The sequence below is a fragment of the Salvelinus sp. IW2-2015 genome, unplaced genomic scaffold (genome assembly GCF_002910315.2).
Source record: "Salvelinus sp. IW2-2015 unplaced genomic scaffold, ASM291031v2 Un_scaffold2459, whole genome shotgun sequence".
NCBI lineage: Eukaryota > Metazoa > Chordata > Actinopteri > Salmoniformes > Salmonidae > Salvelinus > Salvelinus sp. IW2-2015.
Window position 1 is genome coordinate 11,383 of NW_019943777.1, and position 72,089 is coordinate 83,471.

General features: G+C 43.3%; 2 protein-coding genes and 1 pseudogene across 3 annotated transcripts in view; all 3 read left to right on the top strand.

Moving 5' to 3' along the window:
* Nucleotides 1–29,438: 29,438 nt before the first annotated feature.
* On the top strand, nucleotides 29,439–45,148 carry LOC112074003 (glutaminase kidney isoform, mitochondrial). Its single transcript, XM_024141229.2, has 16 exons — nucleotides 29,439–29,528; nucleotides 30,002–30,120; nucleotides 32,777–32,906; nucleotides 33,032–33,111; nucleotides 33,422–33,585; nucleotides 34,997–35,055; nucleotides 38,614–38,646; nucleotides 38,762–38,820; nucleotides 39,292–39,358; nucleotides 39,480–39,530; nucleotides 40,370–40,546; nucleotides 40,902–41,033; nucleotides 41,148–41,240; nucleotides 41,473–41,534; nucleotides 43,201–43,341; nucleotides 44,465–45,148. Exons 2-16 carry the CDS (start codon nucleotides 30,053–30,055, stop codon nucleotides 44,619–44,621), a joined length of 1,473 nt encoding a protein of 490 aa, XP_023996997.1. The 5' UTR covers nucleotides 29,439–29,528; nucleotides 30,002–30,052; the 3' UTR covers nucleotides 44,622–45,148.
* A 10,772-nt stretch (nucleotides 45,149–55,920) lies between these two features.
* On the top strand, nucleotides 55,921–57,637 carry LOC112074005 (growth/differentiation factor 8-like; annotated as a pseudogene).
* A 10,751-nt stretch (nucleotides 57,638–68,388) lies between these two features.
* Nucleotides 68,389–72,089, top strand: part of LOC111970963 (signal transducer and activator of transcription 1-alpha/beta) — a 24,847-nt gene continuing 21,146 nt past the window's right edge. For both annotated transcript variants that reach the window (XM_024141230.2, XM_024141231.2), the window contains exon 1: nucleotides 68,389–68,590. The gene's annotated coding sequence lies outside the window, so the exon portion shown is untranslated. The remainder of the gene's footprint in view (nucleotides 68,591–72,089) is intronic.

Sequence of the window (72,089 nt, forward strand, 5' to 3'; positions counted from 1 at the left end):
GTCTAGACATCCAGCCTGTATTTTAGTTTCATGACCAGAGACACATCTTTTAAAGGCAAAGTATTTATTAGGAGTGGTACATGCATTCACAGTCTTTTTATAGGATTGTTTACACTATATAATTGATATGTCAAGTGATACAATCCCAAGGTAACAATTAAAAGATTATGGAAAAACTGCACTGAAAGGTAAGGTCTGTTCTGAGAGTGATACCGGATATACGTGATCAGATGCGTCATCAGAGCACGCAACAGAACATTGTACTGTCTACACTCGGTTTGTTGTTTATATTAAAACATTTTCATTAAATCGATTTTAATCCAAACGAAAGTGTTGTTGCTAAGGATTCCACGACGCAGTTAGCCTTTACGGCTGGGACTGCATGTTTGTGTTCCTTTTTTTGCGTGGATTCCGCGAGTGCTAGCTGGCTGTACTACAGACACCTGTCGTCGTCGTCGTGGGAAAGACTTATTCGCTTTTCGTAAAACAACTGGTTGCAGTAAAGAGCCAACCTGGATACTAAGGAGATCTTGTGGGAAATCGACGAGTACCAACAGCTTCATGCTATGGAGGAACAACATACTCCATCATGGAAAGATCCGACCAACTCACAAAGTAACTTTAACCTGACAAAAAAAAGAAAAACTGATTAATCTATAGACACGGATGATTTACTTACCATTGAGGTAGAGGCTAGTGCTCTGGCTGGAATCCATGCAACACTGGAAACGTTGTGTGAGGAGGTAGCAGGGCTGAGGGGGAGTTTGGAGTTAAGCCAGAGTGAAATTCTCACGCTCCAAAGAGAAAACAAGACACTCACAGCCAAGGTAAAAATCCATGATTCCAACATGGATTATCTACTCAGGGAAAACAGGGTGATGGAGTCGCTACTAGACATACAAAGTCGTAGCATGTGTGAAAATAAAAACAAATCTGGGATTCCTGAGGACGCATCCAATAAATCAGAGAATTCATGCAATCCGCCTTGAAACTTCCAAAAGAGACTGTAAACAAGGTGGCTTTCCACTGAGTACACAGACTTGGAGCGACAAGATCAAGGGTCCCCGACCGATCATCGCAAAATTTGAACACTACCAACAAAAGGGGCTGATCAAAAGCAGGGGAAGGGAGCTTAAAGGGACCAAATTTGGTCTCAATGACCAATTTCCAAGGGAGATAAACGAACGTCGTAAGAGACTGTATCCGGTACAAAGAAAACAAAGGGAGAAGGGTAAGCGTGCCTTTATCATTGTGGACAAACTCTTTATAGATGGACAGCTATTCCGAGACAGCTCCATAACACCGTGGCTGTACTAAATTCTACAGGGACTTCAGGTTGTGAAAAAAAAGAACGTATGGGAACTGTAAAAATATCTGAACATTATGAGGTGGATATGAACACACACTTACTCAATTACATGCTTGCTTACACATACGGACTTATGCGTACACACACACACCTAATCTCTCTCTCTCTCTGTTCTCTTCTCTCCCTCTCTCTATTGTCGAGAACTGTTTTATAATGTGTTTATTGTTTGTCTATCTTTTATGTATTTGTCTACAAGTGTATGTTTACAACAAGCAAGGGGAAGATATCGGAATAGGGGCATTGGGGAATAATAACATATTATACGGAATACATTTGTACTGTAGTGAAGCCATCTCTAGAGTAATGCAAGGTCTTTTTCACGATCATGTGAACCGTCAATTGCTATGGAAATGCTGGGATGTGTTTTTCAATTATGTTAAAGGTAATTATGATGCAACTATGATGGTGATACGATATGGATTACAATTATCATCAATTACCATGAATATTAAGGCTATACGCACTACGTGTTACACACATAGACACTCAACCATGCAAAATGGCAGAGTTATTATTTATTTGGACATCACACATTATAGTCTTACTCTTATACAGACATCGTACACACTCTCACTACATCACATCCATTCTCATACACATCAACCTGCTCAGATTTGCTACACACATAATATCTTGTCTCAATTTTCTAACAAAAAGGGTATTAGGTGAACAATTGGTATGTAAAGAAATAAAAACAACAGTAAAAAGACAGTGAAAAGAACAGTAGCGAGGCTATAAAAGTAGCGAGACTACATACAGACACCGGTTAGTCAGGCTGGTTGAGGTAGTATGTACATGTAGATATGGTTAAAGTGACTATGCATATATGATGAACAGAGAGTAGCGTTAGCGTAAAAGAGGGGTTGGTGGGTGGAGGGACACAATGCAGATAGCCCGGTCAGCCAATGTGCGGGAGCACTGGTTGGTCGGGCCAATTGAGGTAGTATGTACATGAATGTATAGTTAGTGACTATGCAAATATGATAAACAGAGTAGCAGCAGCGTCTTTGACAATTTTTAGGGCCTTCCTCTGACATCGCCTGATGTAGAGGTCCTGGATGGCAGGCAGCTTAGCCCCAGTGAAGTACTGGGCTGTACGCACTACCCTCTGTAGTGCCTTGCAGTTGGAGGCTGAGCAATTGCCGTACCAGGCAGTGATGCAACCAGTCAGGATACTCTCGATGTTGCAGCAGTAGAACCTTTTGAGGATCTCAGGACCCATGCCAAAGCTTTTTAGTTTCCTAAGGGGGAATAGGCTTTGTCGTGCCCGCTTCACGACTGTCCTGGTGTGTTTGGACCATTCTAGTTTGTTGGTGATGTGGACACCAAGGAACTTGAAGCTCTCAACCTGCTCCACTACAGCCCCGTCAATGAGAATGGGGGCGTGCTCGGTCCTCCTTTTCCTGTAGTCCACAATCATCTCCTTAGTCTTGGTTACATTGAGGTATAGGTTGTTATTCTGGCACCACCCAGCCAGGTCTCTGACCTCCCTATAGGCTGTCTCGTCATTGTCGGTTATCAGGCCTACCACTGTTGTGTCGTCTGCAAACTTAATGATGGTGTTGGAGTCGTGCCTGGCCATGCAGTCATGGGTGAACAGGGAGTACACGAGGGTACTGAGCACGCACCCCCGGGGGGTTCCAGTGTTGAGGATCATCGTGGCAGATGTGTTGCTACCTACCCTCACCACCTGGGGGCGGCCCGTCAGGAAGTCCAGGATCCAGTTGCAGAGGGAGGTGTTTAGTACCAGGATCCTTAGCTTGGTGATGAGCTTTGAGGGTACTATGGTGTTGAACGCAGAGCTGTAGTCAATGAATAGCATTCTCACATAGGTGTTCCTTTTGTCCAGGTGGGAAAGGGCAGTGTGGAGTGCAATAGAGATTGCATCATCTGTGGATCTGTTTGGGCGGTATGCAAATTGGAGTGGGTGTAGGGTTTCTGGGATAATGGTGTTGRWKKKRRSCMWTWMCMRSCYTTYMAARSMMYTYMTKGSYWMSGRMSKKRRKKSYWMGGGKYTGTAGTCATTTAGGCAGGTTGCCTTKGTGTTCTTGRGCACAGGGACWATGGTGGTCTGCTTGAAACAAGTTGGTATTACAGACTCAATCAGGGACATGTTGAAAATGTCAGTGAAGACACCTGCCAGTTGGTCAGCACATGCCCGGAGCACACGTCCTGGTAATCCGTCTGGCCCCGCAACCTTGTTAATGTTGATCTGTTGAAAGGTCTTACTCACGTCGGCTACGGAGAGAGTGATTACACAGTCATCCAGAACAGCTGATGCTCTCATGCATGCCTCATTGTTGCTTGCCTCGACGCGAGCATAGAAGTGATTTAGCTCGTCTGGTAGGCTCCTGTCACTGGGCAGCTCGCGGCTGTGCTTCCCTTTTATAGTCTGTAATAGTTTGCAAGCCCTGCCACATAAGACGAGCGTCGGAGCCGGTGTAGTATGATTCAATCTTAGCCCTGTATTGACGCTTTGCCTGTTTGATGGTTCGTCGCAGGGCATAGCATGATTTCCTATAAGCTTCCGGGTTAGAGTCCCGCACTTTGAAAGCAGCAGCTCTACCCTTTAGCTCAGTGCAAATGCTGCCTGTAATCCATGGCTTCTGGTTGGGTGGGGACGACGTCCTTGATGCACTTATTGATAAAGCCAGTGTGGTGTGGTGTACTCCTCAATGCCATCGGAAGAATCCCGGAACATGTTCCAGACTGATAGCAAAACAGTCCTGTAGTTTAGCATCTGCTTCATCTGACCACTTTTTTATAGACCGAGTCACTGGTGCTTCCTGCTTTAATTTTTGCTTGTAATCAGGAGGATAGAGTTGTGGTCGGATTTACCAAATGGGGAGCGAGGGAGAGATTTGTACGTGAGAACGATCTAATGTAATCTATTACAAAAATAAAGAAAGCTGGATGGAATATGGAGAAAAAAAATCTAAATTCTTCCTGAATCTCCAATACAGGAACGCTAACAAAAATCATTTGCAGACACTCGTTACTTACTGTCTTTTTTAAAAAAGAGGAAGCAAATTATTTTAAGCAGATGTTCTCTTTTCCGTCTCATCTTTTCCCGCTGAATGAAGATTATGGTAAGGAATTCTTTCCAAATAATATAAAAAATGGAAAATTAACAAATCTACAGAAACATCAGTGCGAAGGCCAAATTACAGAGGAATAACTTTTTGAGGCTATTAAATCCTTTCAGTCTGGGAAAAATACCAGGGCTTGATGGCATACCGGTAGAGGTATATCAAGCATTTTTTGATATACTAAAAGCTCCATTGTTAGATTTGTTTTAACTACTCCTATAGAAATGGTAGTCTGTCAGGTACTCAGCAGGAAGGTCTGATTTCTCTATTATTAAAACAAGACCCAGTCTATCTAAAAAAAAATATGGAATTGTACGTTAAACGGTGAGATGATGGGGGGAAAAAATTACACCTGAGCTTGGCATAACAAAAACGTGAGAATACATTTGATTTAATGCATCGTTCTTCTATAATGATTGGTGCATGAAGAGATAATAAAATTCCAAAAGGGTGTTTAGCATCCCCAGTGCAAGTATTGGAGAGTGTTCTCCACTGCTGGCCTGCCCTACAGGCACCATCGCATGAGCCTGAAGCCACAGACTGGCCAAAATTGTTTCTAAAAAGAAATTCTAAAAATGAATTCAAAGGCATTAAGTCATTTTTCGTTGAATTTGTATATAACTCTAAGTCCGTCAGTCTATATACGCAATTTATAGACTATAATGATTTAATACAACCAGCCTATTGTGTCGCAATGTATTGATTTGTAGGCTATAGCCTTGAAATAATAGAAATAATATAGCCTCAATAATACATTTTTGTTCCTTTCTCGCTCCTGACCTAGTTAGTGTTTTATATGCTATTTAATATGACATGTAGCCTATTTGAAATTATGCTCGCTTGTTACATTCACCTTTTCATGTTATTTCAAATACTTTTCATTCAAACCCATATGGTTTGGTTTCAATACTTAAAAAACAATTGGTAGGTCCAGGTAGTCACAAAATAGATCGGGGTTGGTTAAATTGTGTTTTTAATGAATGGAGCAAATTTGGAGCAGAAGTCCTGTAATATCCACGGAGGAGCACGACTGTTCGGTTCTAGATTTCTGGTACAAAATCCAGGCAGGCGGCAACAAAGCTCAAACTAGATGTGTTACTCCCAACTGGGTGCTTCAGCCAAGAACATGCATTCAATGCAGTGCCCATTGTATACCCTTAGTTCTCACCCCTTTCCTTCCACAAAGATGTGTTTCAGTACTTCTCCATCATCCAGTATTTCTCTGTGCTCCTCCTTGCATATCACAGGACTTGTTATCAGTCAAGCCAGAGCTTGAGTTATTGGGAGTTCCCATTCCTGCAGTCCACAAACATTTCACTTCTCATACAAAGAGCTTGAACCTAACACTACTTTAAATCCCAAAGGATATATAAAAAAAACATATATTCATACTAAGATAATATAGTGATATAAACCAGTAAAGCTATAACATAGATAGTCATATAAAACAGTACATTTCAATCAGCCCTTACCCATAATTATTACTACTGCTAATTATGCAAGAAAATGTGAGCCTGTCTTAATGGTCTCCAACAGCATAAACATTTTKTTACACTTTGCACTGTTTGCAGTAAGCTTACTGTGGAAATACATATTGGTTTATCTTGTCATGAAGCCTACTGTATTGGACTCCTTCCTGCCTTAAGATCTCTGTATTGTATGATGTACTACAAGGTCCTCAAGGTCAACAATCCTTCTCGTACCCCAAGCTAAGGTAACCTGTAGTTAACAACTGGGCTTGGGGACAATTCCATTTCAATTCAGCCATACAGGAAGTAAGTGCAGAGCCTTTGGTCTAGCGGTAATGCTCTAGGTACATAAACYACTCCCTACCGGAGACCAGGGATCAAACCCCAACTCCAACCCTTATATGCCTCCCATCTCTCTGTATCCGTCTCTAATTCTACCTGTCCAAATAAAGTAAACAATACGTGAATCCTTCCTGCATTGACTGGACTGAAATGGAATTGCCCGCAACCCTGTTGATGACCAATAGCCTGTGTAACATTTAGCCTATTTCCAAAAGGACGCAGTGTGACAGCGTATTATTATATCTGTCTCTGAAGGCAATCACTATGGCCATCACCAACTTCACGGAAACTCAGAAGCACTTTGGCCAGAGGATCAGCGAGTTGCTCGTAGCCCTCAAGGACCTACTGGTCACATGGCAGGTCCCTGTGCTTCTCATCGTGCTTTCCATCCTGGTGCGCACACACATGCACACACACATTTGAAACGCTGTCACAAGGGCTGGGGTAAATTTCAATTAAAACAATTCAGAAAGAGAATTGGTGTTGAAAAATCCTTAAGAACATAAATGGCCCTGTTCAATGCTTGAATGAGAATTTCAATGTACTTTTGTGTTGAAATGGAATTGAACCCATACCTGACTATCACACAGCAGTCATAGTAACTGTTTCCAGTTTTAGCCAGTTTCCTGCATATCACTGAAGCCGTATCTTCCTCAGGTGTTTATGTACTGTAGCTGGCACGGCATTAGGGGCTGCTGCGCATCGGCAGGCCCATCTGAGAGGTATAAACCACAACCCACTGGCAAGGGGGGAGGCCCTCAATGCTCCCCTCCCAGATACGTGGAGACCCTGAGGAACGATGACTGGCCGTTTAGCAACGTCCAGGAAGAGATACAACAAGAACCAGTTGTAGCTGGGGCCACAACTGAAGGCAAGAAGCTAAACCCTCTCAAGCTAAAGTCAAACCCAATGAGTCGGACGTGATGTCTGAATCTAAGGTGGCTACTGACGGGGAGTCTAACCAGCTGGCCGAGAGTCAGCCCTCATCAACTACACAAGGGAATAATGTAAGTGGTTTGTGTTGATCTCGGCTGAGTTACGGATGCAAAGGTGTTCCCTTATGAACCTGGGGGTTTATCAAAAGTAGCCTGTCATTCTAGGTTTTTAGCCGCTACACTGGAAGTGTATACCAGAGGTAAGGCCAGCAGAGAGCAATCCACTCCAGCAAGTGGTCTCGGCCGCAAGCTGTACAACAAATCCTTAAAACTAGAACCAAACATAATTTCTGTAGCAGTGGAGGAAAAGGTTGCGTGGGGTTTTGGGGGTCCCCCCCCAATGAGAAATTGTATGTAGAAGGACTGAAGTTCAGCTGGTGACTTTTTAAAAGGACATTCTACTCCAAAATATATTAAAATAATCTAAAATATAATTTCCACATCCAGAAATGAGCCCAATTACATATTGGTCAAATTATTTTGGACCAAGCATATAGCCTGTGCATGGTCCATCTTATCAGGTATGCTATAAGCATTATCACCTGTAGCCCAGCTGATGCAGCATAGTGACTATAAATAAATAGGCAACCCAATGCATCAGCCTATCTGCATCTACCATGGGCATAATCATTAGCTAGATCTGAAATGTGATCTTTTAACTAGTTAACATTAATCAATACATGCTATGTCCTAGAAAAAAATTGCATAAACAGTGAATATTATGTAGGCCTACCTGTTAGGATAACTTGAGGTAAAACGCCACACAGGGTAACACACCCCCTCCTGTTCTTCTCACAGAAACCACTTCATGTCACCATGCTCCTCGGAGCCAAATGCTGATGACGGGTAGCACTTTGCTGGGCAGGTGGCATTGAAACTCCCTTGCTAGGCGAAAAGAGTTCCAATGATGGGCCTCAAGGTTATTATAGCTGGTAGTGGATGGTTGTCAAACTGAAAAACGGTCATTCGGACCAGCCTTCCTGATTTGAACTTTCGTAAACTACATTATGGATATTGGAAAATGACCTATGTTTATGAAAATACAGTCATTGTTTTTAAATGCCAACCACAGCACCTTACATGCATTAAAGGGATGATTCAGATTCTACATCAATTGGTTAATTGCTGATCCTGTGCTTTTTTTAAATATTTCTTTTTTAACGCCACTGTCCTCTTGTGCATTTGTTTGCCTGCCTGGTCATGGTCAATGTGCATGTACCCTCAACACATGATTATGTATCTTGTGCGCAGTGATCCGGTCGGGAGTGACAATGTTTTGAGATAATGTGAATGATCTGTGTGGTATTACAATATACATATCCATACTAATTTACACTGAGTGTACAAAATATTATGAACACCTGCTCTTTCCATGACAGACTGACCAGGTGAAAGCTATGACCCTTTATTGATGTCACTTGTTAAATCCACTTCAGTCAGTGTAGACGAAGGGGAGGAGACAGGTTAAAGGGGTTGCAAAGTACCTTATTTACATAAGTATTCAGACCCTTTGCTATGAGACTCGAAATTGAGCTCAGGTGTTGGGTTTAGAATAAGGCTGCAACGTAAAAAATATTGGAAAAAGTCAAGGGGTCTGAATACTTTTCGAATGCACTGTAGCTGTGGCTTCTCATAAATTGGTATTTGTTTCTAATATTGCTATTTGCTTACTGTTTGCAGATGCTGGAGAAGTCATCAGAAGAGATTTCATCCAACTCAGGGCAGCATGGTGAAGCTGATGGTGTGTGTACAAGAGACTGAACCAACGTCGCAAGCACTATAGACGATGTTCTTGTCATTGACAGCAGTGCGAAATCTCAAATCTGTGAGTTGGATGCCTTAAGCCATTTTTGAAGATGCAATTTATCAAGAGAATAAAGAATACTTTTTATTTCATTTTTTGAAAATGTTTATCAGTTTACAATGTAGGCCGTTTTTATCTGTAAAAAAAAAAAAGCAGTTTGTTTACCTGTCTCACATTTTTTTGGGGGGGGAAGACCAGCTTTAATATTGCGTGTAGATGGTAGCTTCCATCAATGTAATCAATGCTACCAGGAGACAGGCCAGTACATCAGGAGACGTGGAGGAGGCCGTAGGAGGGCAACAACCCAGCAGCAGGACCGCTACCTCCGCCTTTGTGCAAGGAGGTGCACTGCCAGAGCCCTGCAAAATGACCTCCAGCAGGCCACAAATGTGCATAAGTATGCATAAGATCTAATATGCATATTGGTGTTTTCAATTAATCATCACCTTAGAAAGTGCTGTCCATTTCGTTGTGTTAGGCTTAACATCCACAAGGACCATGTTTTACACTCAGTTTCAACCTGCTGTTGAACTTTCTTCAAATTGATCATCACAGTGAGGTGAGTTTTAAAAGCATGATACTGTTTTGATAAATGTTTGAAGTCATTTTCGATTGTGTTGACGTCAGAGTGGTTAGAGGGACAATAGAGCCCTGTGTACCAGGCCATTAGGACCTAATGACCGTTAGCATGTTGGGTACTACCAAAGCATGTCCAGAGTGCCTTTGAAGAGATTACCGTGACTCAAAAATCACATGGAATTTTACTGCCGACATGACTCATGACTGCCGGTGTGGCAGTGAAAAGGTCACCGCAACAGCCCAAAGGGTGTTCCCACATGCCAAAATGCAAATCTTCCATTAGGAAATGCCATAGAACAGTGCGAAAGAGGTAGCCATACCTCTACCTTCCGGGCCTGTAACCCTTGATATTATATTTTGCAATACAAGAGCCTCCACTATCCAAAGATGGCCATTAATGAGGTAGGGGGCCTCCCCTTGCAGGGAGGTGCCCCAAAAAACGCAGGGGTTGTTGCCGCTCACAGGCGTTAAAGTTTTCAGTCACTGTGACTGATGCTGGACACAAATGGTGGAGACGCTCTACTAAATGGGAAGAGCGGCGAGTGTAACCATAAGCTTCAGGGCACGACAACACAGCTGCCGCTGACCTTAGACATAGAGGTAGGGTTTGGGTGCCAAGGTAACCAGAAAGACCCCAGGGCAAACTTTTGCGTAAGCAATGCGCACCCTCAAAACGACACAACAGAGGTTGTTACCCTACTGTAACTGTCAAGGCCTACAGTAGCAGTTAAGTGAGATACAGTAGCAGTTAACCCAATGTACCATCGGATTTGTCTATTTCTTCTGCATCCGTAGATCGACCATCCATTAGTCTGTGTGATTTAACGGGGGCTAGGCTAGATCGGTAGCTCGGGGCCAGGTCTTTTTACAAAATCTACTGTCTAGTCCGAATGGTTTGAGCTACAAACTATCACAAGCTATGTGTGAAAAGCTGAGACTCACAAAAACGCACGTTTTGCTCTATGACGCTCACAAGCTACACAAGAGTCATTAGATGGTACGGGGTTCTTCTACATAGAAGATCATAGGACATCCCTTGACATAGTGTCTAAGAAACTGTGAGCTTATTACAGTATTAATCACAAACTCAACTCTCTACACTGATTAGTTGGATATTCATTTCCCAGTGAGCAGACAATTTCTGCACTTATTTTTGCTTTGACATTATTTTGTTATTGTTATTAGTCAATAAAAGCCATGAATGAAACTTTTTTTCAAATTGTTTTGTGTTCTACTTGTAGTCCTGGTTGTCCTGAAAGGTAAATGGTAAAACACTTAATTGTGAGGCTAAATGTAAGGGCTGGACATGCAGATAAATGAAAGTCCGTTAATTAAAAAGCCTATTTTTGGAAACCTGTCTCCCGGAAACCTGTCTCCCTGTTTATCGTATGAAAACTGAGAATTGTGTCAGGTTTCTCCCTACCTCGACCCACATAGATTGATGATTCTTCCTGGTTGTAGTACCGAGGAGGTTCCCATGTGACCTTGTTAAACTGTGTTGCTAACGCAATAGACATTTAGAAGGACTAATGCCTTAAAGCAAGGGAAATGGGTAAGCCATGGTCATGGCAAATGGCAATATCATCCAGCTCTAAGTCAGAAGAGATCAGAGGGAGAGCAGACATGCTGACTGTCCTCCTGGCTTAAAACCTGAAAAGGTGGAGAGGGGATAGCTGAAGGGGGGATGGAGTACACATCCCTCATTTTCCCATGTGAGCGAAGACACAAAAAGCGCTGCTACTCAGGGAATCCAACGGGGAGTGCCTCCCCAATGATGCGGAGTGACGACTTACATTAAACCCGAACGAGAGAAAGGATAGGGCAAGGACCCGGAGGCTTTGCCCATTATCCTCCTCTGACGCATAGGGCTGTGCCCAAATGTTGGCTGACCGTTCCTGCCTCCTTTCGGGGGGCTAGGAAGGCAGAAGCAAAGGACTGTTTAACTCTAGGTTTGCCTTGGTTCAGGGGAAGGCAGAAGTTGAAGGCTTTTTTCTTCTTCTTTCAATATATTGTCTGATCATATCAGGACATGTTTTGAGAACCTGCAGAAAGTGTGAGGTAAACTCTCTGAAGTTCTATTACGTTGATGTGTTTTTTCCTCCAGCGGGGGCGCCACTCTTCAAGTACAGACCTGTATTGCCACACTGCTCCCCAGCCTGTTAGCGAAGCATCGGTTGTGACTACTTCCCGCCTTGCTAAAATTGATCCGAGAGGAATACCTGTAGTCAAGTAGTTTCTCTTCCTCCATGGCCGCAGAGTAGAGTAGCACGCCCTTGTCACTCAGATTTTGGTGTTTCGAGTCCAAGCGGAGGTCGTTGAACCACACTTGTAGTGCTCTTAAAGACAGGAGGCCAAACAGTGTCACCGCGGAGGCCACTGCGAGCATGCCCATAATTTGTTGCAATTTTCATACTTTCACCAAAACGTTCAACTGGAATTGTTGCAGAAGAAGAAGAATGCTGTCCACCCGACGAGGGGTTATACACACCCTCATAGTATGGGAGTTCAGAGTCATGCCAATAAAGGTGGCCTTTTGGCCTGGTGTTTAGTTGCTTTTTTTCCATTGTTCATGGTAAGACACATTGCGTTGACATGGGTCATTGTGTGAGTGCTATGCTCTCGGCCACACACTTGCGAGAGGGGGCACAGATTGAGCCAGTCATCGAGGTAAGGAAGGTCACCTGTAGATGGAGGAAGCTCAGGGCTGCAATCACACATCTTGTGAAGACACAAGGAGCCAGGGAGGGGCCAAAGGGTAATACCGCAAACTGGTATGCCTGGCCATGGAAGGCAAACCGCAAAAAACTTCTGTGTTCCAGTAAGACCGGAACTTGAAACTAAGAGTCCTTTAAGTCCAGGGACGTGAACCATTCCCCCGCGGCTACAGTATGTAGAATGTCTACCATCCACAACATGTGAAAGTGGAGAACTTTTAGGAAAACATTGAACAGTTTTAAATCCAGAACTGGACGGGAGCCTCAGTCTTTCTTCAGAACCAGGAAATAGGTTTAGTAAAAGCCATCTTGCTGTTCCGATGCTTTTACTCTTGTGATTGCGTTCTTCTCCAGGAGAGATGTAATCTCCTGGCTGAGGGTGCAGGCTTTCAGGGGGTCTGTGACTGAAGTAATTCTGACCCCTAAAATGATGCGTCGGAACTGCAGCCTGTACCCTTGTAAGAGGGTCATCACCACCCATGGGTCTGAGGAGGATGCCCAGTAGGTCAGGTGCTGCTGTGTAAATCGTCCGAAGGCCAACCACCGCCATTCAGTTTCTGCCCCCGCATCTGTTTGTGGGGGTGGGAGGTGGCTGCATCACCAGTCTTCCCATGGACCAGTCGTGCGCCAGTCTTCCCATGACTCTGTGATGCCTGGTTTCTGGGTTCCATAGCCACGTAGCCTGACTCAGCTGTTGAACATGGGGGCTTGGGCGAGCCAGACCTGGTGACGAGTCACAACTAGGGTGGATATCAGTCTGCCTAGCTCTCTGGACCATGAATGCAAACACTTGAAGAGATGCATCATTCAGGTTGCAGAGGTCCAGGTCTGTGTGCTCCTGCTGGAACATCTTGTTCTGTGCTAGCATGAGCATTGAGAGAGAATTCCCCATGTGGCCTGCTGTGTTGTAGGCCTGTGACAGTAGTTCATCAGTGGCCCTGCACCGAGGACTGGGGTAGCGGGAGTCATCCTTCAGGGCTTCATCTGGGGAGAGCATCAGCTCTGCTATGCATTTATCCACCTTAGGGATATGGTCCAGCCCATGTTGTTTTGCGTCGAACATGGCAGATAGCGTCCTTCTTTCCTTGCCGTAGTGGGCGAGAGCACACAGGCCGGCCCAGCATCGCTGAAGCTCCGTAAGAAAACCTGGTGAAGGTCGCAGTGGCACACAGAATGCTGTAGCTCCCGGGGCCTTCTTAATTAACGGGTTAGCTGCAGAGACTATGGCTCGCTACACGCAGAACAGTGTGCCATCGGTTTCGTGGGCTTTCCCTCTTTTGGTGGCCCTGGGTGGGTCCCGGTGAACAAAGCCGGATGCTGGTAAATTATCTGTGAAATCCAGGTCCTCAACTCTGGCCAGCCGCTCTTCCCTCACCTTCACAGACAGGATGGCGCAGTTAATGCAGGGGTCAGAGAGGGCCTCTCGCAGGCTGCCAACACCTAGGCAGGCAGGGCACAGGTCATGGCCATCTTCTTCTTGTTGTTCATCTCCACAAGAGGAGCAGTATGCCCAGCATCATGTTGGTGTGATGTTCTCTCAACTCAGAATGTGAAGAGAATTTTTATATATATATATATATATATATATATATATATATATATATATATATATATATATATATATATATATATATACAGTACCAGTCAAAAGTTTGGACACACCTACTCATTCAAGGTTTTTATTTTTTTAAACTATTTTCTACATTGTAGAATAGTAGTGAAGACATCAAAATAATGAAATAACACATAATATATAATAACACATTATAAAAAAATTATAATATATTTTTTACAAAATTTGTACTTCATATTTTCAAACAGCACATACATTTGGGTGAGGTTTTTTCTCACCTGAGTCGCCTCATTTCACTGCCAAAAATACAATTAAACCATCTAGTGTTCAGCGAAATAACAACACAATGTCAAATTCAGGTATCTTAGTCAAATAATTAACATCCAATCACATTAACCCTTACTCTCTCGCGGGAAACCTTCACTCTTGCGCAGACATTTAGAAACGAAACATGACAATTTGAAAAATTTGCCACGGGAGTTTTTGGGGCGAGAATAAAGACGGCTTTCGAGTAGTAAGACAACAGATACCATTAATAAGAAGGGGCTAGAAGCGTCTTATATGGTGAGCTACCGAGTGGCTAGGACAGGCAAGCCCCATACTATTTGGAGGACTTAATTGTTCCTGCTGTCGTGGATATGGCTGAGACATTGCTGGGGGAAAGGCTAAAAAAAACTATACGGACAATGCCTTCATCAAACAACACTGTTTCACGACGCATCAGTAACGTGTAAAGGGTTGCGTCAATCAAATCTGGTATCAGGATAAAATGTGATTCAGAGTCACCGAATATACTATAATTATATTTATTTAACACAAGTGATAAATGGTAAATGCAATTTTCATATTTACGGGTTCACTGTATCACCACGCAGGGTAAAGCAGAGAACTGACTGAAATAGTACAGACATCTTCTTTTATACTGTGACAGAGGTAGTTCCAACTTTAGAGTTGGCCTGTCACAGTAGAGGCTTAGCGTGGTTTAAACTTGCTAGCCTATTGGTGGTGCCCAGGCTGGTCCCAGCCCCACAGCACTCAGGATTCAAATGTCCGGAATGGTGTTTGTGAAGATTGAGCTGAGTTGTCGGTTTCTACACATTCCTCAGTTCCTGTTTTCTTGTTATTCAGCATTTTTCCTACACATTCCTCAGTTCCTGTTTTCTTGTTATTCAGCATTTTTCCATCTTGTCTCAACCTTGTGGTTTGCACAGTCGACACCCTAGATTAACAACAGCTTTTCTGCAGTCACGCTATGTTTTGTGATTAACATGTCCTATTGTAATAAGGCATATATTTATGTTAAAAAGAGAACAAAACCATCCTTCACACATGGCAGGAGATGTTTTGAAACAATTACTGTTTTGCATACAAGCCAGTGAATTCTATGCGTTACAGCTGGATGAGTCAACAGACGTGGCGGGCCTTGCACAGCTCCTGGTATATGTCCGTTACGTTTATGGGGGGTCAATTAAGGAAGACATCCTCTTCTGCAAACCATTGGAAACCAGGACAACATGAGAGGATATTTTTAAAGTACTGGACAGCTTTGTGACATCAAATGGACTTTGGTGGTCTTGATGTGTTGGTATCTGTACTGATGGCACAAAAGCCATGACAGGGAGACATAGTGGAGTGGTAATGCACGTGCAAGCAGTTTCTCCCGATGCCACTTGGGTACACTGCAGCATCCACCGAGAGGCTCTTGCTGCCAAGGGAATGCCTGACAGCTTGAAAGACGTTTTGGACACCACAGTAAAAATGGTTAACTTTGTTAAAGCAGGGACCCTGAACTCTTGTGTATTTTCTGCATTATGCAATGATATGGGCAGCGACCATGTAACACTTTTACAACATACAGAAGTGCGCTGGTTATCAAGAGGCAAAGTATTGACACGTTTTTTAAAATTGAGAGACGAGCTTAAAGTTTTCTTTACTGACCAATTTTCACTTGTCTGACCGCTTGCATGATGACGAGTTTCTCACACGACTGGCCTATCTGGGTGATGTTTTTTCTCACTTTATTGATCTGAGTCTAGGATTACAGGGTCTCTCTGCAACTATATTCCATGTGCTGGACAAAATTTTCAGGCTATGATTAAGAAGTTGGAGCTCTTTTCAGTCTGCATTAACAAGGACAACACACAGGTATTTCCATCATTTTATGATTTTTTGTGTGCAAATGAACTCAAGCTTACGGACAATGTCAAATGTGATATAGCGAAGCACCTGAGTGAGCTGGGTGCGCAATTACGCAGGCGATAAAAAAAACTGGATTCATTATTCCTTTCATGCCCTGCCTCCAGTCCACTTACCGATATCTGAACAAGAGAGCCTCATCGAAATTGCAACAAGCGGTGAATTTAATCAGAAGCCACTGACAGATTTCTGGATAGGGCTGCGCTCAGAGTTTCTTGCCTTGGCAAATTGAGCTGTTAAGACACTGATGCCCTTTGCAACCACGTACCTATGTGAGAGTGGATTCTCGGCCCTCACCAGCATGAAAACTAAATACAGGCACAGACTGTGTGGAAAATGATTTAAGACTGGGACTCTCCAATACAACCCAACATTGCAGAGTTATGTGCATCCTTTCAAGCACACCCTTCTCATTAACCTGTGGTGAGTTATTCACAATTTTTGATGAACAAATAAGGTTTTATATGTAAGATGGCTAAATAAAGAGCAACATTATTGATTATTGTTATTTTACTATTTGTGCCGTGGTCCTATAAGACCTCTTTGTCACATCCCACGAGCCAGGTTGTGACAAAAACTCACACTCATTCTTAAGTTTAATAAATGTATCGTATAGTGTTTTTCCAGGCTTACAATGATTGGTAAAAACAACATTTGAGAGTGCGCTGACCCTGGTGCTAGAGAGGGTACGCAGCTGGAGGTTTAATGTTTGAAGGGGTACGGGGTAATAAAACGTTTGGGAACCACTGCTTTAAGACATGAAGGTCAGTCAATCTGGAACATTTCAAGAACTTTGAAAGTTTCTTCAAGTGCATTTGCAAGAAACACAAGCAATGGGCATTGGACTGCTGGAAATCTGTCCTTTGGTCTGATGAGTCCAAATTTGAGATTTTGTGAGACGCAGAGTAGGTGAACGGATGATCTCTTCATTTTTGGTTCCCAATGTGAAACATGGAGGAAGAGGTGTGATGGTGTGGGGTTGCTTTGTTGGTGACACTGTCGGTGATTTATTTAGAATTCAAGACACACTTAACCAGCATGGCTACCACAGCGTTCTGCAGTGATGTGCCATCCCATGTGGTTTGCGCTTAGTGGGATAATTTTTCTTTCAACAGGACAGTGACCCAAAACACACCTCCAGGCTGTGTAAGGGCTATTTGACCAAGAAGGAGAGTGATGGAGTCCTGCATCAGATGACCTGGCCTCCACAATCACCCAATCTCAACCCAATTGAGATGGTTTAGAGTGAGTAGGACCACAGAGGGAATGAAAAGCAGCCAACGAGTTCTCAGCATATGTGGGAACTCCTTCAAGACTGTTGAAAAATCATTCCAGGTGATAACCTAGTGAAGCTGGTTGAGAGAATGGCAAAGGATGGTGACTTTGAACAGTCAAAAATATAAAATATATTTTGATTTGTTTAACACTTTTTTGCTTACTACATGATTCCATATGTGTTATTTTATAGTTTTGATGTCTTCACTATTATTCTACAATGTAGAAAACAGTAAAAAATGACTTTGGACTGGTACTGTATATACAGTGGGGAGAACAAGTATTTGACACACTGACGATTTTGCAGGTTTTCCTACTTACAAGGCATGTAGAGGTCGGTTCATTTTTATCATAGGTACACTTCAACTGTGAGAGACGGAATCTAAAACAAAAATCCAGAAAATCACATTGTATGATTTTAAGAATTAATTTGCATTTTATTGCATGACATAAGTATGATACATCAAAAAAGCAGAACTTAATATTTGGTACAGAACTTGTTTGCAATTACAGAGATCATACGTTTTCTAGTTCTTGACCAGGTTTGACACACTGCAGCAGGGATTTTGGCCCACTCCTCCATACAGACCTTCTCCAGATCCTTCAGGTTTCGGGGCTGTCGCTGGCAATACGGACTTTCAGCTCCCTCCAAAGATTTACTATTGGGTTCAGGTCTGAGGACTGGCTAGGCCACTCCAGGACCTTGAGATGCTTCTTACGGAGCCACCTCCTTAGTGCCCTGGCTGTGTGTTCGGGTCGTTGTCATGCTGGAAGACCAGCCACGACCCATCTTCAATCTCTTACTGAGGGAAGGAGGGTTGGCCAAGATCTCGCGATACATGGCCCCATCCTCCTCCTCCAATACGGTGCGGTCATCCTGTCCCTTTGCAGAAAAGCATCCCCAAAGATGATGTTTCCACCTCCATGCTCTCGGTTGGGATGGTGTTCTTGGGTTGTACTCATCCTTCTTCTTCCCAAACACGGCGAGTGGAGTTTAGACCAAAAGCTCTATTTTTGTCTCATCAGACCACATGACCTTCTCCCATTCCTCCTTTGGATCATCCAAATGGCATTGGCAAACTTCAGACGGGCCTGGACATGCGCTGGCTTGAGCAGGGGACCTTGCGTGCGCTGGCAGATTTTAATTCACCTGACGGCGTAATGTGTACTAATGGTTTTTCTTTGAGGGCCAGCTCTCTTCAGGTCATTACCAGGGCCTGCCGTGTAGTTGGCTGACCCTCACCTTCCTCATGATCATTGATGCCCCACGAGGTGAGACTTGCATGGAGCCCCAGGCCGAGGGTGATTGACCGCCATCTCTAACTTCTTCCATTTCTATAATTTGTCCAACAGTTGTTGCCTTCTCACCAAGCTCTTTGCCTATGTTCCTGTAGCCCATCCCAGCCTTGTGCAGGTCTACCATTTTATCGCTGATGTCCTTACCCTCTGGTCTGGCCATTGTGGAGAGGTTGGAGTCTGTGTATTGAGTGTGTGGACAGGTGTCTTTTATACAGGTAACGGTTCAAACAGGCGTAGTTAATACAGGTAATGAGTGGAAAACGGGGGCTTCTAAAGAAAACCTAACAGGTCTGTGAGAGCCGGAATCTCTTACTGGTTGGTAGGTGATCAAATACTTATGTCATGCAATAAAATGCAAATTAATTACTTTAAAATCATACACATGTTATTTCTGGATTTTTTTTTGATTCCGTCTCTCACAGTTGAAGTGTACCTATGATAAAAATGACAGACCTCTCATGCTTTGTAAGTAGGAAAACCTGCAAAATCGGCAGTGTATCAAATACTTTCTCCCCACTGTATGTGTGTGGTACAGCTGAAGTCAGAAGTTAACATACACCTTGCCAAATACATTTAAATTAAGTTTTTCACAATTCTGACATTTAATCCAAGTAAAAATTCCCTGTCTTAGGTCAGTTAGAGTCACCGCTTTATTTTAAGAATGTGAAATGGCAGAATAATTGGAGAGAGAATGGTTTATTTCAGAATTTCTTTCTTTCATACTTCCCAGTGGGTCAGAAGTTTACATACAATCAATTTGTATTTGGTAGCATTGCCTTTAAATTGTTGACTTGGGTCAAACATTTCGGGTAGCCTTCCACAAACTTCCCACAATAAGTTGGGTGAATTTGGCCCATTCCTCCTGACAGGCTGGGTTAACTGAGTCAGGTTTTACCTTGCTCGCACACGTTTTCATTTCTGACCACACATTTCTATAGTATTGAGGTCAGAGCTTTGTGATGGCCACTCAATACCTTGACTTTGTTGTCCTTAAGCCATTTTCCACACTTTGGAAGTATGCTTGGGTCATTGTCCATTTGGAAGACCCATTTGCACCAAGCTTTACTTCCTGACTGATGTCTTGAGATGTTGCTTCAATATATCCACATAATTTTCCTCCCTCATGATTTCATCTATTTTGTGAAGTGCACCAGTCCCTCCTGCAGCAAAGCACCCCACAACATGATGCTTCCACCCCCGTGCGTCACGGTTGGGATGGTGTTCTTCGGCTTGCAGCCTCCCCCTTTTCCTCCAAACATAACGATGGTCATTATGGCCAAACAGTTCTATTTTTGTTTCATCAAATCAGAGGACATTTCTCCAAAAAGTACGATCTTTGTCCCCATGTGTAACGGTTTTCTTTCCAGGGTGAAGGAGAGGACCAAAGTGCAGCGCCGGCTAGTGTTAAACATGTTTAAAAGAACAAGTGAAACACTACACAACAATACAAAATAACAAATGTGCAAAAACCGAGACAGACCTATCTGGTGCACAATCACAGAGACAGGGAACAAACACCCACAAAATCCCAACACAAAACAAGCCTCCTTATATATGATTCTCAATCAGGGACAACGATTACCATCTGCCTCTGATTGAGAACCATATTAGGCTGGACATAAGAAACAGACAATTGACACACAACATAGATTCCCCCAGCTCACGTCCTGACCAACACTAAACAAGCAAACACATATAACTCTTGTCAGGACGTTACAGTACCCCCTCCTGAGGTGCGGACTCGAACGCACCCCTACAACTCAAGAGGAGGGTCTGGGTGGGATTGTCCGCATTGGCGGCTCCGGCTCGATGGACGAGGACACCACTCCACCACTGTCTTTGTCCCCTCCTTAGCGGTCCTTTGAGTGGCGACCCTCGCCCACAACCTTGGCCTAAGAATCCTCCCCAAGGCCCCCACATGATTTTGGAGGTAGCTCAGGACAGAGAGGTAGCTCAGGACAGAGAGGTAGCTCAGGACAGAGGGGCAACTCCGGACTAATGGCAAGCTCCGGATAATATGGCCAGCTCCCGGACTGAGTGGCAGCTCCGGACTGATGTTGGCAGCTCCGGACTGAGTGGCAGCTCCGGACGAGTGCCGGAGTGGCAGCTCCGACTAGTGGCAGCTCAGCTGACTGAATTAGGGCAGCTCATGACTGTAGGCAGCTCATGACTGGAAGGCAGCTCATTGACTGTAGGCAGCTCATGACTGTAGGCAGCGTCATTCAGACTAGGACTCGTAGGCAGTCATGACTGTAGGGCAGCTCATGACTGGCTGACGGCTCTGGACGCTCATGGCTGGCTGACAGGCTCCGGCAGATCCTGTCTGGTTGGCGGCTCCGGCAGATCCGCTGCTGGTTGGCGGCTCTGGCATCCTGTCTGGTTGGCGGCTCTGGCAGTTCCTGTCTGGTTGGCGGCCCTGGCAGATCCTGACTGACGAATGGCTCTAGCGGCCCTGACTGACTACAACGGCCTGACGGCTTGGACAGAAGCGCTCAATGCCGGGACAGAGGACGTCAGACGGCGCTGGGGGACGGATGGCTACGATGGCGCTGGGGAGACGGATGGCTCAGAATGGCGCTGGGGAGACGATGGCTCAGATGGCGCTGGGGAGACGGATGGCTCCGATGGCGCTTGGCAGCGCCAGCTCAGGCGTTGGGCAGACGGACAGTTCAGACGGCGTTGGCAGACGGCAGTTCAAGGCGCCGCTGGTGCACGGGCAGTTCGGCACCGCTGGGACAACGCAGACTCGGCCGGCCGTTAGACGCGACCATTGAGCCTGATGGCGTTGTGCCGGAACTGGAGGTACCGGGCTTGAGGGCACGACCCTCAGGCGAGTGGCGGGAGGCAGAACAGGGCACACTGGACTCTCGAGGCGCACTTAGAGCCTCAGTATGGCCTTGGTGCGGTTGGTACCGGAAACTGACAGTACCGCGGTAGAGGCACGCACCTCAGGCGAGTGCGGGGAGAAGAACAGTGGTACAGGGCTCTGGAGACGCACAGGAGCTTGGTGCGTTGGTGCGAACTGGAGCACTGGCTGGACACACACCATAGGGGAAGTGCTGGAGGAGGAACAGAGTCTGGAGATGCACTGGAAGCCTGGTGCGTGGTGTAGGCAACGGTGGTACTGGGCTGGGGCGGGAAGGTGGCGCCGGATATACCGGACCGTGAAGGAGGACCCGCGCTCTTGAGCACCAGCCTCCCAACCTTACCAGTTGGATGGTCCCGTAGCCCTGCCAGTGCGGCAGGTGGAATAGCCCCACTTGGCTATAGCAGGCGAACCGGGGACACCACCTGTAAGGCTGGTGCCATGTACGCCGGCCCGAGGAGACGTACTGGAGGCCAGATATGTTGGCCGGCTTCATGGCACCCGGCTCGATACCCAACCTAGCCCTACCAGTGCGGCAATGGAATAGCCCGCTGGGCTAAGCACGCGTACTGGGGACACCGTGCGCTCCACCGCTAATCAGGTGTCTGACCGACGACGCCCCTCTCACTCCACGGTAAGCCCGGGAGTTGGCTCAGGTATCCAACCCGGCTTCGCCACTACCCCTTTAGCCTCCCCCAAGAAATTTTGGGGTGAGCCTCTCGGGCTTCCAGCCTCTCTTACGTGCTGCCTCCTCAACTCACCGCTCTGGGCTGTGGGCTGCCTCTTCTCCTCCGAGAGCGGCATTCTCTCAACCTTAGGCCAGTTCCTTTTCGCTTGAATATTTGCTCCCCACATTCCTCCTGGTACCGCTGCTTCGTTGCTGCTGCCCATTGCCACGCTGCTTGGTCCGGGTTTTGGTGGGTTTCTGTAACGGTTTCTTCCAAGGGTGAAGGGAGGACCAAAGTGCAGCGCGGCTAGTGTTAAAGTCTTAATAAAGAACAAGTGAAAAACTACAAACAACAATACAAAATAACAAATGTGCCAAAACCGAGACAGACCTATCTGGTGCAGACAATCACAGAGACAGAAACAAACACCCACCAAAATCCCAACACAAAACAAGCCTCCTATATATGATCTCACATCAGGACAACGATTCCATCCCTCTGATTGAGAACCATATTACGTGGACAATAGAAACAGACAAACTAGACACACAACATAGAATTCCCACCCAGCTCACGTCCTGACCAACACTAAAAAGCAAACACATATAAATCTCGTCAGGACGTTACACCATGTGCAGTTGCAAACCGTAGTCTGGCTTTTTTATGGCGGTTTTGGAGCACGTGGCTTCTTCCTTCTGAGCAGCCTTTCAGGTTATGTCGATATAGGACTCGTTTTTACTGTGGATATAGATACTTTTGTACCTGTTTCCTCCAGCATCTTCACAAGGTCCTTTGCTGTTGTTCTGGGATTGATTTGCACTTTTCGCACCAAAGTACATTCATCTCTAGGAGACAGAACGCGTCTCCTTCCTGAGCGGTATGACGGCTGCGTGGTCCCATGGTGTTTATATTGCCCTTACTATTGTTTAAGTGTCTGACGTGGTACCTTCAGGCTTGGAAATGCTCCCAAGGATGAACCAGACTTGTGGAGGTCTACAATTTTTTGGGGAGTTCTTGGCTGATTTATTTTGATTTTCCCATGATGTCAAGCAAAGAGGCACTGAGTTTGGAGGTAGGCCTTGAAATACATTCACAACTACACCTCCAATTGACTCAAATTATGTCAATTAGCTTATTAGGAGCTTCTAAAGCCATGGCATAATTTTCTGGAATTTCCCATAATGACCATCATTAAAGGCACAGTCAACTTAGTGTATGTAAACTTCTGACCCACTGGAATTGTGATACAGTGAAATAATCTGTCTGTAAACAATTGTTGGAGAAATTACTTGTGTTATACACAAAGTAGATGGCCTAACCGACTTGCCAAAACTATAGTTGGTTAACAAGAAAATTGTGGAGTGGTTGAAAAACGAGTCTTAATGACTCCAACCTAAGTGTATGTAAACTTTTGACTTCAACTGTAGGTTATGACTAGATGATGGTTAGTTTATTTAAGTGTTTTGAAACTTTGCATGTTCCCTTGAACATCCTGCTTCAGAGAATCTTCATAGTGATTTCCTATTTCCTATTTTTTATGTGGACCTGACAGAGACAATGGAACATTTTCAATGTTTTGACAATTGAATGTTCAATATTTTGCCTTTGGAAATTGAATTAAAAATCTCTAATCATTGTAATGTCATATTTTATAATGTCTTTAATGTAAAATAAATAAATAATCGAAAACCGTGAATTTTTTTATCGAACCAAAACCAAAGCGACATCAAAAAGCACTAATTGCTCAGCACTAGATGTCTGTCACATCAGAGAGGAAGAGGAAGAGAGAGCCCAACTCGCCGGAAAATCTGTCTCCCTCCGTTTTTCCTTAGAAAGGATATTTGTGGACAACGACTCCCATTGTCAGGGCAGCGGAGAGACATGTATCTTCTCAGTATATTCATAACCTTCGGTCACATTCACCCGGTACATTTGAAGCCATGATATACGGGAAATTAGCATGAATGACAGCCAACAAGACCAGCCAATCTGAGGATGATTTACGTGCTAACAGGAGCCAATAGGAGTAGATTTGGGCGTGAATTAGATGTTTTGTCCACTAGAAAACATTTCAGAATCGTGACTCCCTGACTGGACCATTCTGCACGACTAAGACCCAACGCATTTGGGAGATATTGCTTCATATTTATTTAGCTGAGTTATAAACCGTTCCACTATTTACCTTGATAGGGTTGAAATGCTACATTTTCGGTCTTCGGTAGTACTCAAGGAGTTGTTTCAATCCAACCTGAAGCGCCCTTTGACAGGTATAGCCAGAAAGACATCACCATCAGTCGCGTATTGCTTTAGCACCGCCTGTACAGATGTCAGATCTGTGCCCAAAGTAAAGTGTCTCCAGCATGCGGTTGGATGGAGAGCTACGCCATACACTACCAACGGCCACGGAACTCGGAAGCTCTCCACCAAGAGCGATGACGGTTCGRYGYCACCGCCAAMKRACACCAAAMATGWCACCGCCACCAGCAATGAAACCGCCACCAAGGAGGCAGCTGCCGAAAAGTGAGTACCGTTAGCTAGCCGGTACAGCTGATAAAGCTATGAAATTATACTTACCGGTGGGGAGGTTCTTTACGTTCTATGCAGAATAATCACATGGACTGAGTCTAGCAAGCTAGATTGGTTTCTAATGAGCTGCAATAAATTATGCAGTCCTTATTTGTCTAGAGATGTTGTTAACCTGACCTGTGTGTACTGACAGTTTCAGAACTGAAGAGTCAAAGAGACCCATATTACATCAGTCCTGCACACCTGTGCTGGCCTCATACAGCGTCTTTTGCTTTTGGTGCTGATACAGCTAGGAGAATGCATGCATAGATAGGCCTCGCACTTCATAAAATTCATCACGCAGAAGGTTATGCACTCGATTCATTTAGAAGGTTATGCATTCATTTGGGATGTTATGAAACGATATTGTCTATGAAACAGCACCGTTATAATGTTATTATAACAGCAATAGCCTATAATAACATGACTTTAGAACGGTTAATCTCTGGCAGGAATAATTGTAAAGCCAGATACGCTCCTTCAGGCCTTCGCCTATTTCCCGAAAGGGGTTTTCATTTTTTCATCAGTGACACCTGGAGGTCGGTCATCAAGCTGTTTGCTGTAACTCTAGAGAAAGCTCTCTCCGTCTGTTCTCTCTGTTGTGAGTGTCATTCTACATGAATACAGAACAGGCTCTGTCATGCTATGGTTTCTTGCAGGCTATCTAGCATGGTAATAATGGCATGATAATAACAATTGTTGGGTGTTTCAACAACTTGTATGTTCTGGACACATCGCTACATTGGACATCTCCATTTGAGTTGACATCTCATGAGTATATCATCAGATAGTGAGTATTTGTTCTCGTTCGTTAGGCCAGCTGATAAGGTAGGCTATTTATTTACTGCCCTCTTCTGTCAAAGGCAACTGTCCAATATTAGTGCTGTCCATGGTGGCAGGGACCACTTTGCTATTTAGAAAGACCTGTGTTAAGGGTAGGCTATTGAATGACCATTATGAGTCAATAATTTGATCAAATCTCCTCTCAGCCAATCTCGCAGAGTCAGTCACTTTAGAATCCTGGAAGTCTATTACCATGGAGACAGTCTCAAATCTTCCACTGCAGACTGGGCAGAATGGTGCTTGCTGCATCAGAATGGGTAGAATGGCATTTTGGATCATCTAGGGGGCTACCATTTTGGAATTATAATGGATGTGGCTTTACATAGGCTACATGTATTATCCTGATGACCGTCTTGTTGACAATGGATCAGTTTCCTAGCATTTAGGCCTAGCTTTAATATGCTTGGTGGGATCTTAGGAATGGAGGGATCTCACACCCAACTTAGATGTGAAATCATTAGGCCATACCAACTAGTCTGATTGGAGTAATGTCCGTTTATTGCATAATTTCATAAAACATGACTCACCTAACAATTCCCTGCTGCCAAAGCATTCCCATCCCCTTGTGCATCTGTCACACTTGGCCATTGCTACAATCGCCCAAGTTGGTGGCTTTAATTTGAGCATCATGACATTGTCACCAATAACTCTTTGACCCTGGGAGAGCTGGTACAGCGAACAGTAATACTGTAGCCCCAGAGAGGAACACGATAAGAGAGTTCTCTCTCTAGACCCAGTTTCTAATCATACATAGCATTTGATGGCTCAATTTGATTCAATCTCCCACAGAGGGTTACAGGGATCCTATCCTAATCCTACTCAGTCAACTGTGTGCTGTGAATGGAGTCCCTCTTATGAGAAAAACAAAATAGTCACATGATAATGGGGACAGGAACTCCTGAGTTTACTCATGCATTTTACTGCAGATAGGCGTGGAGTCGGCCTGGGCTATTAATGGTGCCAGGAATAGGCTCGCTCTGTCACATCCAGTCAGTTTGCTTTTTCACAGAAAACAAATGCATCTACTGGTAATGATATGCCTCATTGCCCACAGCTTAGCAGGCACCCTTCTTGTTTTATCCATAGTCAATTTGCTTTCGCTGGTGTCAAACCAGCTTTAGTACATTATTGCCAACAACAACATCCCCCGGTCAGCTTAGGTTCAGTCACAGAAACACAAACATTAGGCCTAGTCTGTCCAAATGGGTCCTCTGCTGGAAGGTAGCCAAGGTAGGCCTATAGCTTTGTGCCTAGAGCAGAATTATCAATACACAGTCTGGTCAATTTAAAGGTTTTTCCCTGGTTTGCATTGTGTTAGCGTGTTGTGCAGCATGCAGCATATTGTGAGTGAATAGAGATTGAGTCCTTCGGACTCTGCCCTGACTCAGATTGAGTTTTGTGGTTCCCTCCTGTCAACAGACGATGATCAATGCACTTCGGACCAATTTACCAGTGGCATCTTGGAGGTAGTGAAACCGGGCTGATGATAAATTGGGTCGAATAAAAATGGTAGCCACAATGACTCCATCAAGTTGGTTAATGTTTGTGTCAGGCGCAAACATATTCACCAGAGCTCTGCCTTGAAGTTGCAAGCATTTAGGCCTATGACCATGTTATTACTGTCATCTCAAGAATTACAGGCTAGCTCACACATGAATTAAATCATTATATTTTGCAAATATTGTTCATTTAATTTGGTCACAGTTGAAGTAGTCACGCTGCCTTACTTTTGCTTACTGAACTCCAGTGTATAAATAGCACAGTAGATGTAACACATGATGAGGATCAGTGACACCAAGTCATAGCCTCTGGTCTCCAGAAACTACGGCCAGGGATACCAAGCTCTCTTTGCAGGAGAGCCCCAAAAGTGGGGCAGGCAGCGTGCTGTTGGAGGCCGAGGGCTAGGCTATATGGTGGGCTCCGTGCAGGGCTTCTGATGAGGCACACTCTCTACATGCTGCACACAGTTGACCTCACGAAGCTGCATGGAGATACAGGTCGAGGCAGTGGAAGGGGGAAGAGAGGGGAGGGAGGGAGGAAGGCCAGCTAAGGCTGGGTGAGAATGAATTAACGGAGCATCATCAGCACCAATCCAGATGTCACACCTCCTAATAGCCTGTCTGTTTGGACTTCCTACTGTCCTGGGGTGAGGGCAAGGGCTTGGAGACATGAAGCAGAGAGGGTGATGTCCATATGGGCAGTTTGGAACACAGCACACGTCCTCAGTTTAATGTTTTGTTTTACACTGTGCTTTGCTGGCAGGGTATAATGATTTCTTTTTTCAGGTTCTGCCATGCCATGGTTTTCACTGTTGTTCTGCAGTGTTGGATGCGTCCTAAGTATTGAACGCGTATGTTAATCCATGAATCTGTGTGTCTTGGTCAGTAGGTCTATCTGCTTGACGACGATGATGATGATGATGATGCACAACGTCACTGAGTTTGTTCTAATGCCACTCACTTACTCTGCGTATTTTCTCTCCTCTTTCGTTTGATCCGTTTGCTTTGCCTCGGTGTGTAAGTATACGTCTCAATTTATACATTCGTTCTCGTGTAGATGTACTGTGGTGTTTCCAGGCTAAGCCTTGCGGCTGCTGAGGGCTCGCTCTTCAATTCTCTACCTCGAAGTGTCCTCAGCCTCTAGAAGCGACCGCGCTTGACTTCCCCAGCCGTCCCACCGACCTGTTGGTTCCAGCGCTCCTCTCCGGCAGGCATCCAGAAATGACTCCAGAAATGGACCAAGGACCACAATCAAATAGGCCTTATCAAAACAGTTGTCATGGAAATGATACAGGATCATAATCCTTTAAGAGTAGGACTCAAAACAAACAAATACGGCTTAAACAACCTCCAAACTGGAAGAGATCCTTTTAAACAACAACAAACTGAAAGATACAGTGCCGTGTCCGGAGTCTGAGTCATTCCTGGGTAGCTGATGAGGGGATTTGACCCTCTACCTCTACCAAAGTCCTTTTATCATTTTGAATACGTTGTGACGTCTTCTTAATCGCTAGGGCAGGCTACGGAGCTGGGTTACTATAGCTCTATTGCCTGTCTGTCCCATGATGCATTGCGGGACTGACTGAGCCTGAGCTCCCACCCTCCTCCCTCAGAGATCCTATTTGGTGTATGGTGGATCATGATGAAGTACATACACCTCGTTTAGGCCTAACTACAGTATTCCACCTATCTATCTACCTCCAACATACTGTACTAACTCTCCTCTCCTAGAGTGAGTGGAACGGATTTGGAGCAGCTATGCATAATACCAGTCAGTAAATAGGCTAATGACTCACGTCAAGCCCCCGAGCATTAGTTAAACTTGACACTATAATTTGTAACTGATATGTGTGTATTTAAATTGACATAAAACCAACAAAGTCTACCTTATTTATGATTGAAGATCCATGCAAACAAGATATTGTCTATCATAAAATCTCTAAACTCTCCTTGAACTATCAGACTGGTGTTTTGGAAGCAGTGTGCAAACCCTTTCCTTAAAGCTGGGGCTGTAATGTGAAATACTCACCACCTCTCCTCTACAGTATTATAGCTAGTTCATCCCGGCCCCCTGCTGCTGTTCCCCATTGCCTTTAGAGAACCCTGGCCGTTCCTCACTCTCTGTGTGTGTGTGTCTCTGTGTGTGTGTGTCTCTGTGTGTGTGTGTCTCTGTGAGTGCTCTGTGGTGTGTGTGTGTGTGGTGGTGTGTGTGGGTGTGTGTGTCGCTGTGTGGTGTGTCTCTGATGTTGTGTGTGTGTGTGTGTGTGTGTGTGTGGTGTGTGTGTGTGTGTGTGTGTGTGTGTGTGTGTGTGTGTGTGTGTGTGTGTGTGTGTGTGTGTCAGTGTGCAGAAGGCAGGCAGGCATCCTGCCTAGTCTGGAGGATCTGATCTTTATACACCATCGCCGGGGGCGCTGAAAAAATCCGGCTCACAAATTCACCACAGTGGAGTGTCAGGCCAGAGCCAAGCAGGCAGCCACATGCGTTTGGCCAGTTGGATGGTAGTATACGCAATGGTGCTGCTGTGTCATGGTTACTGCCACAGCCTTATTACTGTATATCTGAATATAAGGCGTGTTACTACTCTGGCTGTACCAGGAAGCAATAGCTCACTCATGTATGGCCCCTTGCTTGGGGTGACATTTATAGAATTAGATTCTTGTTAGATTAGAATTCATTCTATTACTATGGTGAAATGTTGATCTCCCTCTATCTGTCACGGAAGAGCAGTTTATTCAATGGGCCTTATTAGTCTTGACATTTACATTGGATCCTTCAAGAAATATAGCGTAATATGCCATTAAATTGTCCTTGTTTATAACCTTGTTTATAAGCATGACAAACATAATAAATGTGTGGTAAACATGTAATTAACATGATAATCGTCAGCCCCCTGACCCGAGCCATGCTTTCTGCAGGCGCTGAAAGCCACAGGGCTCCGGACCGGAGACCCCCGGCTGAAGGAGTGTATGGAGAACCTGAAAGTCATCATGAAGACCACGTCAGACGGAAACCTGGACCGACACCTCTTCAAGAAGTAAGACAGTCTAGAACTGGGATGTAGAACAGACGCTAGAAGTAATGTTTATCTAGACTTCTTCAAGAAGTTAGACACTCTAGAGCTGGGTTCTATAACAAGTTAGTTCCAGAACACTCTAGACACTAGACCTAGAATAGAAGGCTTTAGTGGTCTTTTGATATGTCAAGCACTGGTCATCATTTAGTCATTTGTGTGCCTCCTTTATTTGAGCACAGTTCATGTAGGCCATAACTTATTCAGGTTCCTTAGAAGTATTTGCTCAATGCATTTCAAGTCATGAATGATTCATAATAGTTCAGGCTTTATAAGGAAGCATGTCATAGCCTAGTCCTTTCAGATTGTCAAGGTCATATCAATCCCATTCATTTTAAAATGTCCTTGTTACAAAAATAATGAATGGCAATTTGTCAAGAGACTCATCTCTACGATCACAAGAACTGTCCTTTCCAGATCAGCTGATATTTGCTTTAAAAAGATTGTTCCTGTTTACAACCCTAGGACATACATGTGGAACATAAGCACAACATAGCCAGTGACGCGTTGAAGAAACCACTCTGTAGACAAGCCACCCTGCAGGACACAGATCATAAGACAACACACTAGGAGCTACACAAACATGCTTAGGAGGAGCTGCAGTAGCTTTGACTGGAAGCCATCTGGGAGGCAGCTATTTATAGGCAAGAGAAGCCTATCACGTAAAACACACCAGTGGGCGCATACAGTAGCAGGGATAGGACAGGGTAAAATATATTCTGATTTCATACAGTAGCAGGGATAGGACAGGGTAAATAGATATCTGATTTTATATGGTGCACGGATAGGACAGGGTAAATAGATATTGATTTCATACAGTAGCAGGGATGGGACAGGGTAAATAGATATCTGATTTATACAGTAGCAGGGATAGGACAGGTAATAGATATCTGATTTCATACAGTAGCAGGGATGGGACAGGGTAAATAGATATCTGATTTTATATAGTAGCACGGATAGGACAGGGTAATAGATATCTGATTGTATATAGTAGCAGGGATAGGCCAGGGTAAATAGATATCTGATGTCATACAGTAGCAGGGATGGGACAGGGTAAATAGATTCTGATTTTATACAGTAGCAGGGATAGGACAGGGTAAATATATATCTGATTTCATACAGTAGCAGGGATAGGACAGGGTAAATAGATATCTGATTTTATATAGTGCCAGGATAGGACAGGGTAAATAGATATCTGATTGTATATAGTAGCAGGGATAGGACAGGGTAAATAGATATCTGATTGTATATAGTAGCAGGGATAGGCCAGGGTAAATAGATATCTGATGTCATACAGTAGCAGGGATGGGACAGGGTAAATAGATATCTGATTTCATACAGTAGCAGGGATGGGAGAGGGTAAATAGATATCTGATTTCATACAGTAGCAGGGAGGGACAGGGTAAATAGATATCTGATTTTATACAGTAGCAGGGATAGGACAGGGTAAATAGATATCTGATTTTATATAGTAGCACGGATAGGACAGGGTAAATAGATATCTGATTTCATACAGTAGCAGGGATGGGACAGGGTAAATGATATCTGATGTCATACAGTAGCAGGGATAGGACAGGGTAAATAGATATCTGATGTCATACAGTAGCAGGGATAGGACAGGGTAATAGATATCTGATTTTATATAGTAGCACGGATAGGACAGGGTAAATAGATATCTGATTTCATACAGTAGCAGGGATGGGACAGGGTAAATAGATATCTGATTTTATCAGTAGCAGGGATAGGACAGGGTAAATAGATATCTGATTTCATACAGTAGCAGGGATGGACAGGGTAAATAGATATCTGATTTGATACAGTAGCAGGGATAGGACAGGGTAAATAGATATCTGATTTCATACAGTAGCAGGGATAGGACAGGGTAAATAGATATCTGATTGTATATAGTAGCAGGGATAGGACAGGGTAAATAGATATCTGATTGTATATAGTAGCAGGGATAGGCAGGGTAAATAGATATCTGATGTCATACAGTAGCAGGGATGGGACGGGGTAAATAGATATCTGTTTTATACAGTAGCAGGGATAGGAACAGGGTAGATATCTGAATTTGTAATACAGTAGCAGGGATAGGAACAGGGTACGATATCTGATTTCATACAGTGGCAGGGATAGGACAGGGTAAATAGATATCTGATTTCATACAGTAGCAGGGATAGGACAGGGTAAAAATATCTCTGATTTTATACAGTAGCAGGGATAGGACAGGGTAAATAGATATCTGATTTTATACAGTAGCAAGGGATAGAACAGGGTAAATAGATATCTGATTTCATACAGTAGCAGGGATAGGACAGGGTAAATAGATAGCTGATGTCATATAACATCTTATACAAATCTATGAGCTAATTCCTCACAGTTATCTATTCCCTGTATCATATGTACAATAACAATGTAGTAATGTATTCCATTCAGCAGACGCTTTGATCCAAAGCGACTTGCATTCATAGAGTTTCTTATTGGTGGCCCCAGCGGGTATTGAACCCGTGACCCTGGCGTTGCTAGTGCCATGCTCTTCCAACTGAAGCACACAGGACTCTGTGTGTTACACTAGTCATAAGGAGACTCTGGTACCTAACTGTCTCCTTTTCTCTCCAAGGTGTGTCCAGAGCAACATCGTGCTGCTCACCCAGGCCTTCAGGAAGAAGTTTGTTATCCCCGACTTTGTGTCCTTCGCCTCCGAAATCGACGCGCTCTATGAGAATGCCAAAAACCTGGGAGGGGGACAGGTGGGTGAGGGAGATGCCCCGGGGACAGTGAGACTGCATGGTGATGGTGGTGATGATCATTTCCTGATTAAATGCCCATGGGGAATGGTAAGTGTTGATATGTTGCCTTCTGTTTTGTTGCGTAGGTGGCTGACTACATTCCCCAGCTGGCAAGGTTCAGCCCGGACCTCTGGGCCGTGTCCATATGCACTGTGGATGGACAAAGGTACAGCAGCTATAATCATGTTTAACATGCAGTAAACATGTAGTAGCCTACATTTGTATTTCTACAGTTAACTGTACTGACGTATAGTGTTCCTGTCAAACTGCTTACAGCTGCATTGTGACAATGTATACACTGTAAAGTAGCTAATTAGTTACCCTACATAATGAGACATTCATTCGTATTGTTTACATTTTCCTTTGCTTATTGCCTTTATCTCCTGGTCCTCTCCCCCACTCATCCCCTCTCTCCATCCCTTCCTCTCTCTCTCTCCATCCCTTCCTCTCTCTCTCTCTCTCTATCCCTTCTTTAGGCACACAGCGGGTGACACCAAAGTCCCGTTCTGCCTGCAGTCGTGTGTAAAGCCTCTGAAGTACGCCATCGCCGTGAACGACCACGGGACGGAGTATGTGCACCGTTTCATCGGCAAAGAGCCCAGCGGCCTGCGCTTCAACAAACTTTTCCTCAACGAGGAAGGTGAGGGTGACACGTATAAAGATATATAATACTAGAGTGGCTGGTGTCGTAAAACCTACAGAGCTCCAGAATGAGATTCTGTAATTCTATGGTCGCAGGCAGAACTGACAACAGAGGTGTTAGTTACAATGCAGTGCTGCTCAGGTGGTCCTATTTTACTTCAAACCTAGCATACCCTGTGAAAAGATTTTGTCCTGTCATGGAATCATTTACATCTTGTATACATACATTGGACAAGGCAGTTTTCCGGGTTGATTGAGAGAAAGTAGTCCCTCTGGGTGGGTTGTCATGTGATTCAATGCAAGGTGATCCAGCCTGTGGTGCAGTCTGTTGCCATGGTACTGTTATGTAATCTTAATGAGAGGTGTTGGTGCAGCCCAGATATAATCAGTACAGACACAGGCTTTTCAGTACAATGTCCACACGCTCAACTCAATCTGCAAAAGTCTACATAGACCTGGAGAATAACACCAACCTCATGTATCATATCTTTGATAAGATCCTAGTTTTAAAGCTGGAATCCGTACTCGGTGAAACGGCCACGGCCGCTTGCGATATAACAACAACAGAGAAGTCACTTCAAACAACGAACACAGTTTTCATTCCCTCTGTCATCGTATGCAGTGTGATGTTTTTTTACCACTCCGTTTCATCAACGAAACAAAAGCAATAGCAACTGTGCTGGCATGAACAGCGTCAAGGTTTCGCTTCCTGTGGATTTCGGCTTCAAGTATGAAGCACATGCAGAAGCTATCTGGAGAGCAGCAGTTGTCAAGCTCTCTCAAATCAAGCCTTATCCGTTTCAAATCAAATCGAGGCAGTGTAACTCATTGCTCTGATTGCTGTGTTGGTTGTCAAAGGATGCTATCTGAGCTCTGTAGATTGTGACTCGGGTTTAGTACAGGCTTTCAGTAAATCCCAGGTCGGTTTTGATTTTGATGCACTCTCTCCCATTGGTCATGTTATCTAATCTGTTTATGCAAACTGCTACCAGTGGTAGGAATGTTGTTTCTTCCTGTTTTTTGTGTGTGATTGCATAAGAAGATTAAAGGGTTTAGGGGAAGGGGAAGTGGCATAACACAAGAGACCTACACTACAGCTAGTAATGAGCTGTGAGTTCATGGCTATGTACCTCAATATCACTAGTATGGTCTCTAGACTACAAAGGCAGCTGTGGTCCCATCCGCATTCATTCATTATCCATCTGATTGTTATTCTGCTAATTTCCTCACGTCAAGTTCAAAGTTACATCAAAGTTACGTGATCTTTGGGCATATTTGCCTCTAACATTGAATGTGTTGAGTAGTGTGTGGTGATTGTGAAGAAAATGTAACCTCGCTGTGTATGAACGTATACTCTGTCCACTGCATTTGTAAACATGTTGTAATGTAATATACACTGATTTCCACAGATAAACCACATAACCCTATGGTTAACGCCGGCGCTATTGTGTGCACGTCCCTCCTAAAGGTAAATAACATTTGAAATTCAGATAATAATGTATGGTTTTTTTGGAGGGGGAAACATTTGTTGAAAAATGAAACGTCGAACCATGCCTTTGTTCAGTACAGTAGGTAGTCGTACCAACACTAGGCTACATAATACATAAGGTCAATTCTGTACGTACCTTGTTACCTCTGGAGTGACAAAGTTGCATTGAATTACATTTTAAATACAGTAAATAACAGGGGGGACTTCATTGCTTTTGCCAGATTACCAGCTTCCACTGTACTGTATATGGAGAGGTTAAGACTATAGATCATCCCGCTGAAAGGGGATTTGTTTGGTGAAAGAATCAGTGAGCAACCTGCCTCTCAGTTATGCACATAGCCCATACAGTACACACAAGGCTGACTTTGTGTGAGACAGCACTAGCGTGTCAGGCAACAGGCCTCAGATTGGTCTAACCAGCCCAGCCATATAGATAAAGCCATACATTTTAATCATGGGTAAAACTGCTTTGGTATATGAATGAAAGATCAATATGTGGGTGTGTTCTGTGCGTCCATCGCCTGCTTAAATCGTATGTCTTTGACCAGGCAGAGGCAAAGCTAACCTGGCTGGCTATTGGCTGAGAGGAGTAGAACATCTTTGCTATTGGCTATTAGTCAGGAAGTGATGTTAGAAATAGCTTACTGTACGGGAGCAGTGCACCCTCTACTGCTGAAACTGTGATCAATTCTCTGTGTGTTCATTATGAGATATTGTAGGGTAAAACGCATTCACCTCCAACGCATTGTAGGTGCCTCGCTGACGACTAGAACCAAGAGGTGACACATACATGTACGTCGTGCGCATGAGTCTTCTGCAGTGTTGTTACTACATAACCCAGCAGCAGGCCATTTATCATATCAACGTGAGGAGCTACGTTGGTTTCATACTAAACTTTCAACAGTCACATGCCGTTAAACTAAGCTTCGGGTACAAACTCTGTCCAAATGACTTCTCTTTCACCTTCATTGTATTCAGAGAAATACTACTTTTAGATTTTCTTTCTTCTTTCTCTGCAGAAACGAGGTTTCATCTCCAATAGTTAGTGGCTGCAACCTACCGCAGATGCCTTTTTCTCTTACTGTATGTAGCCGAAGCCCATATCTATGGCTCCAGGGGCTAATTCTACAGCACAACTGTCTGTCTTAGATGAAGACAGTTGTAGGCACTAGCTTACCACCTTCAAAACAAGACTAGCACTCTGCTCCATATTTCAACGTAACGTGGCACACGGACCCAGATAAATGAGGCCTGGCTACTCCTCAATCTCAACCACAGCCAAGCCGAGTGACTGAATGAAGCCTCGAGTTTTCCTGTCTGGTTTGATTTGGGGTTGAACTCTGATGGAAAGGTGCCGTATGATTATCCTGTCTAAGAGTTTATAGGAGTAACACCTATAAGGAATAACAACTCTATAGTAATTAGTGTTAACGATTTATTTGATTGATACTTGTATCAGACTGTACACTATGTACTCAATATGGCATATAGTACAGTACACAAAATATTACACCTAGTGGTATACAGATGTAGGATCTTAATTTGAGCCAGTTTGCTACAGCAGGAAAAGAATCCTGCAGCAACAGGAAATGTGAATTATTATGTGAATTATAATTAATGGACATTTTTTGTAGGGGTTTATACATTTTTTGTTCTGACAAATCAAGTCTTGACATTTTAAAGTGGAGATGAACCCGAAAGTGAACCCCTAGACACCTTTTTAAACCTTTAATACACTACAAGTTTGCATTTTTCCTGCTGTGAGTGATAAAAGTAAGATCCTACATCTGTAGCCTATTAGTTATTTGGTTATTTGGATGGCAGTCATTTGACTTGACAGGGTAATGATGTGGTATCTTTCTACTTAAATCTTCATTATAACCTTAAACCAATCACTGTATAGGTTGCTAATGGTGAGCTCAATAATCAATCCACTGATTGGATGCCCCCACATTCTAATCTAATGTATTCAGTAATATAGACCAGATCTGTCTCTCAAAATGTGGTTCCCGTATGGTAAATCGGGGACTAAACTATGGGAACGTTGTAAAGTATTTTTGAAGCCTCGTTTGTGGTTTATTTGTTGTTGCATATTTTACAGCATTAAGATATGTGGGAAATTATGACCACTGCCACAGGTCAATGATGTTGGTAATTTTTTTACTTAAATTATTTTCCCCATTGAACATATAATAAGCTACAGTTGTAGTAGTTGCTATTTGTCACCTGCATTTTACAAACGGTTTACAAACTGCTTATAACCTGGATAATAAACAGAAAGGCAAAAAAATCTTCTTCTTTTTTTTAAAGGTTTTTCAAAATCACAATAGTACACACATGCCATTTTGTTTTTAGTTTATCGATTATTTGTGTTTTATTGTTTGAATGTATTTAACTGGTTTGTTTGCACTATCTGTATTATTAGAGTGAAATATAAAGTTTCCTTTCTGTAGTACCCCCTCAGCTTACACTACATATCCCAGAAGTCAGTGTGTTCCACAATATTAAGGGAGGACATCACTAATTAATCTGCACATATAGATCCATAAACTTCTACAACACACAGGATCAGCCACACACGAGCAAACATCACATCACTAACTTTCAACAGACACTCAGACACCCCTACAGTACATGGGCTACTTGCACTACTGCAGATTAACTTCACGTCTACCTGTCTATGCAGAATTGCAGATATAAGGAATTGCATTTACCTGTGGCGTGTTTTATCTCCAGTCTGGTAGAATGGCCTACACATTGTTTTTGCCGATTGTCTTTTGGTAGATTATTTTCTCATTTGAAAACCCTTGGCTCTTGAATTAGTGATTCATTTAATCTCCTTCACCTCCATTTAGCTACTTGCCCAGTAATCCTAAATATTTGTAATATTAGGACTAATGTCACAATCATCTATGGGTGAGAGAGAGGACCAAGGCGCAGCGTGTGCAAAATACATTCTCTTTTATTTAGAGAAGGGAAAAAACACGAAAACGAACACTGAATACAAACTAAACAAAACAACAAACGACCGTGAAGATAACGACGTAAGTGCATAGACAAGCAACAAACGTTCAACATAGACAATTACCCACAAAACCCAAATGCCTATGGCTGCCATAAATATGGCTCTCAGAGACAATAAACCACAGCTGCCTATAATTGAGAACCAATCTAGGCAGCCATAGACATACAAACACCTAGACAAGACACTGACCCATTAAACGTACAAACCCCTAGACAAACCAAAACACATACATTCCCCATGTCACACCCTGACCTAACTAAAATAATAATGAAAACAAAGATAACTAAGGCCAGGGTGTGACAACTAAAATTATTTTCTTTAAGGTACATACTGTTTTTTTAATAAGAATTATTGCTAGATTTTGTAATCATATTGGTAATTTGATCTGGGAATAATTTGAATTTGTCATAAGGTATTCCCGCTAGCTAGGCAATATACAATATACTGTAAATATAATTTGATATACAGTATGTAGTCATTCATACTTATGTGATCTTCTGTTTCTCTTTTAGCAAGGGGCAAGCAACGCTGAGAAATTTGATTATGTAAGTAACGCTACCCAGTTCTTTTATGTTTAGCCCGACGCTGCGCTGACTGTTTGCGATGATCGTCTTTGTTATGATGGGTACACTTTGTGACCTTTTGGACTTTGCATTGCAGGTCATGAACTTCATGAACAAGCTGGCAGGAAACGAGTATGTGGGTTTCAGCAATGCCACGTGAGTTCTCAAGACGAAGAACTGGGGTTGTGGTTTGGTTCAAGCACCTTGGCTCACCACCATTGGCCAGGTGCCATGCCTTAGTTATTCATCAGTGTTGTTTTCATCACTAGCATTTTTAGTATGATAATCCGTTTCAGTCAGTACTTTAGTCTGCTTTAGAATAACACCACAAAAACAACAACCATAGAGATACATCTTCATCTGGACAACATCAAAAACCATAGGGGAAGTAGGGGTGCTGAATTCATACAATTCAATAAAGTAGTGTACTGGGCCTTTACTAGTCCTGTGTTAGTAGACCGATATAGCCAGCGCTTTTCTTTTTGCACCGCCGCCCCCACCCCCAAACAACACAAATAGCTTTACTGGTTTGGGAAGTAGAATTGGAACCAAATTGGAATTGAACTTAGTGGAAACAGAACTCCGAATGTTCCCGTTAACTAACAACACAACTCTCTCTGCGCCCAGATTCCAGTCAGAGAGGGAGTCTGGAGATCGGAACTTTGCTATCGGCTACTACCTGAAGGARAAGAAGGTTGGCGACAGCTGAAACAATCGCACACGTTTTACATCAATCAAATGTACCTTTCCTGGATCACTGAAGACATTTTTACTAGGCATTGTCTGACTGTCAAATCACTGTTGTTTCTTTCTAGTGCTTTCCAGAGGGGACAGACATGACCTCCATTTTAGACCTCTACTTCCAGGTGAGTATTTGTATTTGGCAGCAGCTACTCTTCCTGGGGTCCAAACACGTTAAGGCACTTACATCACACACAAAACAAAAGATAAAACAGTAATCATATAACATTATTACACCACTACATATGTACAATACAAAATGTCCAATACCACCATGCAACAATATTATAATGTGCGTGTGTGCCAGAGTTTGTGCGTATGCGGGTCTGTACCTGTGTGTGTGTCTCTTCACAGTCCCCGCTGTTCAATAAGGTGTCTTTTTATCAGTTTTTTAAATCTGATTCTACTGCTTGCATCAGTTACCTGATGTGGAATAGAGTTCCATGTAGTCGTGGCTCTATGTAGTACTGTACGCCTCCCATAGTCTGTTCTGGACTTGGGGATTGTGAAGAGACCTCTGATGGCATGTCTTGTTGGGTATGCATAGGTGTCAGAGCTGTGCGCTAGTAGTTTAAACAGACACCTCGGTGCATTCAGCTTGTCAACACTTCTTACAAAAACAAGTAGTGATGAAGTCAATCTCTCCTCCACTTTGAGCCATGAGAGATTTACATGCATATTATTGATGTTGGCTTTCTGTGTACATTTAAAGGCCAGCCGTGCTGCCCTGTTCTGAGCCAATTGTTATTTTCTTAAATCCCTATTTGTGGCACCTGACCACACGACTGAAAAGTAGTCCAGGTGCCTGTAGGACCTATGCCTGTATTTTTTTCTAAACATGGTTCAAGTTTCAAGCTATATCTTTTCAATGGGCTTTGTGGAGAAACATCCTGTTTTTTTATTTTTCTCTCTCTGTCAGCTGTTATTCCCGATGGTATATGAACAGTTTTCTATTCTACTCTAGCTGTGCTCCATCGAGGTGACCTGTGAAAGCGCTAGCGTCATGGCGGCCACCCTGGCCAACGGCGGCTTCTGTCCAATCACAGGCGAGCGCGTGCTGGGCCCGGAGGCGGTACGGAACACCCTGAGCCTCATGCACTCATGCGGCATGTACGACTTCTCGGGACAGTTCGCTTTCCACGTGAGTCTCCCAAGTTCCTTCCTTCAATACTTGTATTTGTTGATTTGACAGGGACCATGTACAACAGACTTTGCACCAGATTTGAGTTACAATTCTCATTTCCAGTCCCCTTCTTTTCCTAGCCCCCCCCCCCTAGTTTAGCATTGTTTCCTACTGTCTGTTTGGCCTGCTGCTCTTTGTCGTTGTTCCCACTGTGTCTCCAATCTGCCACCGTTTAAGCATTACACATTACACTGCAGTAAGTCTTCCTACTCCATGATGTTTTGTCCATCCACTGCTGTTCATTTATTGCTGTAATGTTTTAACACTGTTGTCTGCACTCCCTGTTAACCGCTTCCTCTATGCTGTCTGGCAGGTTGGACTTCCAGCTAAGTCAGGCGTGGCAGGGGGCATCTTGCTGGTGGTGCCCAACGTCATGGGTATCATGTGCTGGTCCCCGCCACTGGACAAGCTGGGTAACAGTGTACGAGGAATCCAGTTCTGCACGGTACGAGAAACTGATAGTTTTCACTCTGTTGTCTCTCTGTCAGTGATCTAATTCATTTATTGATTGATGATTAGAAAACCAGCAGAAAGCCTGACAGGGATTGCTTTTTTCCAGGATCTGGTGTCCCTTTGCAACTTCCACAACTACGACAACCTGAAGCACTTTGTCAAGAAGCTGGATCCTCGCAGGGAGGGCGGAGACCAGAGGGTGAGTCGAGTTTTACTGGGAGCCTCTCGCTCCTTCTCCTCTCTTTTTCTACTTCCCCACGTTCACCAAGGTGCCTCCATGTACATGTAGTCGACGTATTCCCTTGAAAAGGCTGTCGTTGGACTGAGTGTTTTTTTTTTTAAAGCAACCATCTACTGGAAGATGCTGATAGTGCTAAAGGAAAGTGGTTGACGTGCAAACTGACGCCAACTGCCCCTCTGTTGTCTTTCAGGTGAAGTCGGTCATCAATCTTCTCTTCGCTGCGTACACTGGCGATGTGTCTGCACTGAGGAGGTACACAACACTGCATTATCTCCATGTTGGCCAATAAATATAGTGGGGCAAAAAAGTATTTAGTCAGCCACCAATTGTGCAAGTTCTCCCACTTAAAAAGATGAGAGAGGCCTGTAATTTTCATCATAGGTACCTTCCAACTATGACAGACAAAATGAGGGGAAAAAATCCAGAAATCACATTGTAGGATTTTTTATGAATTTATTTGCAAATGATGGTGAAAATAAGTATTTGGTACCTACAAACAAGCAAGATTTCTGGCTCTCACAGACCTGTAACTTCTTCTTTAAGAGGCTCCTCTGTCCTCCACTCGTTACCTGTATTAATGGCACCTGTTTGAACTTGTTATCAGTTATAAGACACCTGTCCACAACCTCAAACAGTCACACTCCAAACTCCACTATGGCCAGACCAAAGAGCTGTCAAAGGACACCAGAAACAAAATTGTAGACCTGCACCAGGCTGGGAAGACTGAATCTGCAATAGGTAAGCAGCTTGGTTTGAAGTAATCAACTGTGGGAGCAATTATTAGGAAATGGAGAACATATCAAGACCACTGATAATCTCCCTCGATCTCACCCCGTGGGGTCAAAATGATCACAGAACGGTGAGCAAAAACCCAGAACCACACGGGGGGACCTAGTGAATGACTGCAGAGAGCTGGGACCAAAGTAACAAAGCCTACCATCAGTAACACACTACGCCGCCAGGGACTCAAATCCTGCAGTGCCAGACGTGTCCCCCTGCTTAGCCAGTACATGTCCAGGCCCGTCTGAAGTTTGCTAGAGAGCATTTGGATGATCCAGAAGAAGATTGGGAGAATGTCATATGGTCAGATGAAACCAAAATAGAACATTTTGGTAAAAACTCAACTCGTCGTGTTTGGAGGGCAAAGAATGCTGAGTTGCATCCAAAGAACACCATACCTACTGTGAAGCATGGGGGTGGAAACATCATGTTTTGGGGCTGTTTTTCTGCAAAGGGCCAGGACGACTGATCCGTGTAAAGGAAAGAATGAATGGGGCCATGTATCGTGAGATTTTGAGTGAAAACCTCCTTCCATCAGCAAGGGCATTGAAGATGAAACGTGGCTGGGTCTTTCAGCATGACAATGATCCCAAACACACCGACCGGGCAACGAAGGAGATCTGCATGGAGGAATGGGCCAAAATACCAGCAACAGTGTGTGAAAACCTTGTGAAGACTTACAGAAAACGTTTGACCTCTGTCATTGCCAACAAAGGGTATTTAACAAAGTATTGAGATAAACTTTTGTTATTGACCAAATACTTATTTTCCACTATAATTTGCAAATAAATTCATTAAAAATCCTACAATGTGATTTTCTGGAGAAAAACTATTCTCATTTTGTCTGTCATAGTTGAAGTGTACCTATGATGAAAATTACAGGCCTCTCTCATCTTTTTAAGTGGGAGAACTTGCACAATTGGTGGCTGACTAAATACATTTTTGCCCCACTGTAAGCTATGAAAGGAAATATGTCATGTTTTGACATCTTTGGAGAGTAAATTCCAAATCTGTCCCTGTGTTAGACAGAGACCTTGTACGTTTTCCCTGTGTGTCTACATGGGGACTAGAGGTGGTGTGTGTGCTATTTTGGCTGCTGTACTGTGCTCATCACTGTCCTTCTGTGGAATGTGTCCAGGTTTGCTCTGTCTTCCATGGACATGGAGCAGAGGGACTATGACTCCAGGACAGCCCTCCATGTGGCTGCAGCAGAAGGACATGTGGAGGTGGTCAAGTTCCTGTTGGAGGCATGCAGGGTCAACCCTGTTCCCAAAGACAGGTGAGTTTAGATTCAATGACCCCAAAGACCACCCAGTGTCTGTCAATGGAGCTAAGATCCAATGTCTCCAGTGGACGAGAAGACATCTTTTCAACCAGTGTCTTGTCTGTAATCAGTTTTCCATCCCACTTTTTTATGAGAGTACATGTCGGATCAGAAATGTTACGACAGGCCGAATGAAAACAGGAAATTTGTCAGTAAGCTTTCCAAATGTCAACAAACCAAATACAAGATGGGAAACTTGGAGTCACACAAGGATATGTTGTGTGGTCCTCCCGTTACGACTTGGGAAAGCATGCAGTTTATTAGGCTACAGGTGAAATAAGTTATAATGAACTTCACAGGGTGGTGAAAGTGCATGTTGATGAGCTTGACCTACATGTATATATTACCTCAATTACCTCAACTAACCGGTGCCCCCGCGCATTGACTCTGTACCGGTACCCCCTGTATATAGACTTGCTATTGTTATTTTACTGCTGTGCTTTAATTATTGTTACTTTTTGTTGTTGTTTTTTTGTTGTATTTTTCTTAAAACTGCATTGTTGGTTAAGGGCTTGTAAGTAAGCGTTTCACTGTAAAGTCTACACCTGTAGTATTCAGCGCATGTGACAAATAACATTTGATTTGATTTGATACTCCTTTCCAATAAATATCATGGGTCTTATTCTGGTGACATGATGATCGGTGCTTGGCTGCCGTTTGACAAAAAAATTATCTTGCTTTTTTTTATGTCCATAATAATCTCATCATGTAGGCTATACCCACACTGTATCTGCAACCAGAGTGGGCACATTGGCTATATAACGCAACATATTTACTAACAAAACCATCAGTAGAGTTGAAAATGCGATGGAAACCAGTTGAACTTTTTTATTCGGTACTGGGAATTTAACAGCAAAAGTAATTTTTATGTCCACTACGTCATCATGCACAGCCTTTTATCTGCAACAAGTACATTTCATGGAAACACACCTCAGGTGGCAAAATACACACATTTTATTTATGCAGATTTGAGAATATTTGTATGAAAATCTGTCGCCAATTGGATGGAAACTTAGCTAATGTAAAACGTGTCCATTTAAGAGCAGTGTTTACAATGTCTCTTGTCTGTTCCATCAAGGTGGGGTAACACACCGATGGAAGAGGCAGTTCACTTTGGACACCACGACGTTGTGACCATGCTCCAGGACTACAACAACAAGTACAGTCCACCGGGGGGCGCCACTGAGGACAAAGAGAAGGAGACAGCGGAGAAGAACATTGACGGCCTACTATGAGCCAACTAAGACTCTTATCTATCCATAGAAATAAAATAACTAGAACGGACRTTCCCATTGAAATTATATATACACGTGATCTGAGAGGCTTGTTTCTTTCCAGTCATTCTATTTCTATGGCCCCATTAACTATCTGGAAGACTTACTGTAAGTGTGTGGTCTATTTGTCACGTCAGTGGTAGGTCACGTATACTGTTGATAATACTGTATTGTTGATTTTGTATAAAAGTATTGTATTTCTGTCATTTGAAAGACGACAATGTGTTTAAAATATATATATATATTGACCTTTGACTTTTCCCCAGATGTTTTTAGTTTTTTGGGTTGCTGTTTCCTTTCGCTTCGCTTTTTTATGTCGTACTGCGCAACTCTCTCTCAGTGTGTGTCGGCACTATGTGGAATGTATTTTCTACRTTTAAGTGCACAAAACATTTCTCTTTATGTACAACCGTGTGTAAAAGATACCGTGTACATTTATGTAATGTGTGTATATCCCTGAAATTAATATAATATCAGAGGTAGATGGATTCAGTGTAAATACTAATTTATCTGTAGTGAAATCAAGTGACTCACTGGCACAGCTTTTGAAGGAAATGGGTAAAGTCCATAAACTGTGCATTAGGCTTAAGTTTGTCTCTATTGATGAGGCAGAATGCATGACATAAACTATTCCACACGTTCACAGATCTAGGTAGCCTGGTTGCAAATCTGTTTGTGCTGTATATGACACTGGCTATACAGTTGGCTATACAGGCCAGACAGATCTGGGAACAGGTTGTCTATGATTTAAGACCTCTGGTCTTTTGATTTAGGCCCAGGAGCTTCATATGAATTGAAAGTATGGCATTATGTGGAATGAGTTCAGTTTTGTTGGTTTGCTATTCGATAGCTAGACATTTTTGCATCTTTTTCTCCAAAATAACAAAAAATACTTTTTTTTATTGATTGTTCTATAATCTTATTTTAATTTAGAGTAGAAAGGGGGGTATTTATTTAGGTGTCAGCCAAAGCTTTTCTGTACGTTTGCTCCACCTGATAATAAAGTCGAGTCGGTGACTTAAAAAAAGAGAGGATATCACAGCGAGCCACCTCAGGAGCAATACAATACAATTCAACCAGCAGCCATGTGCTCTTTACAGACAGGTTTCCCACCTATGCGAAGTCAAATTTTAGGGCAAAACATAAAACCCTTCGAAACATTGATTTATCACTTCATGGATACAGCGGTGTCAATGGTGTTACTATTATGATTTGTCACACAAGTTGACTTATTTGTCAGATATATTTTTTTACATTGATTTTATCATCAGTTATAGACAGTTATAGACAGTGCGTTACACTTTAATGAATGTTTTTAGTTCAGAACAACTCCACAAAGGTGGACTTTAAATCTCGCCATACTCACCCAAATGCCTCTTTTGGGTAGAGATACAATAGTTATCCTCATGGGCCTATATGAAAGCAGAACACTAAGACAATCCTACACACAACTAATGGAGCACTTTTTATGCAGAGATAGGCATAATGATTGTTTAACTGTTTAGAGTGTAAAAGTGTAAAATAACATAAGGGTATACTTGAAAAGTCATGTTAGTTTGGTGAGAACTAGTCTATTTGTTTGTGTCATTGACTATGACAGCGACTACAAATCTGGTAATGACAGAGGACATTGCCATCAAAATCTCAAGCCCTACACTATTGTGCTAAAAGTACTAAGGCAAGTTGTGATTTGAGGAATGGATATATTTTTATTGAATAACTCATCTCAAGTGTTCCGTGTTGCTTTCGTTGGATTTGACTTGACTTGGTCTTCCCAGTCCCTGTTGCACAAGAAGCCTCGTACGTTTGAGTGTTTATTGTTCCCCTGTGTAGGTGACGGTCATCTTCAACATTAGCTCGTTATTTTGAATGTACCACAGGTGTTTACTGATGTCATCAGTTTGTTTGTTTTCATTCAAGGATATCTGCTTCAGCTGTGTGTTGCAGGCAACGGAGAAATATTCATTTCAATGATCAAACAATAAATAATGATATAACTTCAAATATGGATATCTCCCTTTACTCCCACGCTATATTCTTGATTATAGGCATGTGAAGACTTGGCTATCTTCATTAATTAATTCCATGAATGTTAGAAATTAACACCAAAGTATGAATTGTTTCCAGCACAGTGAGTACTACACGATTATTCGTCCTGTAATTTTATTTGCAGCGGCAGTTTATAATTTCATATATTTAAAACTTGTGTGTGAGAGAATTGTATTGTCTGAAGAGATGGCCTTGAATTGTACACAGCATCTCCTCTCACTCTATCTTGGATCTTGCATGTGGCTGTGACCTCCTCAGACCAATTGGCAGTACACCCAGAACATTGATCTGGGTTTCATGGTCCCAGCTTTGAGGGAAGAACCCTCGTCAGTCACATGCAGGAACCAGTGTTAATAATCAATAATGTAAATCATGCTTATATGACTTGTTTGTGTAGCAGTATATAAGGACTGAACGGGAACACCCTTTTCAGAGAGTTTTCACCAAGCTTGGAATGAGTTTGTGAACCTCAAAGAGAATACAGTCGACGGTTTGTGTTCAAAAGTGATTGATGACCTATTTTATGTGTCACGTGGTTATGCCCATTTATGTACATCCGGTCCTGATGTTCTCACGCTATCGAGTGAGTGCTTATGTAACCTGATAGTGCATCTGTTTAGGGTAAAGCATGTGTTTGCACTGAAGCTGTCCTGGTGATTGATGTGTAGTGACCTTGTTGAACTGTGGAATGTGTTTGAACATTTGAAAGAGTAGGGCAATGTTGTAGTGAGCTTATGTCTCTGCTGTTTAGTGATCTTGTATATGAAACAGTAATTTCCGGGGGGGGGTAGGTATTGATTAGTATAAGTAAAGAGCTGTGAACACTACGAGTGACAAGAAACCTCGAGAGATAAACCACAGAAGACTCTAAAGAAGAAAGAAATAAAACATGACCAATTATCGGTGTATTGTGTCCACAATGGTAAAACCATCGAAGCCATTCTTTGTGAGGCCCCTGGTTGTTTTAATGGTGGGGTGGATATCAGTGACGGACATATGGGTTACATTTTTCAACGGTGAAGATTTTCACAAACGGCTGCCTCAACACCCATTTTCAACCAAAAACAGGTAGTTTTTCTCCTGCGTTGTGGATGAGAGAATGGCTTAAGATAAGACTTGCTCTATGTCAGATCGAACAGGCCCTCCGTGGAACATCCCTGCCTGGGTACGCATTGGAAGAGGAAGTCTGCGGGCGAGATGATTTGAAAGCCCTAAGAATCTCTTCAGTGGCATATAGTCCGGACTCCAAAGTGACAATTTTAGGTTGTGCCGAATTCAATAGTTTAAATGCCACCAAATCAGTTAGTTCGTATGTATTTTCAAAAGCCTGCACAGAGGTCACCTATTTTGGGCCTGTCTTTAGCTTTAGGTGGGGAGATTACTTTAAAGTCCTTGAAATGATCAAACGTGTGGAAACTCTTTTCCAACATCGTGAACATTTGCGTCGATGGGCGCTTCTGTCTTCAAGACAGGACATGGGCCTAAAGGCAAGAAGGTTGATATATCATGGAAAAGAAAACATTCGAAACAAGGAAGGCGCTGGAGATCAAGGGGGGAAGAGACAGTGTCTGAACCGGTCTCATCTTGACGATGGGGATTTAGAGATGTATGGTGGTGGTGGTTTACAATAGATAATTCCCAATGCCTTTTTCTTACTTATAACACATGTATATGTAGGATTGTTCAATAATAATGTGTAATATGTATGCATTTAAGAAATGTAATTTACATTGAATGAAATATCAGGCTCTCTCTCTCTCTCTCTCTCTCTCTCAGGCTATGAAAAAGATATGACATTGACTCCTTAGTGTTGAACTTTACCCCCTCTATAGCCACCCTGGTTATTATATGACCCTGATGGTCATCTATGAAGGTTGGAACATCTTGAACAACAATAAGGGGCACATGTACTCTTAAATGTCCACTCAGCACAGCCCTCGGAGCATGGTTCCTCCCTAGTTTTAATCCTGGGTTTATGACTTCTAGGGAGTGTTTCCTAGATGCTGTGCTTCGGCATATGCATTGATGGGTCTTAGAATGTATTCGTCGCATGTGACAAATACAGTTTGATTTGATTTGAAACACACCTCCAGGCTGTGTAAGGGCTATTTGACCAAGAAGGAGAGTGATGGAGTGCTGCATCAGATGACCTGGCCTCCACAATCACCTGACCTCAACCCAATTGAGATGGTTTGTGATGAGTTGGACTGCAGTGCAATGGAAAACCAGCCAACAAGTGCTCAGCATATGTGGGAACTCATTCAAGACTGTTGGAAAAGTATTCCTCATGAAGCTAGTTGAGAGAATGCCAAGAGTGAGCAAAGCTGTCATCAAGGCAAAGGGGGGTTACTTTGAAGAATCTCAAATATAAAATATATTTAGAAAATATAAAATATATTTTTTGGTTAACATGATTCCATATTTGTGATGTCTTCACTATTGTACTACAATGTAGAAAATAGTCAAAATAAAGAAAAACCCTTGAATGCGTGTCCAAACTTTTGACTAGTGCTGTATACAATTAATTTAAATTATCATTGCATTTTTTTATTCACAGTACAATGTCATGGTCAAATGTCACTGTTTAACCTCATCGTGACCAATCATGACCCCTCTTACCACTCTCTGGAACTTCAGTTTGAAACACATCTCTGCAATCAGCAGCTTCTCGTGTTCCAGCTGTTTTCGGTGTCAGACTGTTCATTTCATGTTCTAAAGTGGGAGAAGGAAAAACATTCACTTACTGACTATACTTGAAACACAGACCTGTAAATAGATTATCTATTACAGATTGAGAATAAAACACCTCACCTCTGTTTAAGAGTGTCACGCCCTGACCTTAGTTCCTTTGTTATGTCTCTATTTTGGTTTGGTCAGGGTGTGAGTTGGGGTGGGCATTCTATGTTTTTGTTCTATGTTTTATATTTCTATGTGTTTGGCCGAGTGTGGTTCTCAATCAGAGGCAGCTGTCTATCGTTGTCTCTGATTGAGAACCATACTTAGGTAGCCTCATCCCACCTGTGTTTTGTGGGTAGTTGTTTCCTGTTGTGTGTCTGCACCAGCCAGAACAGTTTCGGTCGTTATTCTTTGTTATTTTTGTTATTTCAGTGTTCATTTAATAAATATGGACACGTACCCCGCTGCACCTTGGTCCTCTCCTTCCAACAGCCTTTACAGAACGACCCACCACCAACGGACCAAGCAGCGTGGAAAAAAGGAGGAATGGACATTCTGGACGGGAAGGGATCCTACACATGGGAGGAGATCCTGGCTGGAAGGGATCCCTTCCCATGGGAACAGGTGGAGGCAGCCAGGAGAGCGGAGGCAGCAGGAGAAGGGAACCAGCGGTACGAGGGAACACGGCTGGCAAGGAAGCCCGAGAGGCAGCCCCCCAAAATGTTGGGAGGGAGATTGGCGGAGTCAGGTAGGAGACCTGAGCCAACTCCCCGTGCTTACCGGGTGGGGCGTCGTACTGGTCAGGCACCGTGTTATGCGGTGGAGCGCACGGTGTCTCCAGTACGCGTTCTTAGCCCGGTGCGCTATATCCCAGCTCCTCGCATCGGCCGGGCTAGAGTGGGCATCGAGCCAGGAGGGATTGTGCCAGTCCTGCTCTCCAGACCTCCAGGACGTCTCTACGGCCCAGGATATCCTGCGCCGGCTCTGCGCACTGTGTCTCCAGTGCGTCTGCACAGCCCAGTGCGTCCTGTGCCTGCGCCCCGTACGTGCCGGGCCAAAGTCACCATCCAGCCAGGACGGGTTGTGCGCCTCCACGGCCCAGTGCGCCTCCACGGCCCAGTGCATCCGGTGCCTCGGCCAAGCCCTAACCCTCCTGCATGTCTCCCCAGCATGGTGAGTCCTGTGCCTTCTCCCAGAGCCAGGCCTCCTATGTGTCTATCCACTCCAGTGATGATCCATGGCACGAAGCCTCCAGCGATGATCCATGGCACGAAGCCTCCAGCGATGATCCATGGCACGAAGCCTCCAGCGATGATCCATGGGCACGAAGCCCTCCGCGTCGCCCTCCTGTCCGGAGCAGCCAGAGTCGCCCTCCTGTCCGGAGCAGCCAGAGTCGCCCTCCTGTCCGGAGCAGCCAGAGTCGCCCTCTTGTCCGGAGCAGCCAGAGTCGCCCTCCTGTCCGGAGCAGCCAGAGTCGCCCTCCTGTCCGGAGCAGCCAGAGTTACAAAGAATATTTCATTTAATGTCATTCTTGTCTTGAAGGTAGTCCAGAGACTTTATATTCTGATCCGCTTCCTAGGGTTAGGTTCTTATTTTTCAGAGTAAATAACTCAGACTCTAGAGAAGCTTTAACCAAGTTTAATTCTGCCCAAAGGGTCTTTACAGCTGTAATTCAGACAACTCAACATTTCTCCCATCACAGATATATATATCCCAATTAAGACACTCCTCCTTCTCTCCAATCCTTACATCTTATGGTTCTACAGGAAAAGAGTAACCAGATACTAAACCCTTATTACTCCCATCAGGGGATCTGACCTCAACCCCTCCTTCGCCTAGTCCACAGATGTCCATCTGTCTCCCTATATCAATCCTTTGATCTCCTCCCGTCCACCCAGCACATTCCACAGCCACTCTGTCTTTCTACAGATCTCACTCCTTAATATACTATGCGTCTGATCTATCACGTCTTTAATATCTCAATGTTCAAAATGTCGAATCCAACAGTCCCTGCTCTTGAACAAGAGTATCCTAATGTTCAATTTATATAAACTTGGAAATTACTAATAAATGGATCAACAATGATAATAAAACATGAATAAAAAAACTAACAAATGGAACAAACAATTAACAAACATTTACTGCGAGGTTTACAAATTCAGAGACTTATGGCCTCTGTACTATGATCACACAATGTGATTTCCATCTATCATCACACAACAAAATGCCATTCCAGCTGAATCTGCTGTCTCGTTCTTTGCCAGATGGAGCAGCTTTTAGTTTCTCCACTTCCCCCTTCTGGTTCCTAAGAGAGTAATAGCACAAGACTTGGAAAGCAACAAAAAAACTAAACATAACAGTATTAACAATGTGATAAGCTATGCATATTTATACATGCATGAAAACCAAAGTCTGAAACCCTGACAATTCCCACTCTCTCTTCACCTGACTCAATGCCTCCCGGATACTTTCCTGCTGGGTTCCTCATGCTTTCACCCAGTCTTCCCATTTAGGCCCCAGGTTACGAGAGGTGTTCCAAAGTCATGTCACTAGCAAGTGAGATAAACGTGTTGGATCAGATAGATGGCAAACCTGACATGCATGAACATGTACTGCAAATCACTGATGAAATTGTTCTACCAGGAAACAATCAACATATAGTATATGATAAAAATGATCACTTACCTGAACCTTGTTTTTCATGTCTTTGACTTTGTTGTCCAGCTTTTGTTTCTCCAGAACCAATGCTAGTCTGTGTGTTTCTGTCACGTTCGTCGTAATGAGCGGACCAAGGCGCAGCGTGAGTTGAGTTCCACATACTTTATTATCCAGTGAAACAACCAAAAAAACAATAAACATAATACGAACGTGAAAGCCGTAGTGCACAAAACACTAACACAAACAATATCCCACAAACGCAGGTGGGAAAAATGGCTACCTAAATATGATCCCCAATTAGAGGTAACGATTACCAGCTGCCTCTAATTCGGAACCATACAAACCACCAACATAGAAATACAAACTAGAAACCCCCCTAGTCACGCTCTGACCTATACACCATAGAGAATCCAGAGGGCTCTCTGTGGTTAGGGCGTGACAGTACCCCCCCCCCCCCCCCCCCCCCACGGTGCGGACTCCGACCGCAAAAACCTGAACCTAGATGGGGAGGGTTAGGGTGGGCAACTAGCGTCGGTGGCGGCTCCTGTGCGGGACGTAGCCCCCGCTCAGACCGCGGATCTAGCCCTGAAGCCGGGCTGAACGCCGTGCCCGGACTGAGAACCGGAAGGCTCCGGCCATGGAGCAGGACTGGATGCCGTGCCTGGACTGGGCACCGGCGCAGAAGAAGGCTCCGGCCATGGAGCCTATTTGCGCATAAAGACGATTTCTCACATAATTAATTTGACTCACAAAAAAAAAATCCCACCATGTCGAACGAACAAATTGTCTGGTCGGCATTTATACAATTTTACCAGCATTTCATGTTTCCATAGCGCGGCCGTGACTTGTTTCATGTGTCAGGTAATTAATATTGTAAACGCTGCGTGTAACACATCCGGTGTCAGGATAAATAAAATGCAAGGTCTGCTAACTTTCTTTAATTATGTTTAATTACCGCAAACAATGAATGGCAAATGCAATTTTCGTATATACGGGTTCGCTGTTTCACCGCRCAGGATGAACAGAGAACTGGCACGAAGTACGTAAACAGCTGTTCTTATACCGTGATGACGTCGTTTCAACGCGTCTGTTGGCCTATCACAGTAGAGGCTGGGCCTGGTTTAGACTTTGCCCCCCTTTTGCTGGCCCTTTGTCCAAGCTCCTTGGCGCGTTCCTTTGTCCACATCTGGTTGTTGGGTAGAGCAGCTCCGYCCTGTGTCCCCCATGATTCTTTACTCAAACAATTCCTAATATGGTACTGAACTGTCTCTTCACCATCCTGGTTGGCCCAGAGTGATGCACCCCTCCCCTCTCCAGTCTGTCCACAGCTTTTCTGGCCTGTGGTGGTCAGTTCTTGCACACCTACAACAACACCCCCCCTCTGTCTCGTGTGTGTGCGTAACAAAACAACATTCATTTTCAACTATATGCTACCCGGCTATAGTGCATAAACATAAATCCTAACAATATGCATGAAGTTAAACTGAATTTCCTTCTCCTTTGTGAGGTGTTGCTATAAAGGCTGTAACACCACTGTTATAAAAAAATGATTGCCTTACCTTTGATGAGGGGAAAATAATCACAGAGAAGACTTCTCTGTTACAAGTGTACAGCAGTAGGCTACAAAAATCACAAAAGGCAACAGTCTGAAGCAGTGAAACCTGCATCCGGAAATAAGTATCTGTGTTTAAGATTCCATCTTAGGAATTTCATCAGCATTTTCTCAGGTTTTATGCAGCATTCACGTGCTAGTCGAACTAGGAAATGTCTGACTTGCTAACTGATTGAACACGACACGTGTATAACTAACAACTTCCGAGTTTCCCAGGTTCCGCTAGTACATGAACGCTGCATCATGCCACGGTAAACACCGCACACTAACCACCTTTTTCCATCCACAGTTTTTATGCGAGTGCAGTCGTCGTATAAAAAATTATAAACGACAGCTGCGATGGAAACAGGAATTTTCGGACAATTTATAATCCGGACAGATAATTGGTTCGATCGCATGTGGGATCTTTTGTGTCAGTCAAATAATTTGATGTGATAAATGTCGTTGGAACACCTTTCTGCGCAAATATTGATATAATAACCATCATATTAAAGTAAACTTGGAGTCTACGCGATGATATGGTTGTGATGGTCCTTCTACTTCTACGAGTTTAATGACTCCAACCTAAGTGTATGTTACTTCCGACTTCAACTGTATGTTTTACGTACCTCCCCCAGAGTGCTAAGAACCTTGGCGTATCCTGGACAACACCCTGTCGTTCTCAACTAACATCAAGGCGGTGACCCGTTCCTGTAGGTTCATGCTCTACAACATTCGCAGAGTACGACCCTGCCTCACGCAGGAAGCGGCGCAGGTCCTAATCCAGGCACTTGTCATCTCCCGTTGGATTACTGAACTCGCTGTTGGCTGGGCTCCCTGCCTGTGCCATTAAACCCCTACAACTCATTCCAGAACGCCGCAGCCCGTCTGGTGTTCAACTTTCCCAAGTTCTCTCACGTCACCCCGCTTCCTCCGCTCTCTCCAATGGCTTCCAGTTGAAGCTCGCATCCGCTACAAGACCATGGTGCTTGCCTACGGAGCTGTGAGGGGAACGGCACCTCCGTAACCTTCAGGCTCTGATCAGGCCCTAACCCAAACAAGGGCACTGCGTATCAATCCACTCGGCCTGTCGCCTCCCTACCTTGAGAAGTTACAGTTCCGCTCAAGCCCAGTCCAAAACTGTTCGCTCTGTCTGGCACCCAATGGTGGAACAAACTCCCTCACGACGCCAGGTCAGCGGAGTCAATCACCACCTTCCGGAGACACCTGAAACCCCACCTCTTTAAGGAATACCTAGGATAGGATAAAGTAATCATCCAATATTGTAAGAGCTTTCATTATTTATTCTACGGTTCTGACTTGGTGTACAGGGAGAACACTGTCAGAACGGCTCATGTTCTGAATTCTGTCGCTGTACATTTTAAAAGTGCTAAACAAATAGTTATATTGACTACGTCCATCCTAGCTCGCTCATTAATGTCTTAATCGAAATTACGGATTGCCTCTAATCCGCTTGTCATCCCCTTATGCCATAGTTTGTACATCTCAATTGTCATTAGAAACCACATTTGTTTAAGCAAGTCAGCCATATCAGCTATGCTTTTTTTAAAGGCAGTAAATGAGGCTGAATGAACTGTTCTGCTGCCAGACAAGGCTCCGCTGAGCCAGGTGTAGCAGTGATAAGATGTTGGGACTGCTGTTAGGACAGATTTATGTAGCCCCTAACAGTTTGTGGGGACCGTTTGTCACCGTTATAGTGCAATTAATGTATTGTTTAGTATCGTGTAGTGGCTTTGCTGGCATGCATCCCACATTTATTAATTTTTTTTGTCCCACCAAGATTTACATGCTAAAATCGCTACAGAACATTTGCTATTTAATGCAACAGTTTTTGTGATAAAATTACAGTAGAGTTGAAAAAGAGATGAAAACACAATGGACTTTAGATTTTTATTCTGTACATAAAAAAACGTACGTGAAAAAGTAGACGTACATTTTGTGTGCACTATGTCATCGGGCACTGATTTGTATCCACAACAAGTCATTTTGGTGGAAACACACCACAGGTAAATTCATATTTTCTTTAAGTGGATTCTAGAATATTCGCATGAAATCTGTTGCCAATAGGATGGAAACATTGGCCAATTACTGGAAGCATGTACTATAGCATTTTAAAACAGTCTATCTCTTTAAAACTGAATCAAAACATTCATCTCTAATGCAGCCAATCAGAATCATAAAAGGGGAGATTATAAAAAAGAGTCATTAAAATACTTGTCACTGTGCTATACAGACCTGGAATATGCTATTCTGTACAAAGTGGGATTAAAAAGACAAGTGACAGGATGCAATTTATTCTTTACCTTACACTCATAGGTGCATTTGGCACGACCATGGGGATGAATGAAACCACGAGGCACCAAGCCAACGTAACAACAGTGGATGGAGAAGTACAGCAATGCTCAACCTGCGAGATCAGAGCAGACTAATGAAACTCCACAACATCAGATCCCAAATTCTCAGCATTCTGAGGCTCGAGCAGGCTCCAAACATCAGCGGAGAAATGATCAGGCAGCTCTTACCGAAAGCGCCCATCCTGACACAATATATAGACCAGTATGAGCATCGTGTGGAGGATGAGGAGCGTGCCACCACTGAAACGATCATAACCATGGCAAAACGTAAGTAATTAAGTATTTGCTCATACAAAAGTGGGTAGTTTATGCCTGCCATGCGCCATGGAACCAGAAAAGTGTTTAAATTCACCAGTGTGCGGTGCGTAATTGGGTTCCAAATGGACAAAACTGGGACTTATTCTAACTCTTCTCTTTTTAGCTGGACCAATGTCACAACAAGACGGAATACCATCTTGTTGTTTCTTCAATCTCAGTCCGAAGATTCGACCTAACAACTGTAATATTTGTGTTGTGGAGAAATGATCAGGCAGGAGACGGGAGTGCAGTTAGTTTTCGTTTAGTCAAAACCTCTCGTGCTCTACAGTTCCCGGGCACACTAGTGCGCATGGCCATTTTCCTTTAGGTAAAGTAACGTAACACTGTCGTAATACATCTCATGCTATATGTAAAGAACAGTATTGTAACTAAGTATAAACAGATGTAGATCCCAGATACTACAACAACATTTTACATGCACAATTTTGGCTGCACTGCGGACCGGCTACACCGTCACAACTGTCTTCTTGCAAATCTCCGCATAAAGGCAACACTGAGGGAAAATCTCGCATACGGATTCATCTCTGAAGATCGATGTCGGCTTCTGGTGCAAGCTCTTGGAAGGTACGACATCCAATTAATTACTTCAAACCTGGCGTCATCAGCCAGAAACCATTTATGGTCTCGAGATCAAGTTATGATTCGAAAAGGCAGGACTTGGCTGTTCACAGTAGCAGAGTTTGGAGAAGAGGGACTGGTAAGTACAGGCCTACAGTGTATGAATGTAATTATATCTTAATGATTGGAATGGTTTTGCCTTTAGGCCTCATAATTATGTTGGTTACAAGGTTTAATAAAATATATTCATATTAATAACCATGTATAAACATAAATCCATCACAGAGGAGATTTCATTCCATCAGAGTTATGCCACCAGACTGTTTGCAGGTGCTGTTTTGTTTTGGATTTCATTCTTATTGTCATTCCATTCACAGCCACCCTTCATGGAGGTGAAAATATTGGAGACCTAAAGCGTTCCCAGAGGGACTCAGCCCTGGACGTGATGAGGAGTCCTCAGAGACGCTGTGTTGCCGCTAACCCCCTCACCGTCGACTTTGAGCTTTGGCTGGACTGGATCATTGCCCCAAACGCTACAAGGCCAACTACTGTTCTGGGAGTGTGAGTACATGCACCTCCAGAAGTACCCCACACTCACCTGGTGAACAAGGCTAATGCCCGGCGGTACCACAGGGGGCCTGTTTACTCCAACTAAGATGTCCCCCATCAACATGCTCTACTTCAACCGCATGGAGCAGATCATTTATGGGAAAGATACCATCTATGGTGGTGACCACTGTGGCTGCTCCTGAGAGGGAGGATGAGAGGACAGGAACAACACACACCACACACACACCACACAACACCACACCACACACACACAACACACACACACACACACCACACACACACACACACACACACACACACACACACCACACACACCACACACACACCAGACACTGTGTTGTGTAATGAGTTAAAAAGTTATCCCAAAGTGAACCCTCTTATAAGAATCCATAATATTTTTGCATAAAAGGCTACAAGAGACATGTGGAGTTTGAAAAACATGAACCCTTTGCTCTGAGTGAGGACATGAACTGCTCATACTCTCCCCCCTGAGGTTCGTTCCGCAATGTGGCTGGAACTGCTAGATATATTTAAGGACACATAACACAATTCTCATGGGAGTGCAAAATCTGCACTGAAACATATGTCCCCGATATTGTGGATCACAGGATTTTGGAACAGCTTGATGGTCCTCAGAACACAGTGTCACATACAGAGCTATTCTATTAGCCTACATGAATTGAAACCAAAAATGGTATGTTCCTTATGTAGCTAAATGTTTCAGGCCTATAATCATATTATATTGTGATCAGTTTAGCCTACAGATTATGCTAGGCATATTATGTTTGGCATTAGAGCTTTCTTAGTACCATATCAACTCAAATGAATTTATATTTGGCACATGGTCGAATATTATTGCACTGTTGGAGCTAGGAAAACAAGCATTTCGCCAGACCTGCGATAACATCTGCTAAATATGTGTATGTGACCAATAATTAAGGTTGCACATTTTGGGGATTATTCAGAGGTGGAAACTTTCTGTGGGAATTAATGGGAATATATGGGAATTAACAGAAATATATGGGAATTAACAGAAATATATGGGAATTAACAGAAATATATGGGAATTAACAGAAATATATTCAAATTAATATGAATACCATTTAAAGGGAGATTTTTTGCATTGGATATATTTACCATATCATATGGAGAAAGAAACATAAACATTTTACCTTATCATGAGTAGACTTAATTGCAAATGATGAAATCCTTCCAATAGAAATTTTTAAAACTATTTAGTTACAAATGTAACTTTAATTAAATGAGTTGACTCTTCACGTGGGATGATTTCACTGAACAACAAAAGAAAGGGAATATTGAATGATCTCCAATGATCCATCACATCTCCCAAAAACGTTAGTCTAGAAACTAAAGCTTTGGTTGTCTTCCTCTCAGGCTTCCATGTCTTCTCCCTGGACCTCCTCAATGTCCACCTCTTGAGCATCAGATTCTGAGGCCTCATCTTCACTGTCACTTTCCAACCTTGTTGAGGATTGCTCGTTGCCTCAAATTTGCCTGGATGGCCACCAATTTTTCAACCCTTGTATTGGTCAGCCTGTTGCGTGCTTTGGTATGTGTGTGTTCCCAAACAAGGACCAATTGCGCTCTGAGGTGGCTGATGTAGGTGGGATTTGGAGGATGATGGATGCAACAGGGGAAAGAGCCTCAGATCCACAAGGTCCCTTCCACCAGGTGGCTAATGAGATATGTTGGCACGACTGCCATATTGCATCTCCATCCCAAAGCCCTTGCTTGGAAGTGTACTTCACCAGACTGCCAAGAACTTTGCCCTCATCCAGGCCAAGGTGGCGAGACACAGTAGTAATGACACCATAGGCCTTGTTGATCTCTGCACTAGACAGGATGCTCTTGCCAGCATACTTGGGGTCCAACATGTACGCTGCGGCGTATGGGCTTCAGGCAGAAGTCTGCACGCTTTTTGATGGATTTCAGAACTGCAGTTTCCTCCGCTTGGAGCAACAGTGAAGTGGGCAGGGCAGTACAGATGTATTTTCTTACATCTGCAAGCAGAGTCTGAACATCAGACAGGATAGCATTGTCTCCCTCAATCCGTGCAATGGCTACTGCTATAGGTTTCAGGCTTTCTTACCACTCTCTCCCAAAATACATCATCCAGGAGGATCCTCTTGATGGGGCTGTCCATATCGGCAGACTGATATGGCCATTTCTTGGAGAGAGTCCTCCCCCTCCAGGAGACTCATAAACATGATGACAACACCACCCCAACGGGTGTTGCTGGCAGCTTCAATGTGGTGCTCTTATTCTTCTCATTTTGCTTGCTGAGATAGATTGCTGCTATAACTTGATGACACTTCACATACCTAACCATTTCCTTGGCTCTCTTGTAGAGTGTATCCATTGTTTTCAGTGCCATGATGTCCTTGACGAGCAGATTCAATGCATGAGCAGCACAGCCAATGGGTGTGATGTGAGGGTAGGACTCCTCCACTTTAGACCAAGCAGCTTTCATGTTTGCAGCATTTTCTGTCATCAGTGCAAATACCTTCTGTGGTCCAAGGTCATTGATGAATGCCTTCAGCTCATCTGCAATGTACCTACCGGTGTGTCTGTTGTCCCTTGTGTCTGTGCTCTTGTAGAATACTGGTTGAGGGGTGGACATGATGTAGTTTTAATTATTCCTTTCCCACGAACATTCGACCACCAATCAGAGATGAATGCAATACAGTCTGCTTTCTCTAGGATTTGCTTGACCTTCACTTGAACTGTTGAACTCCGCATCCAGCAAATGAATAGATAAAGCATGTCTGGTTAGAGGGGTGTATGCTGGGCGAAGAACATTCAGAAATCTCTTCCAATACACATTGCCTGTGAGCATCAGAAGTGAACCAGTTGCATACACAGCTCGAGCAAGACATTCATCAGCATTTTTCTGACTACGTTCCTCCATTGAGTCAAAGAAACTTCTGATTCCAGGAGGACCATGAGCTGTTGCTATCGATAAGGTGTCTGGTTCATCATTTTCACCTCGAATAGAAGTAGAGGGACGTTTGTCAGAGGTTGCTTGTTGTGAGTGCTGATGATTCTGCATCTTTGTTGCAGTATTTGCAAATGTGCACAGCTTTTCCTTCTACGTTAGCTGCAGTGAAATGTCTCCACACATCAGATAGTGCGCCCGTGGCATTTTCCTGTAAAGATTAGACAAAAATGTGTAAAAAAAAAATAAATACATTTCCATGTACAGATAAATAGTTAAGCAGTTAGATTAAACAACTCCCTTGTAAGATAAATGTTTTAAAATTAAACATGTATGGAAACAGGTGAATTAACACTCCTCAGTTAGCAGGCTCAAGCAAGCTAAAACCCACATGGTAGCAAAAACTAACTAGCAGAAACTGTTAACAAGTTAGAAATTATTTAAACACACTTTTCTGTAGGCTACTATTTACTAGTTAACAAAAAATAATGTATTTCATGTAAAATATATTCACCCCACCCAGTATTGTAATCAAAACTTACCAGAAAGCATGTAGTCCTTGGCTCAGACAGTGTAGTAGTGTGGGCTCAATAGCATCTCATTAGTGTGCAAGATCTTGAGAATCAGCTGTACATGTGATAGAAGAGGCAATTCACATAAGGCAATTCCATTGAATTGGGGATAGCTTAACCAAAATATGTCACAATACCTAGAATTGCCTTATGTGTATCCCACAAACAAAGTTCACATCGATAAGCTAACTTTTTCTTTGTTTTTTAAAATACATTTTATCCCATTTTCTCCCCAATTTTCGTAGTATCCAATCGCTAGTAATTACTATCTTGTCTCATCGCTACAACTCCCGTATGGGCTCGGGAGAGACGAAGGTCGAAAGCCATGCGTCCTCCGAAGCACAACCCAACCAAGCCGCACTGCTTCTTAACACAGCGCGCCTCCAACCCGGAAGCCAGCTGCACCAATGTGTCGGAGGAAACACCGTGTACCTGGCCCCCTTGGTTAGCGCGCACTGCGCCCGGCCCGCCACAGGAGTCGCTGGAGCGCGATGAGACAAGGATATCCCTACCGGCCAAACCCTACCTAACCCGGACGACGCTATGCCAATTGTGCGTCGCCCCACGGACCTCCCGGTCGCGGCCGGCTGCGATGCAGTGCCCTAGACCACTGCGCCACCCGGGAGGCCGATAAGCTAACTTTTTTGATTAATTTAACCTTTCTAGCTCAGGGCTTCCGCTAGCAAACACTGTGTTTGTTCCACCCACAACATTCCACTGAAAAGGCAGCGCGCGAAATTGAAAAAATATATTTTTTGAAATATTTAACTTTCACACATTAACAAGTCCAATACAGCAAATGAAAGATAAACATCTTGTTAATCTACCCATGGTGTCCGATTTCAAAAATGATTTACAGTGAAATCACAACATATGATTATGTTAGGTCAGAGCCAAGTCACAAACACACAGAGATATTTTTTCAGCCAACAATAGGAGTTAGAAAAAGCAGAAATATAGTTAAAATTAATCACTAACCTTTGATTATCTTCATCAGATGACAGTCATAGGACATCATGTTATACTGTACATGTATTATGTGTTTTGTTCGATAATGTGCATATATATTAAAACAAATCTCAGTTTACATTGGCACGTTACGTGCAGTAATGTTTTGATTCCAAAACATCCGGTGATTTTGCAGAAATACTCATAATAAACATTGATAAAATATGCAAGTGTTATTCACAGAATTAAAGATAAACTTATCCTCTATGCAACCGCTGTGTCAGATTTCAAAAAATACTTTACGGAAAAAGAATAATCTAAGAACGGCGCTCAGAGCACAATCCAGCCAAAGAAATAGCCGCCATTTTGGCGTCAACAGAAGCTACAAAAACACTATAAATATGCACTTACCTTCGAATAACTTCATCAGAAGGCACTCCCAGGATTCCCAGTTCGACAATAAATGACTGATTTGTTCCATAAAGCCCATCATTTAGCCACTTGTTGTTAGCATGTTCAGCCCAGTAATACATTTTCATGACACACGAGCAATCCCTCCAGACAAAAACTCAAAAAGTTCCGTTACAGGTCGTAGAAACAAGTCAAATGATGTATGCAATCCATATTTAGGATGTTTTTAACATTAATCATCAATAAGGATCCAACCGGAGAATTTCATTGTCTGAAGAAAGAGCATTGGAACGAGAGCACTCTCTCTCGTGAGCGCGCACAATGAGATCGAGAATTTCTGCAGACCACTCAGTAAAATAGCTCCTATGAGCCCCTCCTTTATAGTAGAATCATATAACCAGAATCTAAAGACGGTGACATCTACTGGAAGCCCTAGGAAGTGTTTGCTCATCCATAACTAAAAGGGATATCATTTGGCACTGTTTTGAAAATCGAGTTCTCACTTCCTATTTGGATTTCTTCTCAGATTTTTGTCTGCCATATGAGTTCTGTTATACTTACAGACATAATTCAAGCAGTTTTAGAAACTTCAGAGTGTTTTCTATACAATAGTAATAATGATATGCATGTATTACCTTCTGGGACAGAGTAGGAGGAAATTCAGTTTGGGTACGCAATTCGTCCAAAGTGAAAATGCTGCCCCCTGTCCCGAACAGGTTTTAAGCAAAATTCCTCAAATTCTAGGGTTTAACTTCCCAGAAATGTTCTGACCCTTTGACCCCAACCCTACCAATAATTTTATTTTATTTTATTTACTACTGGTGTAAACTTTAACGTGAAATGCTTGCTTACGAGCCCTTCCCAACGATGCATGAGTTTCCAAATAATAATAAAAATAAAATAGTAACACAATAAATAAAATACATAAGAATGGAGGTACAGTTGAAGTCGGAAGTTTACATAAACCTTAGCCAAATACATTTAAACTCAGTTTTCACAATTCCTGACATTTAATCAGAGTAAAAATGCCCTGTCACGTCAGTTAGGATCACCACTTTCTTTTAAGAATGTGAAATGTCAGAATAATAGTAGAGAGAATTATTTATTTCAGCTTTTATTTCTTTCATCACATTCCCAGTGGGTTAGAAGTTTACATACACTCAATTAGTATTTGGTAGCATTGCCTGTAAATTGTTTAACTTGGATCAAATGTTTCGGGTAGCCTTCCACAAGCTTCCCACAATAAGTTGGGTGAATTTTGGCCCATTCCTCCTGACAGAGATGGTGTAACTCAGTCAGGTTTGTAGGCCTCCTTGCTCGCAAACGCTTTTTCAGTTCTACCCACAAATTTTCTATGGGATTGCGGTCAGGGCTTTGTGATGGCCACTCTAATACCTTGACTTTGTTGTCCTTAAGCCATTTTGCCACAACTTTGGAAGTATGCTTGGGGTCATTGTCCATTTGGAAGACCCATTTGCGACCAAGCTTTAACTTTCTGACTGATGTCTTGAGATGTTCCTTCAATATATCCACATAATTTTCCTTCCTCATGAAGCCATCTATTTTGTGAACCAGAGGACATTTCTCCAAAAAGTAAGATTTTAGTCCCCATGTGCAGTTGCAAACCGTAGTCTGGCTTTTTTATGGCGGTTTTGGAGCAGTGGCTGATTCCTTGCTGAGCGGCCTTTAAGGTTATGTCGATATAGGACTCATTTTACTGTGGATATAGATACTTTTGTACCTGTTTCCTCCAGCATCTTCACAAGGTCCTTTGCTCTTGTTCTGGGATTGATTTGCTCTTTTTGCACCAAAGTATGTTCGTCTCTAGGAGACAGAACGCATCTCCTTCCTGAGCGGTATGACAGCTGCGTGGTCCCATGGTGTTTATACTTGCGTACTATTGTTTGTACAGATGAACGTGGTACCTTCAGGCGTTTGGAAATCGCTCCCAAGGATGAACCAGACTTGTGGAGGTCTAAAAAAAGAATTCTGAGGTCTTGGCTGATTTATTTTTATTTTCCCATGATGTTAAGCAAAGAGGCACTGAGTTTGAAGGTAGGCCTTGAAATACATCCACAGGTACACCTCCAATTCACTCAAATGATGTCAATTACCCTATCAGAAGCCTCTCAAGCCATGACATAATTTTCTGGAATTTTCCAAGCTGTTTAAAGGCACAGTCAACTTAGTGTATGTAAACTTCTGACTCACTGGAATTGTGATTCAGTGAATTATAAGTGAAATAATCTGTCTAAACAATTGTTGGAAAAATTACTCGTGTCATGCACAAAGTAGATGTCCTAACCGACTTGCCAAAACTGTAATTTGTTGGTTGAAAAACGAGTTTTAATAACTCCAACCTAAGTGGATGTAAACTTCCGACTTCAACTGTATATACAGGGAGTACAAGTACCAGATTAATGTGCAGAGGTACAAAGTATTTCAGGTAGATATGTACATGAAGGCAGGGTAAAGTGACTAGGCATCAGGATAGATAATAATGTTTGTGTGTTTGTGTTGTTTTGGTGTGTGTGTGTGTGCATATGTAGTGAATGTTTATGTGTATGGGTTTTGTGTGGGAGTGTCAATGTATTGTGAGTGAGTATATGGTGTGTGTATATACAGTCAAGTGAGTGTGCATAGGGTCAATGCAAGCTAGGGTCAGTGCAGATAGTTTGGGTACCATTAATTGACTATTTAAATAAAATAAAATTGTATTTGTCACATGCGCTGAATACAACTGGTGTAGACCTTACAATGAAATGCTTACCTACAAGCCCTTAACCAAAAAATAATAAATAAAAGTAACAAATAATTAAACAGCAGCAGTAAAATAACAGTAGCTAGGCTTTATATAGGGGTACCGGTACAGAGTCAATGTGCGGGAGCACCGGTTAGTTGAGGTAATTTAGTTAATATTTACATGTAGATAGAGTTATTAAAGTGACTTATGCATACATAATAACAGAAAGTAGCATCAGCGTAAAAGAGGGGGGGTGGTCAATGCAAATAGTCTGGGTAGCCATTTGATTAGATGTTCAGTAGTCTTATGGCTCGGGGGTTAGAAGCTGTTTAGAAACCTCTTGGAAGTAGACTTGGCACTCCGGTACCACTTGCCGTGTGGTAGCAGAGAGAACAGTCTATGACTAGGGTGGCTGGAGTCTTCGACATTTTGTAGGGCCTTCCTCTGACACCATCTGGTATCAAGGTCCTGTATGGCAGGAAGCTTGGCCCCAGTGATGCACTGGGCAGTACGCACTACCCTCTGTAGTGCCTTGTGGTTGGAGGCTGAGCAGTTGCCATACCAGGCAGTGATGCAACCCGTCAGGATGCTGTAGAACCTTTTGAGGATCTGAGGACCCATGCCAAATCTTTTCAGTCTCCTGAGGGGGCATAGGTTTTGTTGTGGCCTCTTCACGGCTGTCTTGGTGTGCTAGGACCATGTTAGTTTGTTGGTGATGTGGACACCAAGGACCTTGAAGCTCTCAACCTGCTCCACTACAGCCCCGTCGATGAGAATGGGGGCGTGCTCGGTCCTCCTTTTCCTGTAGTCCACAATCATCTCCTTAGTCTTGATCACGTCGAGGGAGGGGTTGTTGTCCTGGCACCACACGGCCAGGTCTCTGACCTCCTCCCCATATGCTGTCTCATCCCCTTATGCTGTCTCGTCGTTGTTGATGATCAGGCCTACCACTGTTGTGTCGTCTGCAAACTTAATGATGGTGTTGGAGTTGTGCCTGGCCATGCAGTCATGAGTGAACAGGGAGTACAGGAGGGGACTGAGCACACACCCGTGAGGGGCCCCTGTGTTGAGGATCAGCATGGCGGCCATGGAAAGAAAGATCTCACAGTCATCTGGAAAAACAGGGGCTTTCACACAAGGCACAGTCTTATATTCCTCGAAAACAGGCATTTAGCTCGTTTGGGAGTTCTGCATTGCTGGGCAACTCAGCTGGGTTTCCCTTTGTAATCCATTATTGTCTGCAAGGTCTACCACATGCGACGAGCGTCGTAGCCAGTGTAATAGGATTCCACCTCCCTCCTTGTCCTTTTACATGTTTGACGTCTTGTCGGAGGTCGTAGCATGCTTTCTTGTATGCGTCCATGTATGTGTCCCATTCCTTGTAGGTGGTAGCTCTAGCATTTAGCCCAGCGCGGATATTGCCTGTAATCCATGGTTTTTGGTTTGGATAACTATGTTAGTATAGTCATTGTGGGGATAACATTGTCGATGCGCTTATTGCTATATCAATATTCGTAGGATTTTGTTATCATTATTAGAACGACAGATTTGTACCTTGTCAGCTCGGGGATTCAACCTTTCGGTTACTGGCCCAACGCTCTAAAGCCCCTGGACCCAAGCCCGTAGGGGGCCCGAAAGGCAAAACAGAACAAAAGAAAACATAGGAGCCCGCTCTCAATGTTCAAAATACACCAGAGAGCATAATTTCCCCACAGAGGATCACTCGTTTCTAAAGAATAACTGTGGATTATTTGATCAAAAGCACATACATGTAACTGCCAGAATAAAGGAAACACCAACATAAAGGATCTTAATAGGATGTTGGGCCACCACAAGCTACCAGAACAGCTTCAATGCGCCTTGGCATATATTCTACAAGTGGACCTAAACCATGCCAGGAAGATGCACCCCACACCAAAACAAATAGTTTCTATGCCTCATTTACTCAAGTGTTTCCTTTATTTTGGTAGTTACCGGTATTCCAACAGTTGCCATTTGGGAAGCATGCTAGCCTAATATAGAACAGCGTGTTGCATTGCCATATAACCTATAGAATGGTTTTGGAACCTCTTACCATGGCAATTTGACTGTTAAACTCATGGGTACGCTAGTAATGGCTGCCAGTCCTGACTTGAATGGGAACTGTCATCTATGGATTATATTTATATGGTTTGTTGCCGCTGTCAGTTTGCCTTTTACAAATTTCTAAATACAATTGCGGGAAAAACTTATTTTTCTCTCACAAATCCCAACAGCAGCACTGTATAGGCCTACTTACAGTATCTTCATCATTGGGTGAGTCAGTGTGCCACTGGAAAGTTTATTTAGTACCCTACTGTAACCTATAATATATATATTGAACAAAAATATGAATGCAACGTGTAAAGTGTTGGTCACATTTTTCATGAGCTGCAATAAAAGATTCCAAAAATTGTCCATACATTTTCCAAAAAGCTTATTTCTCTCAAAAACGGAGGAGTATTTCTGTCTTTAGTAAAGCCCTTTTGTGTGGAAAAATTCATTCGGATTGGCTGGACCTGGCTCCCCAGTATGTGGACCTGGCTCCCAAGTGTGTGGGCCTATGCCCACCCATGGCTGCGCCCCTGCCCAGTCATGAGAAATTCATAGATAATATTTATTTATTTATTTAAATTGACAGATTTTTTACATTGACAGATGAAGTGAAACTCAGTAAAATCTTTGAAAATGTTGCGTTTATATTTTTGTTCAGTATATATATTTCCTCCAAATATTGTACAATATGTGTTCTCGCTTCATTGGGCTGGGCTATTCTTTGAATTCAGACCAAATCGTTTGTATTTATCTCAGTTGGTCCGTGTCAAAGTAGACAATCAGTATATATCTATATATATAAACTATGACTAATAAATCGGGTCCTACCCTTTTCCCCAGTTTCAGCAAAGAGGCTATAGCTACTTTCACTTTCCCTGAAAACACGTGGTAAAACCTTGGCTGTTCTGATGGGTGTTCTCCTTTCTGCTTTCTGAACCAGCAGATAATAAAGCATTTGCTTTAGATGGTTTGCTCATGTTTTGGGGAAATTTGCGATGTGGTCAACAAATACAAACACATAATATATCTTTGATTACAGTTAATGAAAACTGAATTTTACCATTGTCTTCTAATATCCACGAAAATACTTCAAATGGACGGCGAAGGATATCAAGGGAGGTTGTTTATCTATCAGAACAGCCCTGTACGGTTTTGTCTGGCAGCAAACTCTGCGTCTTGATTGGCTATCGAAAAAGAGTCTGAGTAACCCTGATCATATGCGAAACTCCTATTGGAGAAGACATTCTTCTGTATGTGGGCGTCATCAGGCTGTTATGCTACAGATAGAACCATAAGATTCGTTTTAAAATATATATTTGGTTACGCTGTTTGATGTTGTAAGTGACCTGACTGTACTTTTGCAGCGGATCTGTAACAGGAAACCATCATTTCTTCAAGTATTTCGTTCGGGATTTGTTGTTCAAAGTAAAAGGTAAGGCGATCTATAATTTATAAGTGTTGATGACAGCCTCTATATCAGCTCATTAGAAAGGAGAAGGAAATCAACTACTTCAAAGCACTTGCAGTCTGTGTTTGGAAACGAGGAAGGACCTTTTGTGTTGAGAACGGGGAAATTAGGTTGTGGTCTGAAGCTGAAAAACGTGAAGTTGCTCGATCCCCGTCGAGGGAGGAGCTGATGTTTTGTATATGACGGTAAAACATGCTTATGGTGACAATACAATGTGTTGGCACCTTCCATTCTTGCACATTTTCGCATAAAAAAATAATATTTCAACAGTCTGCGCAGGCAAATTTGCTGAACTGCTAAACTTGGAACCAATCACAACTCCCGTACATACCCCTCGTGATGAAGGCAGCCAATGGCCTGCTTCTATCTTCGATGTAAACACAGCCTCTTGTGCCAACCGCAAGCTGCTGCCTGGAACAGATATATATATTTTTTTTTATTTGACCTTTATTTAACCAGGTAGGCAAGTTGAGAACAAGTTCTCATTTACAATTGCGACCTGGCGAAGATAAAGCAAAGCAGTTCGATACATACAACAACACAGAGTTACACATGGAGTAAAACAAACATACAGTCAATAATACAGTAGAAAAATAAGTCTATATACAATGTGAGCAAATGAGGTGAGATAAGGGAGGTAAAGACAAAAAAAAGGCCATGGTGGCGAAGTAAATACAATATAGCAAGTAAAACACTGGAATGGTAGATTTGCAGTGGAAGAATGTGCAAAGTAGAGAGAAATAATGAGGTGCAAAATAAATAAATACAGTAGGGGGAGAGGTAGTTGTTTGGGCTAAATTATAGATGGGCTATGTACAGGTGCAGTAATCTGTGAGCTGCTCTGACAGCTGGTGCTTAAAGCTGGTGAGGGAGATAAGTGTTTCCAGTATCAGAGATTTTTGTAGTTCATTCCAGTCATTGGCAGCAGAGAACTGGAAGGAGAGGCGGCCAAAGGAAGAATTGGTTTTGGGGGTGACCAGAGAGATATACCTGCTGGAGCGCGTGCTACAGGTGGGTGCTGCTATGGTGACCAGCGAGCTGAGATAAGGGAGGACTTTACCTAGCAGGGTCTTGTAGATGACCTGGAGCCAGTGGGTTTGGCGACGAGTATGAAGCGAGGGCCAGCCAACGAGAGCGTACATATCGCAGTGGTGGGTAGTATATGGGGCTTTGGTGACAAAATGGATGGCACTGTGATAGACTGCATCCAATTTATTGAGTAGGGTATTGGAGGCTATTTTGTAAATGACATCGCCGAAGTCGCAGATCGGTAGGATGGTCAGTTTTACAAGAGTATGTTTGGCAGCATGAGTGAAGGATGCTTTGTTGCGAAATAGGAAGCCAATTCTAGATTTAACTTTGGATTGGAGATGTTTGATGTGAGTCTTACAGTCTAACCAGACACCTAGGTATTTGTAGTTGTCGACATATTCTAAGTCAGAACCGTCCAGAGTAGTGATGTTGGACGGGCGGGCAGGTGCAGGCAGCGATCAGTTGAAGAGCATGCATTTAGTTTTACTTGTATTTAAGAGCARTTGGAGGCCACGGAAGGAGAGTTGTATGGCATTGAARCTCGTCTGGAGGGTTGTTAACACAGTGTCCAAAGAAGGGCCAGAAGTATACAGAATGGTGTCGTCTGCGTAGAGGTGGATCAGAGACTCACCAGCAGCAAGAGCGACATCATTGATGTATACAGAGAAGAGAGTCGGTCCATGATTTGAACCCTGTGGCACCCCCATAGAAACTGCCTGAGGCCCGGAAAACAGGCCCTCCCGATTTGACACACTGAACTCTATCAGAGAAGTAGTTGGTGAACCAGGCGAGGCAATCATTTGAGAAACCAAGGCTATCGAGTCTGCTATATAGATATAGCTATCTCCCAAAGACTGAAACAGGATAAATACACAACATCACCAAAAGTATGTTGATACCACTTCAAATGAGTGGTTTTGGATATTTCAGCCACACCCGTTGGTGTATAAAATCGAGCACATAGACAAACATCGTCAGTAGAATGGCCTAACTAAAGTGAAGAGATCAGTGACTTTAAACGTGGAACCGTCATAGGATCCCACCGTTCGCAATGATGTGTAGTGACAGGTTAGTGGTTGTCTGACACAAGGTTGCTGGAGTGGAACGAAAGATGGCGGAAGCGGATGATGAAGTAGATTTACAGTTATGGATGTTCCCTCTTAGTTAAGTTTCCACCATTAAACATTCCTCCCTTTTATACTGTATGGAACATTTGAGTTTGAAAGATTGGCAAGTCAAACCACATTCATTCTAGGGAAGGGACACACACACACACACACAGTCTCAAGAAATGCATGATGGGAAGGGTTAATACCCTCTAAGTGAGGAGAGCAGCTCTCTGCACATCTGGCCCACGGCCCTGGCCTGATCTGGTCGGCCACCAGGCCACCCACCAGACTGTCAACCAGGCTCTTCTTAAGACGACTGCCCTAAATATCACCACATCCACCATGTAAACATCTGTGCCATCAGTGTGTGTCGTTAGGCAGGCTACAGTAATGCCTGTGCCAGACTGACAGGGCTTTGGAACGACCCATTTGGGTGGGGTCACAACAGAGAGCGAGAGAGTCCCTCTCAGTCACTACTGTCTGTCTGTCTAATGCTGCGGTTTGGATGAAAGCAATTGTAGTAATTAAAAACAGAGCAAATTATACAGACATAAGATCAGTAGGGATTGGGAAATAGAGAATTAAGGTTTTCTTCCGGTGGGTTAGAATATATAGTACAGTGTGAATGTGTGATAACCCCGAGACATACTTTATATTGTTATATTTCCAGTATGGAGATCATTTTGAAACAGAATCTATTTAGCGAGTTTGTTTGTATGAAACAGAATTATTCTAGTATCTGTATTTATTTACAGGCATGCATTTGTACAAACCCTCCTCATACAGCACACATAGTGTATCATTACAGTGATGTCGGACTGCTCTCTTGTTATTGGGGCCAGGGAAGAGTCCTTGGCAAGGAAATGGTGATGTGGAATGATCCGCGTGTTCATTCAAAATAGCAGTGTTATTTTTCCATAGATAAGGCAGGGTTTCCCAAAGTCAGTTCTGTTCTACCTGGAACCAAAAAGGGTTCTCCCATGGGGGTGGGGGAAGGAACCCGGGATGGTCTCCCGGGTGGCGCAGTGGTCTAGGGCACTGCATCGCAGTGCTAGCTGCGCCACCAGAGTCTCTGGGTTTGCGCCCAGGCTCTGTCGCAGCCGGTCGCAACCGGGAGATCCGTGGGGCGACGCACAATTGGCATAGCGTCGTCCGGGTTAGGGAGGGTTTGGCCGGTAGGGAGGGTTTGGCCGGTAGGGATATCCTTGTCTCAGTATGTAAAAATGTAATTAAAAAATAATTAAAAATAAATGTAAAAAATGTATGCGCTCTACTGTAAGTCGCTCTGGATAAGAGTGTCTACTCTTGGCCGGTAGGGATAT